The sequence below is a fragment of the Callospermophilus lateralis genome, unplaced genomic scaffold (assembly GCF_048772815.1).
Source record: "Callospermophilus lateralis isolate mCalLat2 unplaced genomic scaffold, mCalLat2.hap1 Scaffold_52, whole genome shotgun sequence".
NCBI lineage: Eukaryota > Metazoa > Chordata > Mammalia > Rodentia > Sciuridae > Callospermophilus > Callospermophilus lateralis.
Window position 1 is genome coordinate 4,245,777 of NW_027514454.1, and position 72,089 is coordinate 4,317,865.

Below are 72,089 nucleotides of genomic sequence, written 5' to 3' on the forward strand. Positions count from 1 at the left end.
CTGGAGTTGTAGCTCGGTGATAGAGTGCTTGCCTAGTACATGTGAAGCAATGGGTTCGATCCCCAGCACCATATAAAAATATATATTTTTAAAAAAGTATTGTGTTCATCTATGACTAAAAAAACAAATATTAAAAAGAACAAAATATTTTTTAAAAAAAGAAAGAGGTCATGGTCATCAGCAGCTGGGTGTGGTGACACACACCTGTAACCCCAGAGATGTGGGAGTTTGAGGCAGAAGGATATCAAGATTGAGGCCAGCCGGGGCAATATAGTGAGACCCTGTCAGAGAATAAAATAAAAAGGGATGGGGATGTAGCTCAGTGGTAGAGAACCCATGAGTTCAATCCTCCGTACTGAAAAATAAAGAAAGAAAAAAAAAAGCCATCAGCAGATTTCCAAGGAAAGTTTGCAAAGGTTAGAGTACTTAAGTCTGATGTCTGACATGAAAACAAAAGCCTACATGTTCAGAATCTAAAACAGTTACACAGAGTTAGCCTCATGGTATTCAGGTGGTGTCTAAAGGAATGGGTTGTCTGCTCATTTTCATCTTTTAGAGACTTAAAAAGACCATACTTGTTTTAAGCAGCTGCAAAATAACAAAATAGATTTTTTTTTAAAGCACAATCAAGATTTAGTTGGAACATGCTCATTCTCATCAAATAGTATATTTAAGCCCCAGATGCTCTGTGAAGCATTCATAAATCTTGTGATTTCCATCTAGAAGCTGACATTTGCAAGGAGGTGCTCAGTAAGAGTGTAGATATAAAGTACCTTTTTGTAGAAATATAATGTGTGCTCTTATATATAAGAAGGTAACATTCTTGAACTACCAACATTTATTTTTGAGCCTGCTTTCTCTCCACATACTCTCACCCTTTTACCCTCATAATCAAACACACATTTTCTTTCTATTTTTTTTTGTAGTTGTAGATGGACAGAATACTTTTATTTTATTTTTATGTGGTGCTAAGGATCGAAGCCAGTGCCTTACACATGTTAGGCAAATGCTCTGCTGCTGAGCTGCAGCCCCAACCCTCAGACTCACATTTTCTGAAAGAACAATTCATGGAACAAAACAAGACAAGATGGGCTGCTCGAATAAGTTTATCACTAACAATTTGAGATTTTCAGTGATCTGTGATAGACAACTGAACTAACCAGTAAAAAAGCTTAGATAGGTGAATGCATTAATTTGGCCTCAGGGCAAGAGAAACATTGTATAAAATTCAGAATGTTCTGAATCTTTGCATTACTCACATTGAAATAAAAACAAAAACAACTTTCTTGAGATATAGTTGATCACAATAAACTACCAATAGCCAAGTGTACAATTTGATATTTTCACTCACACTCACACACACACACACACACACACACACACACACACACACACCATCAATGAAACTGTCATATCAATATAATGAACAGGGCTGGGGATGTGGCTCAAGCAGTAACGCACTCGCCTGGCATGCCCGGAGCGCTGGGTTTGATCCTCAGCACCACATAAAAATAAAATAAAGATGTTGTGTCTGCTGAAGACCAAAAAATAAATATTAAAAAATTCTCTCTGTCTCTGTCTCTCTGTCTCTCTCTTAAAAAAATATAATGAACATATCTATCATAACCTGCTTCCTCATTCTGCTTTCTAACCCATGACTACTGCATTGCCTTTTCCCACAACCATCCCCAGGCAACCACTAATTTCCTTTCTGTTACTAGATTAGTTTGCATTTCCTAAGTTTTATATAAATGTAATTATGCAGAATGCACTCTTGTTTGTTATGTACCTTCTCAAGAACTGTTTGAGACTCACTCAGATTGTCACATTCATCAATTCTTTGTTATTGCTGAGGTGTATTCCATTGGATGGCTATACCAATTTGTTTTTCTGTATACATGTTGAAGGTCATTTGGGTAGTTTCCAGTTTGGGGTTCCTACAAATAAAGCTACATAAAAATTCATTTATAAATCTTTAAAAGTTTTCATTTCTCTTGGGTAAATACATAGAAGTATTTCTAAGGTTTCTTAAGTTTTCAAAAACAGTGAAGCTATTTTCCAAGGTGGTTGTACCACTTTATAGTCTCATGAGTAATGTGTCAGAGTTCCAATTTTAAGCATCTTTTCCAATACTTGACATATTAGTTTTTTTTTAAACAGTAATATATCATTTAATGTTCAAATATTTGGGGTTTTTCCTTCTATCTTTCTGCTATTGATCTCTTGTTTAATTCCATTGTGGTCTGAGAACATTTAAAAATCACTTCTATTCTTTTTAATTTGTTAAGTATGTTTCTTTTTGTGTTGATATATATATATATATATATATATATATATGTATATATATAATACATACACATACATATATATGTATATATATTTGTACCATAGATTGAAGCCAGTGGTGCTTTACCAGTGAGCCACATGCCCAGCCCCCACTTTTTAATATCTATTTTTTAAGTTGTAGTTGGACACAGTATCTTTATTTTATTTTTATGTGGTGCTGAGGATCAAACCCAGGGCCTCGCACGTGTCAGACAAATGCTCTACTGCTGAGCCACAATCCCAGCACTCCTAGCCCTTTTTTCTATTTTATTTAGAGACAGGGTCTCACTGAGTTGCTTTAGGACCCTGCTAAGCTGCTGAGGTTACATTGAACTCCATCCTCCTGCTTCAGCCTCCAGAGCTGCTGTAACTACAGGCATGTGCCACCACACCCAGCATTAAATATGTTTTATGGTTCAGAATGTGGATCATATTGATTAATGTTCCATGTGAATCTGAGAAGAATGAATAGTTTGCTCTTGTTGGATGAAGTACTCTACAATTGCCAGTAGATTCTTGACAGTGCTAGTCACATCAACTATATCCTTACTGATTTTCTGCCTGCTGAAACTGTCAATTGTTAAAAAGTAAATAAAAAAAAAAATAAGATCTTAAAGTTTCCAACTGTAATATTTTCCTTTCTCCTTACAGTTCTATCAATTTTGTCTCATATTCTCTGTTGTTAGACACATCTAAGGATTGTCATACCTTCTGGAGATATAACCCCTTTATCATTATATAGTGTCCCTCTTTATTCTTGAAAACTTTCCTTTTTCTAAATTCAGCTTTGTCTGAAATTAATACTTACTCTAGCTTTATTTTGATCAGTATTAGCAGAGTATATCTTTTCCTATCCCATTTGTCTTTCCCTCTTTTTCTATTCTTAATTGAGCATTATGCATATACATACATATATATACATATATATACATATATATACATATATATACATATATATATATATATATATATATATATATATATGATTCTATTTTCTTTTCTCTATATACATATAAATATACTTTAAAATTTTTTTAAATGGTTGTCCTAAAGTTTACAAAAAGTCCACTTTCAACTAACACTGTACTACTTTTGGGTAATTGGTAATGAGTTCTTTCAGGTTTTGTATAACTGAAAAAATGTATTTTGCTTTTACTTTTGTTTAGAAAGATATTTTCATTGGGTGTAAAAGACTGAGTTGACAGCTTTCAGCCTTTCAGTTCATTAAACATGTTGCTCCACTTTCTTCTCACTTGCCCAGTTTGCAATGAAAAGTTTGTGCCTCTCTATATAATGCCTCATTTTCCTCTGGTCTCTTCATGATAGGTTTTGAGCAATTTGATTGTTATTCATCTTCATGCATTTTTCTTTATTTCATAAAGTTAGGATTCAGTCTTGGATCTGTGTTAATATTTTTCCAACAAATTTGAAAAAATTTTGTCTCTTTTAAGTTCTTCAAATATTTTTTCCGTTCTACCCCATTTCAGGCATTCCAATTACATGTGTATTATGCCTCTTGAAGTTGTTCCACAGTTCACTGACTCTATTTTATATTTTGGATCCTTTTTTCTTTCTTTCTTCATTTCATTTTGGATGTCCTAAAGTTTGCTCATCTTTTCTTCTACCATGACTATTCAGCTGATAATCTCATCCAGTATATTTTTCTTCAAACGTTGTAGTTTCATCTATAGAAGTTTTATGTTTTTAGAAATGTCTTCCATGTCTCTAATTCATTCTTTGCAATATGGAATACAGTTAGGTTTTCTTTACTGTTTTTGTGTGTTTCCATTGATTTTTTTTTCTCATCGTGGGTTATATTTTCCTACTTCTTTATATTGGTGGTAAGGTTTTTTATTTTTATTTTTTAGTTGTAGATGGACACAGTATCTTTATTTTTATGTGGTGCTGAGGATCAAACCCAGTGCCTCACAGGTGCTATGCAATCACTCTGCCACTGAGCCACAACCCCAGCCCTATGTATGTGGTAGGTTTTGATGGGGTGCTATATATTATGAATTTTACCTTTTGGTGGGAGTAGTGTGGATTATGTTTTTTCCAGTTTGGTTAGTAGGAGTGGGCATTATCCCTACTCTATGTGAATATCAGATATGGTTACTTTTCATCCTTTCAGGGGGTCCTTTCCCCTGGGTAGCACTGGAAAACCAGGGGAAAGAACATACATGTGGTACTTAATCTAGTTCTCAGGAGGACAGTGGGGTGGATCATGGGCTCTGCTTGGGGTCCTGTTCGCTCCAGGAGGGGAATCCTCTCAAGGTGGTACCTGGAAGTAATCATAGGACTCACCTTGGCACTATTGACATTTGGGACATGAACTTCTTTGTTGTGGGGCCTGGAGAACTTTATAGTATGTTTAGCATCATCTCTGGCCTCTATTCACTGATAACAGCTTTCCCAGTTGTGAAAATTAAGTGCTCCAGACATTGCCGGATTTCATTTGGGAGCTAAAATTACTTCTGGTTGAGAACAACTGATTTAGAGACTTGAACAACCTCACATTTAAACCTTCAAAATATACTCTCATCTAACTTCTCCCAGCCTCATCATCTAGCCCTCTTCTTCATTCCATTACCTAGCCAAGTGACTACTTGCTGTTCTTTTGTCATGCCTTGAACATCAGTATCCCACACTTTGTGATGTTTCAATGGCCTGAAATACTCTCCCTCATCTGTCTTACAAAATTCTCCTCACTTTAAAACAACTATTACAGATACAAATTTTTCTATGAAGACTTTTCTGATTTTCTAACCCAATATGATTTTTCTTCACTAGTTTATTTGTATCACATGCTGATCCCGTTGTAAATATAAGTTTCTAGTTTCTTGGTGCTTTTTTTTTCTTGCCTTTTGCACTTATGGCACTGCCCCAAATTGCACACAGCACGTGATCAATATATGTTAATTGAATCGAGAGTTTTGACACATTGATCTTCCTTTTAAAAATAGATATCTGTTAATAAATCAATAGTAAAAAGACAAAAACTGAGGTAAAAATGGGCAAAGCATATGAAGATATTTCTCCAAAGAAGACATACAGATAGCCAATAAGGACATAATAGGACATTCTGTATAGTTAATTATTAGGGAAATATAGATAAAAGCCATCATGAGATACCATGATTATAGGATGAATGTACAATTCTGCAAACATACTAAAAGTCATTGAATTTTACACTTTAAAGAAATGAATTACAGGGTATGTCAGTTATATCTCTGTAAAGCTCTTTTTGCATTATATTTATAATTAAAGTTTAAAAGAAAATTATATAATATTTGAAATATGTAATATTAAATATCAACATATGTCAACAACATTGATAAAATAAAAGTCTCTTTCTACAAAGGAACAATTGAACAACAAAGTCAGATTTCTTGGTGAGAAGAAAATTGCTCAAGCTTCCATAGATTGGCCTTGGACTAGAGAAATGGATTTTAGTTGGGTGATGCCTCTGGTTGCTAAGAAATACTTTTTGGCTCTTTATTGCTTTGTCTTAACTACTTCCAACAAGGTTGATAAAGGTCCCACCTGAGAATTGTATTTGATTTTGTGTTATTAGAATATGTATCCAAGTAGCTAGAATAGCCATTACTTTCTACATTCTTAATATCATCATCCTGAGTTGAATAAGGTGAGTGCTCAATAAGGAGCAAGTGCTTGAGGCAGACTACTTAAGAGGCAGGCTGGAAGAGTAGATCTGATATTTATCTCTATTTTCCAGGCCGACATTCTTGAATGTGGCCATAACACTTCAGATATACTGTTATGTGTTAGACGTCTTTTGCATAAACTGCAGGAGCCTCATGTTTCAAGTTTAGAAAGAATGTTTCAGAGGATTCTAAACCAGTTTTTAAAATAACATTTGGTATCTGCTAAAAAAGCTTTATATTTACAGAACATGGTAGAGTCAATCATTTATTTAAAATATTGTATATCTATGTGATATTATTATGATGTAGGTTAATGCAAACATAGACTTTTAACATCTTTTCTCTTATTATAATCAATAGAGTGAAAAATAAGATATTTTAAACTCTTATGTATGTTTTCATAAATGGGTAAATGAAAAAAAAATTATTAGTGTATTATAATTATACACAGTGGTTGGGTTCATTTTGACACAATCGAATATGAATGAAATATAATTCGCTCCATTTCAGTGTCCAGTACTTATTCTTTCTCTCCCCTCCCCCTCTCCTAAGATATTTTAAACTCTTTCCACTGGGAACATTTTAGGTTATAAATTGGGACTTTTTTCAGATAGAAAATAAATAATATATTATCCATATTATTTTTTAAGGCAGGCATGTTAATAAACCACTGAAATAGACCCATGTTAATCCCAAGAATTTTTCAGGAAAAAATGCCTCTTTCTGGAAAGTTACTGTGTGTGTGTTTCAGTGTGGAGTAATGGTATCCCTCTGATGGTTGATTAGATTTTGGTAAGCTGTTTTACTAGAAGAACCAAAAATCTAAGTGAAAAGAGCTTTTAAATATTGTTTTTCAACTTGCTTTATCTTGGTGCATAAGTTGTGAAAGCAAATCAAAGGGCTACTTGGCTGAGGAACTCTTGGTAAAGTGATCAGCTTTGATGTTAGTCTTTTGATAAATCATAGGATTCCGGGAAGGGCAAAGATCAGCACTGCAAGACTAGTACTTTTTGACCAGAGTCTGATAAACTTATAAATTCTAACTTTATATAACAGCATATGGAGTTCTGGGCTTTGCCTATAAGCAGGCAAATTGTAAGTGATGGGAAAAATATGTATCACTGAGTGGAAAATATAAAAACAAGAAAATAAATTTAAAAATAACCTGTGAGAATGGGATGTATTTAAATTTTGAGCTGAAAAGAGATTAGAGATAATCACATTCAATTTTTTAACTGGAGGTGGGTTCCAGGGATTGAACTCAGGGGCACTCAGCCACTGAGCCACATCCCTAGCCCAATTTTGTATTTTATTTAAAAACAGGGTCTCACTGAGTTGCTTAGTGCCTCGCCTTTGCTGAGGCTAGCTTTGAATCTCTGAACTTGCAATTCTTCTGCCTCAGTCTCCCTAGCTGCTAAGATTACAGGCATGCGCCATTGTGCCTGGTTCAACTTTTTAATTTTAATCATGGAGGAAAATAAGTACAAAGAGGTTGAGAGAAGTACCCAAGATCAATAAGGAGTTAATGTTAGAATCGGAATTGTAACCAACTCCTTGCAGTGTTTATTATTCCATATCAATCATTTATTCATTCATTCATTCATTCCACAAATATGTACTGTGTGCCTATGATGTTCTGGGTTTTGTGGTTGGCACTAGGTTTGCAATAATGAATAGAATAGAGAATCATTCCCACATTCATGATCTTATAGTTTAGTAATGAAGACTGCTAGCAGTCTTTCTTGGTGAGAGCAAATGTGTACATGAATATGCACACATAACGAACCCTGGAGGATAAAGACAGGGTGCCACAAAAATACATAATGGAGACACTTGGTTGGTGGGGCAGACAGGGTCGGGAGCCCATCTATGTCCAAATCCACATCCCATTTTTTCTTGTTCTTAAAGGCCATTTTCTCATTATAACTTCCAGGCCTGATTATATCTATGTTCACATTCTATCTTCACTTTTTAATGTGAATTCTCTTCATGTGATTTTCCTTTTTTTGTTTTGTTTTTAGTGCTGGGGATTAAACCCAGGGATGTTCTACCATTGAGCTATATCCCCAGCTCTCTCTCTCTCTCTCTCTCTCTCTCTCTCTCTCTCTCTCTTTTCTTAAAGACAGGATCTTGATATATTGCCCAAGCTGGCTTCAATCTCCTACCTCAGTCTCCTGAAGTTGGGATTACAGGGTGTACCACCACACCTGGTATGAGTTCCCTTCACTTTTTAATGTGACAAGCATCCCTTGTCTTTCTGGGTCCACCTAGGTGTCATTTCCACAGAGAGTTCTTCCTCGACCTCTACGCTATGTTATGTGCCCTCTTCATGCATCCTCATAGCACCACACAATTTTCGCTGTAACAATTTCCACAATTAATTACATGAGCCTTTTGTTTGTTTTAGTATGGGGATGGAACCCAGGGCTCACACATGTTAAGCACACTCTCTGCCACTGAGCTAAATTGTGTGGTTATTATTTAAGATCAGGCCTCCTCAGTAGACTGAAAGCTTCATGATGGGAGGGACATGTCTGTCTTGACTTGTCCTGTCAACAGTCCTGCCACATATTGGACATTCAATAAATATTTATTGAATGATTGAATGAATGACTCTCACTAGATAGATAAATTTGTAATGCAAACCATTCTCTTCCTTGAAACCTCAAATGTCTGTGAAGTTGAAAGCAAGTTGATTCAGGTACAGGATGCCTTCCCTGTTGCCTTTACCTCATCCCTTGCTCTTTTCTCTATCCTAAATATTTGTAGTTCTTGACAAAATAATCCTCTTCCTAGACCTTGTTTTCTTCTTTTAGTCTCTGGAAGAAATTCGTCCAGGGATCTAATGAGTTTTAACTCCAAATAAGAAACTCCTTATTCTGAGTTTCTCTCTCCTATCCTTGTGTACTGACAGGCATGCTCTGGAATAAAGAAACCTCCTCTGACAGTGTCAAGAATATTCCTGAAAAAAGTGCATTTCCTTGAAATGTCTGGATGGGAGCATGTTCTGAGATAAGGAAGTTCTGTTAGCCACATACTGGTCCATGTTTTCCTGAAGTGTCCCAACTTCCTGGTACAGATAGACACACAAAGGGAGAATGTCTTTGAACAAAAATACACTTTAAAAATGAGAAATATCAAGAATTACAGAAGTCCCTAAGGGAAGCCTGTGGAAAAAGCAACATGCTGATATAGAAAACAACAAAAGATACTTTGAAAAAAACCCTAATTTTCATAGGCTGATGAGAATTTACTTGTTGGCTATTTAAGGAGAATATAGTCATGCATCTTGTTTGGCCTCTTTAGCCCAGTTCAATACATCGATGAGCATGTATTGAGTACCTACATTGTAAAATCTAGCACAACTAAGGAAATGAATAAGACCATGACTCCCTTCAGAAAAATAACCACTGGGTGGGGGATGCAGATATGTGTATTATTTTAATGCCAGGTTAAAGCAGTGTGCTCCAAACAAGAGGTATAAACAAAATGAACTAAAAATCCAAAACAGTGTGTTCTAATAGTGATGAAGGGGAATCAGTGATGCTCTTCATGGAGACTTTTGCATTTAATCATGCTTTAAAAAGTGAACTTAGGGCTAGGGGTGTAGCTCAGTGATAGAGCATCTGCCTAGCATGCACAAGACCCTGAGTTCAGTCCCCAGCATGCATATATATATATATATATATATATATATATATATATATATATATATATATATATATCATATATAAATATATATAACATAAAAAATAAAAAGTGGGCTTTAGTGGTTATATGTGGTAGGGCAGAGAACTGTTGGTAGAGATAATGAGAAGTGCAAATGGCAAGAAAGCCAGCCAAGTTGACCCTAGAGGGTAGGGTGTGGATCTGGGGACATAGAAAGTAGAAAAGTATTTGAGACCAAATTGTGGAGGCTATTCAATTCCATGTTAAGGTGACTGGATTAGATTCAAGTAGGTTGGGGATTTTGTAAGTTCATGAAGTTCAAAATGATCCATCCTCTTCAAAACACTTGGTCTACATGGATATTTATTTTATTTCCAGTTTATCCTTCTAGATCCATTTTATAGAATAGTTTGGGTGGATTTTAAAAATTTTTATCTTTCTGGCGCTTGGCACATACAATCTACATATACATACATTTAATACATTTGTTGAGTGTTGTTCATGTCTCCTCAGGCCCTCTTTATTATTTTTTTATTTTTAATATTTATTAATTATTATTTTTTTAATTATTGGCGGACACAACATCTTTGTTTGTATGTGGTGCTGAGGATCGAACCTGGGCCGCACACATGCCAGGCGAGCACGCTACCGCTTGAGCCACATCTCCAGCCCCTCCTCGGGCCCTCTTTATACACAAATTAAAAACTTAAATCATCACCTATCAATTCAGTTCCATAAAAATGACTAATCTGGGCCATTCCAGTTAAAATACCTTTCCTAGTATCCTGTATCCTGACCCATCTACATAATCAAACCAGACTTCTAATTTGTCTTGCTTTTGTAGACAGAGCCAGGTTGAGTTCCTTTTGGGTTTTGCTTTGGACTGCTAACTTTCTACTTGGTAAGAAGACAGCCAAGTTAGATAATTGGAAAAAAAAAGAGAGAGAAAAAAATTCAACCATGAACAATTCTGTGGTTCCTCTTAATTTTCCTCATAATTGCTTTAACCTCGCACTTCGAGATGCCTAACTTATTTTCCACATTTCAAGGTCTGATGCACAATTCCTTGGAATTCAATTGACATGTTAACTTTGAACCTTCAAAGAAGAAAAGCTTTCACTCCCGCATGGTCACATATGCTTGAACGGCTTGCCTTTTTACATACAGAACAGGTTTGGTCGCCTTTGCAGAAAATTAAATAACTCATCCTTTTTATGTAAGTGCCAAACATCAAAAGGGCCAACTACCTACTGAGTAGTGTTCAAAGACCAGCTTAAAAAATCAAGAGAGGAATGAAAGCCAAGGTTTCTGCAAAGCAAATGCTTGCAAGAAACTTCTGGTAGTCATGGAGTAAAATCCCATTTTCATAGCTTTGCTCTGTGCTTTTACATTGGGTTGAGCTTTCCCATTGCTTGTCTTATTCCCAGGGGTAAGTTGGTACTTTTGTTTTTCTGGAAATAGAATTAGCTAAGGCCACTCTGATGAGATGCAATAAAAACATATCAATGCTGATGGCAGGGAAGGGAGATGACACTTCTGTCTGAAGGACACTATGATGCACATGAGGCTTAGTCTGTGGAATGCTTTCTGTGGAGCAGGATTGTGCCACAGGAGCCTCTTGGATTAGTCTAATTTATGTCACCCATTTAAACCTCTAGCTTCCATGAAACCGTCTCTGTTTCCCATTGGTTCTGGGCTGAGTTGGGAGCTAACTTGGACCTCACTACTCCATGGCTTTGCTTTCTGTCTCCCTCTGTTGCTAAAGTGCCAAGTCATTGTCATCAACACCTGTCTATCCATGTCAAAGACAATCCTCTCTTACTCTATTGTTTCTTCTTTTCTCTCTCTCTTTTCCTTCTTAGCAGTAAGCAGAGGCATATTTGGGCACATCTTGTCTTTTATGCATGTGGGACAGAAATATTTCCATTAATAACAATACAAACAGAAAATATTGGAACTAAACAATTTGGTGGATGGTGGGAGCAAAAATGAGGCCAAGAGCACAGGGCAACAATATCTCCATCTCTCTACTCCCAACCTTTGCAGTGCTAGACCCTGTGTATCCCTGTTCCCTCTATCCCCTATATAGTACTGTTGAATCGAAAGCTCTGTATGGTTACATTTTATACCAGGGGACCTTGTTCTTCCATGGATAATCAGTTGGACTAAGATAGGATTCTGTGTCAAAGAGAGAAACTGTAGGCTGGCCATTGTCCTAGGGTATGGCCTGGCAGACAAAGAAGTACTGGATCAAGTATATTCTCTGAGATATTTCAATAGGAACATATTGGGAATTTCTAGTGGGAGTTGAAATTAAAAATCATCAGATAGGCTGGGTGTGGTGATGAAGGCCTGTAATCCCAGCAGCTTGGGAGGCTGAGACAGGAGGATTGTGAGTTCAAAGGCAGCCTCAGCAACTGTGAAACACTAAGCAACTCAGTGAGACCCCCATCTCTAAATAAAAATACAAAATAGGGCTGGGGATGTGGCTCAGTGGTTGAGGGTCCCTGAATTCAATCCCTGGTACTAAAAGAAAAAAAAGTCATTAGATTAAGAGAAACATAGGAAGCATCAAGTGAGTCACATTTATGAGGGAGCAGAAGCTACCAGGCAGAGAAAAGATGTTGAGCTGAGCAATGGAGTAAGGACCTCTAAAACTGCTAATGAGGGTTTTTACAGCTGCCATGGAAAGAACTAGTGTTCAGTTCAGGCTCTAATACTGTTCTTAAAATTTTATGAGGTTCTGTCTTTTAGCTATGAGAATCCTTAAAGTATGCTTTTTGTGTGTGTGCTAAGTTGAGTGAGTGCATGTTAGAAATGCTTTCAGCTGCAAGTAACAGAAATTCAACCATCAGTGTCTCAAACATAAGAGCATTTATTATTTACTTTACAAGAATTTCAGTTATTGAGTTGATTCTGCTGCTCAGAGGTGTCATGAGAGGTCTAGAGACTTTGCTGCTCTACTTTGCCTTGTTGCCTGAGGTTGCTGCAGTTCCAGGCCTCAGGTACCAGTGTCCAAAACAGATAGGATAGGAAGTGGGCTAATAAACAAACAACAAACTTTCTCCTTGAACCTTTGTGGTATTTTTTTTTTTTTAATCAAGTAGGAACATTTTTCCAGAAAGCCTCTGACAGATATCCCCTTGTGTCTTGTCAGGACTGTCAGAAATGCATTGCTGGATCAATCAAAATTCCTAACAAAATTAGGAAGAACCTATTGTGTTAGACCCATTGTGATTCATGTCGTAGGACTGGGCCCATTGCTGTTCTCCATAAAAAACCGAGGTGCTCTTAAGCAAGAAGGGAGAAAGGCTTGTTGGGTATGTGACCTACCATCGCAGGTTAAGTTTTCTGGAAGCAGATTCCAAGATGGAATTTTGGATGTCAGATATTTATTAGGATCCAAATCTGTGAAAAGAGAGTTGGCTAAAGAACCATGATGACTAAATGAGATATAGTACCTTGGATGTGATCCTAGAATAGGAAAAGGACATTAGATAAACATTAAGGAAAACTAAATTAACTATAGACTTCAGTTAATAGTAAATATATTGATGTTGGTTTATGAATTTAACAAACTTGTGATACTAATATAAGGTAATTTAGGGGAAATTGGGTGCAGGATTTATAGAGACTCTATATCTGCTCAATTTTTCTGTATATCAGAAACTGTTCTAAAAAGCCATATCTGTTTTAAACAAAAACCTATCAAAGGAAAGGGGAGGTAATAGATTGGGTAAAAAAAAAGTTAAATCACAATTAGTTCTAACAAAACCTCAGACAACCCACTGGTGTGCTCTGAAGAGTAGTGCCTACGTGTATTTCCAATGTTGAACCAGACTTGACCTTTATCCCAGGTGATGGGCCACTAGATGTCGACTATGCTAGAAAGGCACAATCTCAGGCAAGTGGCTCTTTCCAGCTGAGACGGACCCACGGTAACAGGATGCCATCTGTTGGCCACATTTCTTGCAAGTGGACAACGAGTTCCTCCATGACAGTGGATCTGGGTGGTGTATCTCCTCCAGGCCCATCGTATCAGCATGTCTACCTCAGGGAATCTCTGTAGCAAACATGGAGAAGTGCCACAGACCTATCTTCAGGAGGGACTTTTTGCCTCAGCTGCTAGGGGTACAGCCATTCTGAACTTGGAAGTGTATATGGGGGAGAAATACCAGTGGTGATGTCCGGGGGAACTCCCTACTAGCGTAGCTACCTCATAGTCACGGGGTGTCTGTGACTATGGAGATGACACAAGAATTTCCAAAACCCATATGACAGGGGCCACAGTCTGAGGCTATTTATGAATTGATTTTATTCCAGAAATGCACATGGAAGTTGGTTGTTAGAAACCCTAAATATATTGTTTTCGTGGAAATAGTAGTAGTTAGGTTTCCTAGTAAGCCCATAAAATGACACAATGTACCTGAAGTATAGTATGGTTTCAACTTCACCAGTTGCTATTTATAAAACAGTTTCTTCCCAGAAAGATGCATCTGGATCCCAGAAAGGGATCTACTTCCTGCTCTAAGTTGTCCTGGATAGATCCACAAAAGAGGTAGTAGCAATCTATCTTTTTATTTCATAAGACAATCAAATAAACTGGAGCCCTGTATTATAGTTCTAGCTTGGGTGCTTTCTTAACACCTCTAGGACACCTTTTTCTGTTTCTCAAAGGTTGGGTGTATAGCAGGTATCCATAAGGAATTGAGACTTTACCATCCAAAAGACTCAAAAATGAAAATACAAAAACACTCCATTGTTTTGGAAGCTTGTTATCATCACTGATTTCATATGAAGAATTTGAAGCTAAAATAAAATTCAATGAGTTATGTTAAGGTCTTCAGGAGACTGGAAAACACAACACAGATCACCCATTAATGAAATTTTTGTATAATCTCAGGTAGTAGACATTAAGTCATACATTTAAGTATAGAGTATATATCTTATTTTTCTGAAGCATGTCAGCTCAAATTTCCTAGACAACTCAGGAAAAGTTAGGGATATTAAACTGAATCTCTCTTCAAGTGCGTCGGTAGGTTGAAATTATGCTCTAGAAACTGTAATTATGGGATATTCAAATCTTAGCCAGTAATCACCAAATTTCCTCCCTGTTACATTTTTTTTTAAATTATAGATTTAATATTTAGTTGTAGATGGACACAATACTTTTATTTTATTTATTTATTTTTATGTGGTGCTGAGGATCGAACCCAGAGCCTCACACGTGCTAGGCAAGTGCTCTACCACTGAGCTACAACCCCAGCGTTATTACATCTTTTTAAGAAAATTAATGCTAATGGCCGACGCATGCCTGTAATCCCCTTGGCTTGGGAGGGTGAGGCAGGAGTGTCGTGAGTTGAAAGCCAGCCTCAGCAATTTAGTGAGGCTCTAAGCAACTCAGTGAGAACTTGTCTCTTAAATACAAAATAGGGCTAGGGATGTGGCTCAGTGGTCAGGTGCCCCTGAGTTTAATCCCTGGTACCCCTTGCCCCCCCTCCAAAAAAATAATGTTAATATCTAGTAGAAAGGTGTTTGTGTCTTTATTGTTCAGGAACAAAAAAATGAACCTCCTTCCCTTTCTTTAGTTCTAAACAAATGCAAAAAACTAGTGCTCACCCTGTTTCTTCTGCTTCTGAGCAGACTACAGTGTGGCCTAACACACATGCAGAGAGCTTGGGTCAGGGAAACTCAGCTTTTGGCTTTAGCATTGGCACAAAGTAGCAGTGGATCCAGTAAACAGTGGATGACCAACAAATGTTAGTTGAAATTGGCCTCAATTTTCTTATGTTTTGTCATCTACAATACTTTCCCCCTGAGCCAGCTGCTGTTGGTTGGCTCATTCTATTGTCATTTCAAACCCCCTTTCCCTGCCTACTTCTCGGCATAGAATAGAGCTGAAAAATGACATATGACTTAGTCTCCCTCAAGATGAGGTGTGGCTCATGTGATCTTATGGGCCATCTGTGAGGGTTTCTGGGAAAAGTTATTTTCCTAGATAAAGTGGTGAAGACATGGGCAGTCAGCCTGTTCCCTGCATTCTGCCTTAAATACAATTGTCGGTAAACTGCCTGGAATGGGGAAGACCATCTTTTTACCTTGTGCAAACAGGCATGAGGATGAAAAGTCAACTGTCTGAGATGGCAGAGAATGGAGACAGAGAGTCTGGCCCCTTGACCACATTTCTAAGCCACTGCTGCTCTTAGAGCTGCTAACTGCAGCCTTCTTATGGGGAGTAATTACAGTCACATATTAAGGCATAGGTAACCATCTTAACAAAGTGTTGATCTCTAAAGTCACTTTGTTCTCAGATTCTTTCTCTTACAATACTGACCAAATCAAATATCTGCTTAGTATTTTCTAATCATAGATTTTTTTCATTTCATCCCCTTTTTCTCTAGTGGAGGTGTTAATGATCAGGGAAATAACAATAAATTCGATTAATTGGATAAAAATCATCCAGAAATTAAGATTTCAAATTAACTCATGTTTAAATAATCATGAGGAAAATACACTGAGAAAGCTAGGGTGACTTGGGGGGCTGATCTCCATTTCTCTTCCTCTTCTCCATAGACTTCGGAGGCTCTTTTTGAGCAGGAATGTAATAAGAATTTAGCAAGTTATTTTCTCCACTCTATAATAGAACTTCAGCCTTAGGACATCCCTCCCTGAATAATTTTCACATAATCCAAGGAGAAAGGTGACTTCCATATGCAAGATAGAAGGCAATGAAGAAAGTCACACCAGGACAATCTTCATCAGCATTGTGCCTCTAATCCTGGTATCTGATAGCCCTTTACAAAATCCAGAAAAATGGAATTGAAAAGAGACTGTGGAAGCACCTGTCCAAAGCCATTTCTGAGCTGCCCACACTGGTCTGGCTGGTTTCCTCTGGGAAGCAGAGTTCTCAGTGGAATCAAGAGGCACAGTGTAATGTTCTCTGAGAACATAATTTGTGCTCCAGCATCTGTAAAGACTTTGCTCTATTTGAGTCGCTGTGAATAATGGGGCTTTCCGTAAACATGCATTATGACCATAGATACCAGGTTGACTAATACAGTTATTACTCTTGGGGTTCTTCCTGTCATCCACCTGACTCGAATACTCAGCATGCCTTTTGGTGAGTTCCTATGTTTGAATAATCAGAGCTTTGTAGGCCTCACCAAAAAAAAAATGTAGTTTTGACCCAACAGTTTTTAGACTTTTTTTTAAAACAAATTGATGAAATAGTCAAAGACATTAATGAAACAATATTATGTTAGAAGTATATTCGTATCACCTTGCTCTTTCATTTCTTTCTTGCTAGTCTCACATACACAGGTGTAAACTCTTTCCTTTTGCATGTATCTCAGTTCTCACATTTTTTCTAAATTTAAAGTCAAAGAAGAAATGGCAGTAGCTCTTGAGTTTAGTTCAGATATAAAGATTTGGGCCCAGAGAGGTGACCAATAGCAGAAGAGGTAATGAAGGACTGATCCTGTGCTGCTTTTATCACTGCTCTTGGCTTGAGTTCCTAATCTGTGATGTGGGGCAACTGTCTTAAAATTTTCTTCAGGATGATTCCTTACAGCTATAATATGTCATGATTCTGTTAAGAGTCTTCTGAATAAAGCTAAACCTATTTGCTTTTTTTTTCTGAAAACTTTTTTCTTTCACTTTGAAAATTGTTTCAAAGGAATGAAACCCTTGTTACATCAAAAGAATTTTGAGTAATGGCTTCTTTTTTTAAAAAATTGTAATGTTTTCTTTAGGCAATGTACATCTTGAACAGCTCTCACTATATTCCTCTGGCGTTCAGTTTCTCTATAAAATAGTGATGCCTGCCACTACCTGTGATATGATAACCATTTTTAGACTATTGCTGAAGTCCTTCTTTTGTGAAGAATTTTAAATGTATGTTTCAATGTGTATATTATAGTGAAAGCTAGAAATTTGCCTAAAATATAAACACAAGACAAAAATTGTTTTTAGATTTCTTTAGTCTATCATGGCTAATTGGCAGAAAGTGTTAGAATTATAGATAATATGTTTGTATGTAAAGTTCACATCAGCTTATAGAAGAGCAGTTATGAATTATTTTTAAAAGGCCTTAAAACTTGAAAAATATAAGTAATAACTACTTATTTTTATTACCAGGACTTGAACCCAGTGGTGTTTAACCACTGAGCCATATTCCCAGCCCTTTTGTTTATTTTTTATTCTGAGACCAGGCCTTGTTAAGTTGCTGAGGCTGACTTTGAACTTACCATCTTCCTGCCTCAGCCTCCTGAGCCATTGGGATTAAAGGTGTGCCCCCCTGCAGCAATTACTTTTTTAAAATAAGTTTTAGCCAGGAGCAGTGGCACCCACCTGTAATCTCAGTGACTCAGGAGGCTGGGGCAGGAGGATCACAAGTTCAAAGCCAGCCTCTGCAATTTAGTGAAGCCCTGAGCAACTTAGTGAGACCCTGTCTCAACATTAAAAAGCAATTTAACATAAAACATAAAAACATAAAACATAAAAAAGGCTGGGGAATGTGGCTCAGTGGTTAAGCACTTGGGTTCAATCCCTGGTACAAAAAAAAAAAAAAGTTTTGGCAGTATGCTAAGTACTTATGGAATATCAGGAAAACCCAGTTCATGATAATGACAATGATATTGAAAGTTGCTGTCATTCACTAGGCATCTACTGGTGGCAATTGTGTGTCAACTGATGATCATATACAGCATTATTTCTAATTTTTACAGAATGATATGAATAAAGTATTATATGCCCTGTTTTACAGATAAAGAAATCAAGACTTGGACATGTTAGTGAGAGCATTGGCATTTGAGATCCCATCTGCAAAACTCTTTCCACAGTGCCTGGCTGAAAGGCATTTCTTCTGATCACTTTAGCAAAAATCATTCATTCACATTAAGGAGATCTGTTGTACCCCCAATATGCAAGATAGTAAGATAAGTGATTCAAACAAAAGCCCTATTTTAGTTAAAAAAATAATTCAAAAGATGTTAGAAGAGAAGGTAGGGACATGGATAATAATAGTAAACACATGTATGGTTCCACTTTGGGCCAGGCCCTGCTTTAAGTGATTTATGAATAGCAACTTTATGAGATAGGTGCTATCATGACCACTCTAGTTTTCCAGATTAAGAAACAAAGGTATAGAGAGGTTACATAACTGGCTCAAGATCACCCAGGTAGTCAGAGGTAGGGCTGGGGTTTGATCTCAGCAAAATGGGCTCCAGAGTCCCTATTATTTAACCCCTCACTTTACTACTTTTGTCTTGTGCTTAATTCCTATTATTAGACATAATCTAATGGCAGGTCCAGTTGAGCCTCCTCTAAACCAGGGCAAGAAGCCACTTAAAGAACTCCTACATGTCTATATTGTTTCTTGCTTGGAGTGGAAGAAAGCATATTATTATTGTTGTGTAGTCATACAATGCCCAAGCTACACCATCTGCTTCCTCAGGATGCACTGGGTAGGTCACCATGAAATGACTTCCTTTCTACATCCAGTCCTCTTCACATGCTCCCCTTCAATCCTTGAAATAATAAATAACTAGCACCCCAGTGAGTCTTGTAGTGGTTGTCATTAGGTGTACATCATATACCTAAGTACATTATTCCTACTTTTTGGAAGTTCATTTGCAGCCAAAGCAAGTAAGCAAAGGAAGCTCATGAAACAATTGCACAGCTTAAAGGGCAGTGTGATGAGGAATCAGCATGGGCTCCAGCTGTCTAGGAGGGCTCTTTAGGATATGTAGGATTGTGCTGAGCCTTGAAGAATGATTATTGTTTGGCTAGACCAGTTTGGGAAGGGAAAGGTAGTCAGCATGTAGAAGGAAAGGAAGAAGACAGAGAGATGTCATGGCTGAAGGAGCTGCATCTTTCCACTTCCCCTGCAAATGCATGTCTTGCATCTTGCTGTTCTGAATGGACATGATTTACTCTTTCTGGACCACCATCCCTTCCTTAGACTCAGGAAGATGGATGGCTCACATACTCCTGTGTGCCAAACGGACAACCAGGACCCAATGAAGCATTTGTTTTCTAGTGAATTCTCTATGAAGAAATGAAAAATCTGTATTTTAAGAAAGTCAAGGGAGTAGCTACAGTACAACCAAGTAAAGATGCAATGCCTGGATAGTTCAAATTCCTGGCCTATTAAAGATCCAGTAATTACATAGTGCAATGACATAAAATTGGACAAGAGCTGTAGTTTACTCTGCACACAAGAGCTTATGACAGCCACAAGATTCTCTTAGGAAAATATACAAAAAAACCAGCATGCTTTGCAGTTGAGTTTTCTCATCTGTAAAATAGAGATAATGACTGTGTCTCAAAAGGTTATTGTGAAGATTAAATTAATTAATATATATATATATATATATATATATATGATTAGTCCTTGTTGACATACACTGAGAGAAGTTCTTAGGATGAGGTGCTAGGTACCTATAGAAGAGACACAGGCTACATGAGAGAAATGTCAAAAGAAGTGAATTTAAAAAATGGGGCCCAGAAGTGACTGTGAAATGAGCAACCATCCATAAGACGTGTTACATGAACATGCTTGCTTCATTTAAACACAGTGAGTATATAAACACAGTGTATAAGAAATAGAATTTGCTGGGTGTAGTGTCACACGCCTATAATCCCAGCACCTGGGAAGGCTGAGGCAGGAAGATTGAAGGTTCAAAGTCAGCCTCAGCAATTTAGGAAGGTCCTAAACAACTTAGTGAGACCCTGTATCAAAAAGGGCAGGGAATGTGGCTTAGGGGTAAAAAGACAACAACAACAACAACAAAATCCTGGGTTCAATCCCTGGTACAAAAACCCAGAAAATAGAACATCCAAAAAAAAAAAAAAAAGAATTTGCTTTATCTCATACATTACACATTTTTTTTAAAAAAACAAGCCAATGGTCATTTAGCACAACTTTATTATGTTTAGCATGAAGCCAAAACCAATGAGAAGCCATAAAAGAAAATCCCAATACTATGAGTTAGGAGCTCTCATTCTTTTTGAATATTATCTGCATTTGGGGATGCATTGGGTGGGACATGAGATCAGAAGGATCACAAAGTGGGCCTTATCTTATTTCTTAAAACAGAAGAGTTGTAGCAAAAAGGCGTAACACCACCATTTGTTTAATCTGGGCACTAGTAGATTATTTTCTTTACTGTCCTGCATGTTTGAAAATTTTCGTTTTTCATCTAAAGAGTCATAGCATTCAGCTTATCTTCCTGTCACCATATAACCAAGCTTGTACCATATTGTGACCCCCACCCCCACTCTGGTTCCACAAATCTCTCCATTCCTCCTAGAAGCAGTAGAGTGTTTTGTATATTTCTCTTTGGGGATTTCCACTTCAGCCTGACCAATTTCAGTAAATGCTTACCCCATTTTTTCTTTCATCTCAGCCAGCCATCTTGGTAGCACCTATTCACACAGCTTCTGTGAGCACAAGGTGTCTAAAGCCCAGAAATGCCACAGATATATGAAGCCTAGTAAAAATGAAATTTCAAGGGAGACCTTGATTAGCATGAATGTCAACACTGGAAACAGCTTTGGGTAGAAATGTTGTAGGACAGGCAAGGCAGTCAGAAGAGGGAGATGAGGGCTGTCAGTGGGGGCCTCTGGCAGCCAGGGGCAGGCCTACCCCTGTTTCTTTGATGACAGAAAGCCAAGCAATCAACAGTGTGTTGACTGGATAAGAGCTCAGCTGATAAGTTAATCCAGCTGATCTTCTACCTGATGCTGATTGAGTCATTGGTTTCCACAAAGAAATAAGGTCCCTTGAATTGCAGACAATAGGGACAGCTCTACTGTGCTGGCAAATCTATAACTAGCATTTAGTCTGGAATATAGGCTCCTGCTTGTTGATTGACTAGATGACTGTTTTAGTCTGTTTTGTGCTGTTAGAATAGTATATCACAGACCAGATGATTTATAATGGACAGAAATTTATTGGCTTGTGGTTCTGGAGGCTTTAAATTCAAGATAAGGGGTGAGGGCTTTCTTGCTGCATCATTCCATGGTGTTAGAGCAAAGAAGGGTCGAAGGAAAAAGGAGGGCAGAAGAGAGGGAGAGAGGCAGAAGGGAGCCCAGTTTGGTCTTTCATAAGGAATCCACTCTAGCATTAATGGCATGAATTCATTCATGAAGGCAGAGCCCTCATGGACTAAAGATTCCACTCCTTAGTATTATTACAGCAGCAACTAAATTTTAACATGAGTTTGGGAGGGGATAAATGTTCAAACCATAGCACTGGCCATTGTCAACTCTGCTGCCACCTCTAAGCACTAAAATTGTTAGTAATCTTTTTAGCCCATATAGTCTTATTAGTGTCACTGTTTCCCCCTTGTACAGAGTAGGGGCTGTGCCCCTGGTTGAAATATTAGGGTGTATGAAAGCATATCCTAAACCTTGTTCTTCCCCCCTCACTAAGTCAGTTTCTTTCCACGGTCTTGTAATGAGTCCATTTTAAAATGTAAGGTCCTGAAAGGGAGGACCCATGTGTTGTGCAGCTCTTGTGTTCCCTGCCAGGACCTGTGGGCTTTCAACAGAAGTCTTTTGACGAGTTCCAGTTGGTTGGCAGATACAAAAAACAGCTGTGATTTCCAGAGAGAGAGAAATTTGTGACTGCTGAAATCTGTTATCTTTGACTCTGCTTTTGCCTTTTATCTTTTCCTTTAGATAACAGTCTTCACCGTTTTGCATTTTACAGTCGAATAAACCAATTAAAGATCACCCTTTGACTATTTTGCCTTCTCAATGCGCACCATTTGAGTTTCTCCCTTTAAATAATTTGCTTCCAGTACTTTTAATTATGAATTCCAAATGGCATCTTAAACTTGCTTAAGAAAGAAGGTTGAAAAGGATGTTTTTGAAAATGTACACATTGTTGCTCATTGCTTTATTGCTTTATTTAAGAAAAAATGTAAGGAGACACTTCTTGGCTGATCCTATATCAGTTGATTACTCATCTCTCTTCACTTTTCTCCTATGCAAAATAGAACCAGTAATAGTACTTATCTCATAGGTTGCCATAGAGATCAAACGCTTAACACAAAAAACTTGCCTTCTAAAGTATGACCACCTCGTTGGGGAAATGCTGACTCTAAATAGATATTAAGTAATAATACAAGTTGAGTTGCCAAGTGAGCGTCTGGATGACAAATGCTCTGGAGCAGTTAGTCCTTCCCTAACCCAAGCCCTTCTCTTCTTCTAACTCAGAGATGATAGTCTCCATTCGCTCCTATCCTGATTCTTCTGTCAGATCAGGGGGAAGACCTGTGTAGAGCTTCTACTAGTTGACTCCCAGCTCATCCACAGACCTCATCTGCTCTGTCTGCCTCTCCTTTCTGCTCAAGGAAGCTGCCTTCCTGACCAAGACATGGACCTCAGGATTGAAAAGTCCACCTTTCTTTCAACAGTTCAGATTCTCTGAAAGTCTAAGAAAAGGGTTCTCTTCTTCCCTTTCGATGTAAGGCTTGTCTAATGAGAAAGTCCCTCCCCAGGTTTCCAAAGGCAAACCTTCTGATTGTTCTTCACTAAAAAACCTGTAATCAGCTCCAGCTGTTGACAGATAGCAACCTGAAAACACCCACTGGAGACTGCAAGGCCAGGTGAAAGGGCTGTTATTTGTCCCACTGTGGCAAAGGACAATCAGCTTTTGAAATTAGCCCAGAATTATGCCTCTCTATAGTCTAAATTTGTTTAACCTAAATTTATTTCAGTCTTTTTTTCTTGCTTTTTCTCTGAGATTGCCAATTTCAGATATACCTATGGTTTGTTTGCCCTTTAAGTCCAAATGATGTCATTTTTATGTTCTTTAAAATTTGCTAGTCATTTTATTCCCTATGATATTCTTAAATATATTCTCAGGACTCTCTAATGCTTGTCCCAGAGCACTGTGTAATTTCACTGCTTGCTATAATGTTGTTTTTGCTATGTCCTTAAGGTTACAAAATGAACAGCCTTGTTTAGGATCTTTGGAAAGACAGATGTTAATGAGTTTCTTATCATTATGAAACATTGGAAAGGTAAAGTGAATGACAGATAAAATCTAAAAATTAAGTTGTTTGTGGCACTTGCCTTTTCCTGGAGTTCAGCCAGAGTACATGGTGTTTCCCATGTAGTGTCAGCATCAGGTAAAGGCATAGATCTGTCACTCAACTGGCTATGAAATAAACAACACACTCCCTGATTATTAATTTAAATAGACAAAATGAGTGAATTCCTGCCCCAGCTGTAGCCACCTAAAACAGAGATAATGTATACATCTCAGACTCCCAAGAACTAGAAGGAGCCCAACCTAGGAGAGTGGGACTTTATCTGTCTATTGATACACCTCCTCAAACCCAAATATGAGCACACTGACTAAAACAAATATCAAGAACAAAGAAGTATTGAAAAGGAAGTGATTTGAGAAATATGGACCAAGGCTTCTACATCTAGCTGCCTGGGAGGGAGCAAGGTGGTGGTGGCCAACATGTGAGTAGCTCTTTCTTTCTTCCCTTCAGAGCCTCCCTTGGAGGTCTAGACTCAGAATACTCAATTTCCACATATTTTGACAGGGTGTGTCAGTTCAAAGGCATAGAGCAGAGCTTTAGCACTGGGAGGGATTTGAGCTCAGTAATGTATTTCAGGGCACACATTGGAAAGCCCACCAGATGATTTGCATGTCTAATGAATGTTCTTATGTCCCATTGCTTCATTAGACACTTCCCTCATAATGCCAATCCCTTCCTGATCTCTCCTGTTTCTAATCCTTTCTAATATCTGATCTGGTTTACATAACCCATAATTGAAAGTGTGTTTAGTTATTTGTACATAGGGGTTTGTGTGTAAATCCCTGCTTCCCAACTAGATTCTAAATTCACTGGGTGGAGACAGGATCCCTATTAGTCTTTGGTTACTGAAGTACCTTACAGAAAGACCAAGGGAGTGAAAGCAGAGTTACAGCATTAATTCCTGTCTCCCAGACGAGACAGCTCCCATGACAGACCTAGGAAGATTAGGAAAACTCTGCTATTTCCAGGACTAGGCTTTCCAGTGGTATCCTGCCTGAAAGGCATCCATCCCAAAGCTTGGAAAATAGCTTCTCAATATACCAAGAGATTATGGTTGAGGAGTGAGTGGTTCCCAAGAGTGACAGTATCCTGAAGATGGGAAATAGAACCCTGTGTTAGTCTGACCAGAATATATATGGTTGATAAAATCTCAAAGGGACTTTTTTTTTCTTTCTTGCAGTACTGGGGATTGAAGCCAGGAGTGTTCTGCCTCTTTGCTATATCCCCAGGCTTAAAAAAACAAAACAAAACTGAAAAACCAGCCTCTACCTCAGAGCAAGGTCTGTCCAAGGAAGGGACATCACCTCTGTCCTTGGAAAGACCCACAAGAGCACTCTTAGGCACATACCACTCTGCTGAGTTGTTTTTCTACAAATAACAGAAGAGATCTGCTGCACCAGGTGTCCCTGCAACCCCCTATCAGCCACCAATCAGCATGAGACAGGGAAATACCTGGGATGCCAGATGACCCTCCCAGTAGTTTATGGTGGTTGATAACGTGTTGGGAAACCATGTAGTTCAGCCACGTACACCCCTCTTTGCTTAAACCAATCAGTTCAAACGAATCCCCCTCTTGTAGTAACCAATCACCCCTCCCCAACTTGTTCCAGCCAGTGAATGTGCTAATCATGTTTTAGAGTTGTTATTTGATTTTCCCTGTGATGTGTGATGATTTGCTAAGGGATGATATGATGTATGCGAGGTCCCTGCCTTCTCCAAAGAATGTATAAAACTGCTGCAGACCCTGGGCTTGGGGCCTCTCGGCATCACCAGTTGCTGTGTGTGCCTGTGGAGGACCGAGTTAGCTCGCAATAAACACCTCTTTGCTGTTTACATTGATCTTGGTCTCTGGTGGTCTTTTGTGGGTCCCGAATTCGAGCATAACAAACAAAAAAACACTTTTAATTTGAGATAGGGTCTTGCTAAGTTGCTGAGACTGGCCTCAAGCTTGGGATCCTCCTGCCTCAGCCTCTCCACTTGCTGGTTTTACAGGCGTGGGCCATTGTCCCTGGCCGGCTCAAAGAGACTCAGTGCTGCCCAGTGATTCTTCTACATTTCCAGTCAATTCACTCTCCCACTCTCTTAGACACCTATTTACATATTCTTTCCACAGAACTACCAATGCCTCGTCCTCCTTCCTTATTCCTAGATGAGAATTTTGTTTCTTATTTCCCACTAAGAAAACAGAAGCAATCTAGAAAGAATCTCCATCAGCTTTCACCACCTCAACTACACATTCAGCTCCATCTCACTCATCTTCCCTCGTTGAATTGTGGCTGAACTGACTGCACTCCTATTGAAGGCCAGCCCTTCTGTCCTGCACGATTGGCTTCTTTATCTTTTCCCCATTTTCCCCCCTCTCTCTACTGGATCATCCTCTTCAGCCTGCAAATCAAAACACAACAAAATCTTCCTGAACCCTATGTTCCCTTCCAGCCATGTTCCTGGTGTACTCCTTCTTTTTATAGCAGAACATTCAAAAAAGTTATATTTCATCCTTGACTTCAATGCCTTTCCTTCCATTCTATCTCTAAAACCCTTTTAAAGCAGATTTTATCTACACCATGCACCAGAACAATTCCATTTAAGGGCACCAATTAGCTTCACAGTGCTAAATGCAGCAATCAATTCTCAGCTCCATCTAGGTCCACATGGGTGATTATTCCTTGTTTTTGGAAATTTCTTTGCTTAAACAACGAGACCACTCTGAATGCCTTGCTTCCTCACTCAGTCTCTATTGCTGGACTCTGAACCCTGAAGTGGGATAGGTTCCAGCACTCAACCCTTGGACCTCTTCATCTCCAAAGACACTCACAAGATGATCTCATCCAGTTTGATGACTTTCAGTGTCATTTATAGACTGATAATTCCCTAATTTATTGCTTTTATCCTGACCTCTTCTCCAGACTCCAAAGCTGAAAACCCGTTGCCTACTTGTCATCTCCAGCTTGGATGAAGAATAAGCATCTCAAATTAACATTTACAAAAACAAACTATTCGCCGCTTTAGACTTCAGTCCAGGCTGCTGTCACCCCTTGCCTGGACAACAGGAATTGCCTATAAATGGTTTTCCCTGCTTCCACTTTTGTCTCTTTAGAGCATCTTCTCCATATAGCAAACAGTGTTATCCTTTAAAAAATAAAGTCAGGTCATGCTCTTCCTCTGATCAAACTCTCCAACTGCTTCTCCTTTCTCTCAGAATAAACTTTAAAGTCCTCAGTGTGGTCTATATTGCGCTACCTATGCTGGTCTTTGCTACCACTCTCATCTCTTTTTTCTACCCCGTCCTTGATCTCATTGTACTCCAGACACTGCAGACCTCTTGTAGCCCTTTAAACACTAAGAAAGGTCTCATCTCAGGACCTTGGCATTTGTTATTCCCTCTGTGAGGGGTGCTCTTTCATGATATCACAGGACTTACTCCCTATTCACTTTGTGTCTCTGCTCAAATGTCTTCCTTACTATTAGTCACTGGATGCTAACAAGCCCTCCTCCCTTTATTCCCTCTCACTTCTGTCACTTACCCTGCTTTATTTCTATGTGAGTGTACTTTTGTAGCTCTTAGCATTATACATTTGTATGAAACAGGATCCTGGTAGGAAATAGAAGGCACACCCAAGGCGGGGGCAGTTACTGAATGAACACACTGGTTTTCAAGAATGTGGGCAGAGTTAAGGGATGGTGGCATATGAAGGATTTGGCCCTCGTGGAAAGCTATTTTAAAGAAATTTAGGTGGCTCTGAAGTGATAAGGGAAGGAAGTTGATACTGGAAGCTAGAAAACATGTGGCCATGATGGAGAGGACATCCATAAGAAAAATGTAGCCTTTGGTAGAGAACTATGGTCACTGCCAATTACCATAGTGGGCGGGGGCATAGGAGAATAAATACTCTCATTTCTTTCTCATTATGGCTTCTCACCTCCTGCTGTTGTTCCTTATTGGCCAAACCAACCAGAAGCAAGAGGGCAAGGAAACCCAAGTAATGAAACAGATAGAGGTTGCCCTCTGGGGCCCCTAAGAAAAATGGGAAAGGGTGGGAGCAGATTTTGAATAGCACAGAGAATCTGTCTAGCATATGTTCTCTGTTTACTTGTTGATAGTCTTTTTCCCTCACTAGGTTGTAAAACCCATGGAAGCAGGAACTGAAATAGCGCCAGGCACAAAAAAGCTACTCCATAAATGCTTTTGAATATCAATGAATGTATAACATGTGGGCATGTTGTGAAGGAGGCAGCAAGGTAAGAAAAGGGACGAGACCTGTGAGACCAGAACGCTGAGACCATGTGGCTAAGTGGGAAGAGCTGGGAAATCTGACAGCCATCTTCAAGAGAAAGTGGTCAAAAAATGGACACAAAGAATAGCCCAGAGTAGCATCACAAAGGAAACAGCCAACTACAGCATTCTGTAGGACCCACAAACGTGCTGAGGCTGTAAGAAGCCTCAAGCTGCAGCAGCAATGCAGTTAATGGCAGAAAAAAAATTGCTAGCAAAAGAAGAAAGTTCTTGCATTATAATCACTAGAAATTGAAAAACACAGAGACCTCAAGAGCCCTGTAGTCATCCAGGAAGATTAGCATAAAAAGTAAGAACAGATAAACTGAATCCCATCTGTGGCACATCCATGGTTGGGGTGTAGAAGGTCTCCCGCATTTTCATGAGCTTGGTGCTTCGGCAGCTGGTAGGGAGACCTTTGCAATTTCCACACCAGAAAGTCTAATCATAGTCATGCTTTGTGATTTTTAAAAAAGATTCTGTAGGAGAGTTTATTAGAAAAACAAAGTAATTTGTAGTGCATACTACATAGCAAACAACTGCAAATATGATCATCAAACAAGTTTGTTTGCCTGAACTCCTTTTTCCTTCTCCAGCTCTTCCACCTTTCCCACCAGGCATGTCAGTTCCCCAACATGTATGCCTACTTAGTCCGCAAAACCCAGGCTTTATTATTATTATTTGTTCTACTTAGTTGTACATAACAGCAGAATGCATTTCAATTCATCGTACACAGAGTGCAACATTTCTATTCTCTGGTTATACATGGTATAGGGATGCACAATTTGTGCAATCATACATGTCCCTAGGGTAATGATGTCTATCTCATTCTACCATCTTTTATACCATCTAACCCCTCCTCACCTTCCCCTTCGCCCAATCCAAAGTTCCTCCATTTTTCCCATGCTGCTCCCCACCCACCCCCATCATAGATCAGCATCCACTAATCAAAGAAAATATTCAGCCTTTAGTTTTTTGGGATTGGCTTACTTTGCTCAGCATAATATTCTCCAACTCCATCCATTTATCTACAAATGAAAGGCTTTTTTTTTTTTTTTTGTCGGTTTAAGGAACATCTACTATGGATGGAGAAAAGCACCTTAGGGCTTCTAATTCCGCAAATCAGAGGATCAAATAAAATACTTCTTCTAAACAGCCACACAGTCTCCCTGACAAGAGGATCATCAATGAGATTTTCTACAACTCATGATATACATATCACAAAAGTATCTATGACAGTAGGTTATTAACCAACTCATGTGTAGGTCATTCATCTTCCTTTGGTCTTCCTCATCTCCTTGATCTTGTTGCTTCTTGAATCTGAGGTTAAAGAAGCCCCTCTAATATTATCAACCAGACATTCCAAACTGGATGGACTCAACTCACCACCAGCACTGTGCTGTGTGCTGAGGCAGGACAGCTCTACTTGTGGCTGCCAGGCTGCCTGTTTCCCAGATGCTGGTTATGGCTCAGGTGCCAGCTGTGTTACCCTGGAACCAGCTGGGGGGAATAAAGAGAGCAAGAAGAACTGCCCTTTAAGATCCTTCAGCCTGTCTTCTTACTAGCATGAAAACAAAAGATTAAGCATAAAAATTCATGGTGGGGACAAGATGGGTGATTCTTGGGAAGGGAGACAGCATGTGTATAAGAAGGATAAAGCTGGAAAACTCTTCTGGGGCCTGTAGGTACCCAGGAGTATGAGATGCAGGCTCCACAAGAGGTTGTAGGGCAAGGTGGAGGTGCATTTATTCTGCTGGGGAGATATCTAAAGCCCAAGAGTCTGGGGAGCTTGTTATGCTCACCATGCTGAGAAAAGTGTTCAAGACACCTTTGAGGTCACTTTGTATGAGTGAGTGATGAGGCATAGGGAGGGCTATACTGGTGAAGGCTTGGGGTCTTGAGCAGGGGAAATCTAGTTGAAGGTCAGCTGAAGGGGAAAAGGCAGATGATGAGGGGTCAGGGAGGCACCCCGAGTACAAAGAACAGAGTGCAACATTTCAATTCTCTGGTTTTACATGGTATAGGGATGCACCATTTGTGCAATCATCATGTACCTAGGGTAATGATGTCCAGTCCATGTCCAATCCAATCCATGTCCAATCCAATCCATGTCCAATCCAATCCATGTCCAATCCAATCCTCATCCTGCCCAATCCATGTGTGGTTTGTTAGTAATATCCCATTCGATCTGCTGGCCATGATATTGAGAGGCAACAGTAACACAATTTGGATAGAGCCACACTTTATCTGATATATATCCACCTTTTCCCCTTACTGAGTTAATATAGATGTGCTGCATTTTCTGTGTTTCAGAGTTAATGAGAGAGTGCCTCGATCTGGCTCTTGCCCCTTGGGTCTGTGTTGAATCAAAAATAATTCTAGTGTTAAATTAGTGAGAATGAGCTGGAAGGAGTAACCATGGCTGGGTGTAAACTCCCAGGAGAATTTGCAGATGCTGGTGTCCTCCATTTGTTGGATGTTCCCAAGTGCTCACTCCATTCTCCAGATTCAAGGATGGGGGAAGGATGAAGGCTCACATATGCACTGAATTTAGGCTGTGTGAATTCCGGGAGCTGGGGTGCTCCAGGGAGTTAGTCTGTGGAGGGAAGCAGGGCTGTCCACAGTTGAGAGTGAACTTCACTTAAACAGGGACTAGTAAGAGGTCTAAATGCTTATGTCCCCCCAAAACACATATGTTGAAATCTCCCCCCTCCCCAAAGGTGATGATGTTAGAATGTGGGGGTCTTTGGAAAGTGATTAGGTGATGGGGCAAAGCCCTTGTGAATGGAACTAGTGCCCTTAAAAAAGAGGTCCGAGAGAGACCCTTCCCCTCTTTCACTAGTGTGAGGTTAAAGTGAGAAGACAGACTTCTATGAACTTGGAAGAAGGCCCTCACCAGATGCTGCATCATCTTGCACCTTGATCTCAGACTTCCTAGCTTCCAGAACAGTGAGAGAGAAATTCCTGTTGTTGTATAAGCTACCAAGTTGCTATAGTCTGAATATAGTTTGTCCCCACCAAAACTTGTGTTGGGGTGTGGCCCCCAATGCAACTTGTTGAGAGGCATTGGCCTTTAAGAGGGATTGATGCTTTCCTCCCACGAGTGAGTTCTTGCTCTCAGGAGACTGTGAAAGAAGGTTGTTACAAAGTGATTTCCTTTTGCTGTCTATCCCATGTCCTCTATTTGCTCTTCCACTTTCTGTCATGAGTTGAAGCTATACAAGACCCTTGCCAGAAGCAGAACAGATGTTGGGTACCTTTCCAGCCTTCAGAAGAGTGAAAATAAATCTCTTTATGAATTTTCCAATCTCAGGTATTCTGTTATAGCAACAGAAAATGGACTAAGACACTAGTTACGGTATTTTGTTATAGCAGCCTTCACAGAATGAGACAGTGACAATCTAGATCTATACAAGACATCCAGTGAAATGACAGAGCTGCATGGGATGGTGTGCTCTACAGACAGGTGAATCCAAATTTCATGAATATGGAACACTTTATGCTTGTAAAAGGACTACCTAATTTGTATTTTGGCTTGGGAGACAGATTCTCTCTAAGTTTCAGCAAATTTCTTTGAACAGTTGAGAGTATCTGAGGCAGTGAGCAAGGGGTGGCTGGGTGGGGACTTGGTAGACTGGCTTGGTCATGGGAAACTTCCAAACTCTGCCCTGCACACACTGCTCAGCCCAGTGCAGCTGCTTAGAGGGCAAAAAAAAAAAAAATTAGACACAACAAGGCCGCCTTATGGCTCCAGAGCCTCTTCAACTCCAGGTCTGACACAGCCCCTGCTGGCATGTGGTGCTCTGGGGCATGGGTTTTTGAATTTCTGCCTCATTCAAGATGTCTTTGAATCAAGACTCAACATAAGCCAGGCTGGGGTAGTGGGCAGGTTGGCGCTTGATCTACATTCATATTTACAAAGGCTGCTTGAAAAAGAAAAGCCAATTGTAGGGGTGTTCCACTTCTCAGGTGACATGAAGGCTGCTTTGAATTGCCTCCTTGGGCACAGAGGTACTGGGTGGTCTTCTGCTCTCTATCCTTGGTTCCCATTACTAGTTCCTTTCATCTGTCTTCCTCCTTTCCTTCTCTCCTTTCTATTTTCCTTTTTCTTGTCCACAATATTTAAATCAGACTTGATTCTGTCACTACCCCAGGTTTGATTAACTTAGGCAAGCCCTTAATCGTACCCAGCTGCTGATTTCAGATGCAGAGTGGGGAGATAAAAAGCTGTCAAGAAGGAAAATGGATGAGCAGCAGCTAAATAGAAGGATCTGCAATTTGCTCAGGCATGGCTTGCCACTTGCCTGGCTTATAATAAGAGGCATAAGAAATGTATCCCCCACCCCACCCCAAGATTCGGACTCTGTTTTTCCTTTTCACAAAAACATCTGAATCCCGTCTTTAGTGTGATCTTGTGCTGTTTTGCTGGCACTTCCACAATAGCCACCAACTTAGGGACTGGGGAGAGAAGCCAGATATCCCAGCCAGAGAAAATGCATTCCTGAACCTGACATCTGGGTCTTGTAGCTGGAGGGAAGGAGGAGACAAAAAAGAAACGGCCCTGAGTGTCATCAAAGGCAGTTGATGGTGCCAAGTGAGTATGGAAATTACATACAGTGCAGATGCCATTTTCAACATCAGACGAATAATGCGGCTATTTAGGAAAAACAAAGATGTGCTAAGAAATTGATCATCCGTAGTATGTGCAATGAAAATGTTTATAGCTTCCAGGGTGTGACAGGGATGGGCTGCATGCTCATTACCAAAAGATTCATATTTTTTTCTGACTGTGATTCTGAGAGAGTAAACCTGAAGCAGCCAGATTATTTCCCTCCTTTCATGAAAACAGGAGTGGGAAGAAGTAGCTTGAAAGTGAGCTTTCTGAGCCACCCTACATGCATGTCCACATTCTGAAGGTTTAGGCCAGCTTTCCTTCTAGGCAGCATTTTAGAATGCTTTGTGTGACAGACAAGGGAAAATGAAAGGAAGAAAGTACACTCAGTTATCTACAGGCCACAATCAATCCCAAAGAATTAGTTCATTGTGTGGAGATTGGGAGGCGGGGAGAGGGAGGAGTGGCCAGAGAGGAAATTGGAAATGCTAATGAGCATGAAAGCACCTTGCCCCCTTTTCCTTTCTTTCCTCTTTTAAGTTAGATCTTTTCAAGATTAGAGGCCCTGAAACACAGAGAGCTAAAAGTACTCAGGTTAGAGGCACTGTACAGATTCACTGTGGGTTTTTGCCAAGTAATGTTGGAAGAAGTGTGGGATAAATGCCAGCTCCAGGCTCAGGAACCAATTTTCAGAAAAGGGTTCTATTACCTTTTGTTATTTGCAAAAACACACATTGTTCTGGAGAAAGGCGTTTACTCTGTAAAAGTGCCTTTTCCACAGGGAATCCTGCAAGGAGATAGGATTCCTCTAATCTAAAAGATGACTTGAAACTGGGAATCTCATGTTTCTTTTGGAGCAGCAGTGGGTTTAAGAGGTTTTTGTTTTAAAAAACTTATTGTTTGCTCATGTTTAAAGGAAGAATCCTTTGAAGTTGGCAGTGACAATGGTGTTCTGGAACTTCTGGGAATGATGCTCTGAGCGTTCTCAGTGGTAGCTCTAGAACTAATTTTTTTTTTTTAATAGGAGGTGCTTAAGGATGTGGATCTCTTAGAATAGCAGTGGTTGGGGGACATGGCTTGAAGTTATGTTTTTTTCAAATATGCTTTTTTTTCTCTTTTATTATTTATTTATTTATTTATTTTTAGTTTTATTGATTTTATTTTTTAATACATGACAGCACATTGCATTACAGTTCTTATTACACATAAAGAGTACAATTTTTCATATCTTTGTATATAGAGTATGTTCATGCCAATTCATGCCTTCAATACATGTACTTTGTGGTTTTTTTTCCATTACAATTCTTATTACACACATATATATATATACCACAGTTTTTCATATCTGTTTATATATAAAGTGTGTTGACACCCAATTCGAGTCTTCATACATTTCCTTTGGATAATGATGTTCATCACATTCTACCGCCCTTGCCCAAATACACTCTTAAAAAAAAAATTCTGTCTAAGGATTGAAATAAACTAGATGGTTCTCAGGGAGGGCTGAGAACTACATGCTGAAGTTATGTAGCAAGCATACCATGCTGTCTAGATTATATAATTGTAGTGTCTCAGAGAGGTATTAGAACTGGAGTCCCCTAAATCTCACCCTTGACGCTGCCACTGATCTTCTCATTAGCCTGTATTTCTTTATTTTCTTGCCTTCTCTCTTCCCTTCCTTCCTCTTTCCCTCCTTGTCTTCCTTCCTTTCTAGGAATAGAACCCAGGGCCTCCTGCATGCCAGGCAAGTGCTTTACCACTGATTCAGACCCCCACTCCTGAGCCCATTTCTTATAACTCTTTTTTTTTTTTTTGAAACTAGGGATTGAACCCAGGGACTCTTAAACTCTTCAGCCCTTTTTATTATTTTATTTTGATACAGGGTCTCACTAAGTTGCTTAGGGCCTTGCTAAATTGCTGAGGCTGGCTCTGAACTTGTGGTCCTCCTGCCTCAGCCTCCTGAACCACTGGGATTATAGGCATGCACCACTGCACTTGGCTTAAGCTTGTTTCTTGATGAGGGCATCACTGGCATCGTTCATTCTTCTTTATGTGGGACTGTCCTGTCTTGCAAGACTTTCAGTATCTCTGGTCCTGCTCACTAAATTCCATGTAGTGGAGGTGACCATTGTGATGACAACAACAACACAAACACAACAAAACAAAAATTTCCCCAATGCCCTCACTAAGAACCATTTGTTTTATTTTAATCCTTAGACAGTTTTTTTTTAAGAGTGTTATTTGGGGGAAAAAAGAAAAAAAGAAAAAAACAAGAACATAAACAAGGCTGAGCTCCCAAGAAGACAGTGTTATCCATAACTGTTTTTCTGTATTTCCTTCCCTTAATTCTATACCCTTCACATGCACAATACATGCCCATAAGTAATGACATTCATTAAAAAAAATGTTTTCAATTTATTTAGGTTGAGGGTGGGAGTGTAGTTTGAAAGAGTCCTTCACATAGGGGGCCATGCCTGCCTCCTTCTTTTGATTGAGTGTCCCTGGTTAATAGAAAATGTACTGAACTATGAAGCCAATCTGTCATCAAATAGATGCTATATTATGCAAGCTGTTTAACCTCTTTATGTATCAGTTACCTCATCTACAGGATGGGAATAATCTATGTTCTACCTATCTCATAGGGCTGTGAGGACAAAACTATAAATTTTGGAGTGCTTTGGGGAGTTTAAAGAATGATAGATAAATGGTGCAACCTAAGCAAAGTAGGACAAAGGCTCCTAACATGATCCAGCAACTTCTGAATATATAGCCAACAGAACTATTCAAAGCAAGATATCAGAGATCTTTTTCCTAGCATTAACCCATATTCATAGAAGCATCAGTCATTAAAGCCAAGACGTGAAGCAGCCCAAGTGAATGTCAGTGGATGAATAGATAAACAAAATGTAGTGTCCATATATAATAGAATATTAGTCAACCTTTAAAAGAAAGGAAATCCTGTCATATGCCATGCTATAAGATGGATGAACCTCGAGGACGAATGCTAAGTGAAATAAGCCAATTACAAAAAGACAGAAATGCCATAGGATTCCACATATGTGAGGTAACTGAAGTAGTCAGATTCATAGAAACACAAGTACAAAGCTGGTTACTTGAGCCTGGGGGAGAGGGGCAAGGAGAATCATTGTTTAACGAGTTTAGAATTTCAGATTTCCAATGCAGAAAAAGTTCTGGAGATCTGTCTCACAACACTGTGAATTTACTTGAAGCTATTGAATTTTATACTTGAAAATGGTTTAGATGGTAAATTTTATGTTGTGTGTTTTTTCTACAATGAACAAAAAAGTGTGGTAGAAACAGAAAGTATTTGGATGTAGTTTGTTCCCCAAGAGAGTTCATGTGTTGGTGTCTTAATCTTCAGTGTGGTAGTGTTGAGGTGGTGTGCCTAGTGGAGGTAGGGGTCACTGGGGGCACTTGGAGTAAATTAAGATAGTTCTAGCAGAGAGTCAGTTCTAATGAGAGTGGGATGTTATAAAAGAGAACACCTGAATTTGCTCTCCTTCTTCTTATCTTGCCATGTTATCTCTCCCTCCTGCCACGATGGCATTCACCATGATGTGATGCAGCTGTCGGGAGCCCTCACCAGATGCTGAATGGATTGGGCTGCCCAATTTTGGACACTGAATCTTCAAAACCAAGAGTTAAATTAACCTCTTTTCTTTTTAAAGTACTAAGCCTCAGGTATTTGGTCCTAGCAACAGAAAAACAGACAAATGCAGTATGGTTTTCAATCAGAATCTAGAGGTTTGGAGAAACAACAGGAACATTGTATACTACCCAGGGTGGAAAAATTATATCAGTGGGTCCACTATCCTAGAATTCTCCAGAGCACTTATACAGAGGAATACATAAAAGAATAAAGAAGGGGTTGCTGGGATATAGCTCAGTTGGTAGAGTGCTTGCCTCGCATGCACAAGGACCTGGGTTCAATCCCCAGCATCACCAAAAAAAAAAAAATCAGACAAAGAATAAAGCAGGGAGATAATTAATTTTAAAAAGTAGGATATATACTAGAATTCCCTATGGAATTTCAAAATACATAAGTCAGTGTTTCTTACTTCAAATAATAGAAGCTACTATGATTAGCTCTATTAGGATCCTTGAGAAAAAGAGAACAAATAAGATCTGTTCATATGTAGAAAGAAATTTATTTTAAGGAGTTGGTTCACATGATTATAAAGAATGGCAAGTCTAAAATCTGTAGGGTGGGCTAGCAGGCCAGAGACCCAGAGAATGTCCAATGCTCAGTTGAAGTCCAAAGCCATCAGGACCAGGAAAAACCTGATGTTTTAGTTCTAGTCCAAAGATCTTCTACTGCAGAATCCCCTCTTGCTTTGAGCAATCAGTTTTTTATTCCATTCAGGTCTTCAACTGATTGGAGGAAATCTGTCTGCCCTTATGGAGGACAATCTATTTTACTCAAAGTCCACCAATTCAAATGTAAGTCCGATCCAAAACACCCTCACAGAAACACTCAGAATAATGTTTAACCAAATAGGTGGCACGATGGCTCAGTCAAGTTGATCCATAAAACTATCACATTAGCTTAAGTAGCAAAGGAATATCCTGGAAGTATATTTTCCTGATTCCTAGGAAGATTAAAAAACCAGGCTGGGAAGTGGGTGGGACCTGAAATAGCCTGGGGAGTTGGACCCCAACTCATGCCTAATTAGTAAGGCTACCACTGCTATTGTCCCTGCTCCTAGACATTGAGCATGGAGACTACTACACTCTCTCTGCCACTGAAGCCACTAAATTCTAAATCCTCTTTTACAAATCCAAAAAGTTCTATGCAGGAGCATCTGTTTGGTTGAGTCCCAATCATATGCAGTAGCTACCAGGACAGGATAAGCATTTTCAGCCTTGGTGGGAGGCAGGCTGTGCTTTTCACCAGGACACACAATGGAGAATTTCCTAAGCAGAGGTGGGGGCTCAGATAGTGGAAATTAAAGAAGTGACAAAGATTCACTCCATTTATTTTTACTGATGACCTAACATAATGTTAGGATAGGAAGACTGGAGTGTAACTTTAAAGGTCACCCCCAGGTGATTGATTCTAAATCACTGCCCTTCCTCTGCACTCTCATCATTATGTCTCTTGCTGTTTTAGAATGTGTTACTGTCACAATTATTATAGTCTGCTTTCTCATTTTCAGCTGTGAAACCATAATTGGGGATCTGGCTAACCGTGGGAAAAGATGCCTAAATCTGACTATCCCTTCAGACCTCTCCCTGAAGAGGTTTGCTCTCAGATCCAAGAATCTGAGACCAACTCTAGTTATCTTAATCAACTTACTTGGAGTATATCATGGCTTAGAGAACCAACCAAAAGTGTGAATTTGGGAGTGGGTAGCAAACAAAGCAGGCCTAAGGGTTGAGAACTGGTCTTTGGGCAGGAATGGTTGGTCCTGGCCATCACACTTTGGGCATGATTCCACTACCCATCTGCCCTCCAGCATGTATCCCATTACCATGGGAAGATTCTAACCACCAAATCTTCAAATTAAGATTTGAAGGTCATGAGCTTGCTTAAGTCACTTGCCTGTGCCTTGATTTCTGAGAGTAGCAGGAGGAAAGATCTGGCCTTAGGCTCTCCCTTTCCCCAGGATAATACAAAAGGAGGAAATCCTCCCAAATAAGAAGGGAAGCTGTGTAATAAAACACAAAGCAAGGGGTGTCACTCAGTGGTAGGATGCTTGCCTAGTATGTGCGAGGTCCTCCTGGGTTTGAGCCCCAGTTCTGCTAAAAAACCACCACCATCAACAACAAAGCAATGTGAGACACACACACACACACACACACACACACACACACACACACACGTTCATGGCTATTATTCTAGCAAACAAAGCAGTGATTCTGCTTTTATTTTGTGTTGGCCTCTTTGATCCTAGATTGGCTTGTTTTACCACTTGCCTCTAAAATTTAGAGTCCAAATGATGCAACCCCATCTCGTCCTCTAGTTCCTGTTCTCTTGTTTCCTGTGGTTGGCATTAATGCTGTTCACTAAATATTTCCATCTCTACCCTTTAGGGCATGTGATTGGATTATACTTTCTCATTCCCTTCAGGTTCATTGGGTATGTTTTCTGAACACATGGAAGTGACTTCTTCTTCTTCTTCTTCTTCTTCTTCTTCTTCTTCTTCTTCTTCTTCTTCTTCTTCTTCTTCTTCTTTTTGGTGGTACTGAAGATTGAACCCAGGGCCTTGTGCATGTGAGAGAAGCACCCTACCAAGCAAGCTATGTCCCCAGCCTGGAAGTGACTTCTGTGTGTGGATCTTTAAGAGTCTGTGCCTCATTTACCCCACTGACTTTCTGACATGGTTGATGATCATTGGTGATGACAGATGGATCATCTCTCAGCCTGGGTCCCTGAGGTATTATGATGAGTGAAGCTATCAGCCAACTTTATTTCATAGAGGAAGTAAATCTTTATTGCCATTAAGATTTTAGGTTTTTTTTTTTTTGTGGTGCTAGGGATCCAACCCAGGGCCTCATGCCTGCTGGGCAAGTGTTCTATCACTGAGTTACATCCCCAACCCCAAATTAGATCATTCTAATTGAACCCCATACATCCCTTCCTACCACCTCCAATGGACTGTCCCAAGGTTTCAGCTCTATTTGTCCTTCAAACAATGTATCTTTCTTCCAACTTCAGCTTTTACCTCCACACACTAGAGTTAAGTAAGATGCATGCCCTGCCTTAGACACCCACTTCCAATTTCCACCTGGATACTTCTATATTGTCAAAATGCATCTAAACACCTCCCAGAGTGCATTCCTTGTGCAACTTCTCTATTGTATCATTATTAATATTCTAGTCACCAAATTCTCAGGCTGAGAGACCTCTTTGACTCACCATCTGCCTTCACCCCTATTATGGTTTAGATATGAAGTGTCCCCCCAAAACTCATATATGAGACAATGCAAGAATGTTCAGAGGTTATGTGATTAGATTATGAGAGTTGTAACTGAGTCAGTGGATTAATTGACTAATATGGATTAGCTGGGGGGCGGTAACTGTAGGCAGGTAGGGTGTGGCTGACAGAGGTAGGTCACTGAGGGTATGCCTTTGGGGTTTATATTTTGTCCTTGATGAGAGGAGCTTTCTCTTGGCTTCTTGGCCACCATGTCCTGAGCTGCTTTCTTCTGCTATACCATTCTACCATGATTTTTATTCTACCTCATCTTGGGTCCAGATTTGTGGAGATGGCTGGTCATGTACTGAACCTCTGACACTGTAAGTCAAAATAAACTTTTCCTCTTCTATATTGTTCTTGCTAAGTCTTTTGGTCACAGCAACAAAAGCTAACTAAATCAACCCCCACTTTTAGTTAGTCACCAAATCCTCTTTTATCTTTAATGGTGAGGTCTCATGAGTTCACCACCTACCACTTCCCAAGCTCGTTTATAGATGGGGAAAAGGCATGAATCAGTCCACTTTATCTTTGTTTACTTGGACTGCCTTAACAAAATACCACAGACTGGATGGCTCAAACAGCAGAAATTAATTTTCTCACAGTTTTGGAGGTTGGAAGTCCAAGATCAAGGCATCAACATAGCTGATTTCTTCCGAGGCCTCCCTACTGTGACTTGCAGATGACCATTTTCCTGATATATCTTCATGTGACCTTTTCACTGTGTACATGCGTCCATAATGTCTCTTTCTTGTCTTAGAACAACATAAGCTTTATTGGATTAGAATTCAATCTTAATGACCTAATTTAACCTTAATTACTTCTTTAAAGGCGGTATCTCCCAAATATACATTGGTGTTTAGGGCTTCAATATATGAATTTTGGGAGAGACACAATTCAGTATATAATAGTCCATTCATAGTCGATTCTGGGGCCAGGCTTTGACTTAGGGATTAGTGAGCAAAGGTGTATCAGTAAGCTTTTTGTGGCTGTAATGAAATATCAGAAACAGGCTGACATTATAAGAAAAGAAGTTTATTTGGTTCATAGTTTGTTAGGTTCAAGGGCACAGCATTGGTGTTGGCTCAGTTATGACTGGGGCTCTTGGTTGTATTACATAATGGTAGGTGGTTCTATAGGGAGTCCATGTAGGAGCAAGTGACAAATGGACAGGAAGTTAGAGAGCTGGGTGGGCCAGGATTGGGCTTTTGTAACCACCTCTTGGTCGAGAATGATCAAGAGATGGCATGAGAACCATGCTTCCAAGGGTATGCTTGTCTTCTATTGCCTCAGACCTCATACTAGGCCCCACTTCTTTTATAGATATATAAATTATATGTTGTTGATGGACCTTTGTTTTATTCATTTATTTATATGCAGTGCTGATAATCAAACCCAGTACCTCAACACATTCTAGGCAAGTGCTCTACCACTGAGCTACAACCCCAGCTCCTAGGCCCCATTTCTTAAAGCTTCCATAGCACTTCCTACTGCTGTCACCTGGGGACCAAGCTCTGAACAGAGGGACCCTTGGGGGCAAAAACACATCTATACTACAGTAGACAGGTACCATGCCAGCAAGAGTGGCAGAAATCAAGGTCATATAGCTCTATTTTGGAAGTCACAGTATGACTAGCAGCAACAGACATTGGTGTGAATCTGACTTGCATGTTCAAAAATGGTACAGAAGTGGTACAAAACACAGTGAAAACTGAAATGCCTGGTGCTTGGTGGTAGCAGTTGTGATTGTCTCTTCACAACAGTTCTTCGATAAGGTGGGCATTATTTCTAGTCCTTTGGCTTCAAGGGTATTCTCCAGTCTTTGTATGTATGTGTGTGTGTGTGTGTGTGTGTGTGTGTGTGTGTGTGTGAGATGTTCATGGTACATGAGTAAAATAATATGATTCTTGTATGTTATTTGGTATAAATCATTAGTTATCCAGCATGACTTTTTTGTCATAAATGTATTTATAGCAAGTGTTTTGTTTAAATACTTTTTCCTATTCTTTGAAATAATAGTGATTCAAAATTTTTCAGAAAACATCTTTGTGATTGAGGTAATTTACATGTTAGAAATGACTTGACAAATTGTAGTGCTTCAGTCTCCCATATCCTTTATACTTATGTAGACTTCCCTCTACATAATCACTTAGAGTCAACCTTGTCCACTTAAAATGAAAGACCTTGAAACCTAGAGTTTGGTAACAGGCTTCCAACCTGGTACCTAGATTACAATTTATCTTAATAAAACTGTTGTCAAACACATATTCCTAAGCCACTGCTTTCATCTTCTCCATCTCTATCTACAAATTCATTTTTTTTCTTTTATTAAAATATTTATTTTTTAGGTGTAGAGGGACACAACACAATGTCTTTATTTTTATGTGGCACTGAGGATAGAACCCGGGTCCCACCTGTGCTAGGTGAGCGCTCTACCACTGAGCCATAATCCCAGCCCCTCTATCTATAAATTCTTAGGGAATCTTTATGTTCTCCAGTTGTAAGTGTCTGAACACCAGTTCAAACTAGTATAAGCAAAAAAGATCATTTATTGGCTACCACAGCTATGACATTCAAAAGAGTAAATAAAACTCAACATATTCAGGCATGGCTGCATTCGGGGACTCAAGTTTGCCATTGAGGCAGTATCTTTATCTCCAAGCTCCCTGCCTGGGGGCCTTAAAGACAGACACTACCTACTTGACTTTTGAAGGAGATAGAGATGAGAGTGTTCTCCCCCCATACCCACAGAACTCTGATTGGTCCTGATTGAGTTATATGTTCTTCATTGGCCTAATCAGTGTCCACAGGGATTGGATTCTAATGATCCAGTCTGTATTGTATGCCATGTGCTAAGGTGGGAGAGGTGAGCATGGTCTTTCTAGGTCAAGGAAAGCCAATTCCTTAAAGGAAAAAAAAATGTCTTGTCAGAATAATTTCAGAAACACACCAATTTTGGGGGGCAGTGTATTCTCTACACCTCCAAATCAGACCAACGGTTTTCCTGACCTGCCATGGGAGATGGGCTGGGGGGTTTTAGACATGAAGAATGACATTGGGCTTTCCTAGGAAGAAGCTCCTCTATTTCTAGGGAAACAAACTTCCTCTGAAACTGAATGAAGAGAGTCCTGGGCCAGCAGGCTGTGTGCTACATCTCTGCTTTCCTCACAGGCAAACCTTGTTTTGAAGCTAGCTTAAGTCTTCAGTACCGGGAGCATCACCAACCCCTCTTTCCACTTAGAGCCCTGCAGGAGGCCCCATGTCCTCTTTTGACAGCTCACTCCCTGCAACCAGGGAGAATCAGGCCCATTGTTTCATGGGGTTTCCTTTAGGCTAATCTGAGGAGTGTGAAAGAACCCATTTAGAAGAGTCTGATGAATAAGGACAAAATAAAGATCAAACTCGGGCACAATCAAAAGCTGTTTGTTAACAGGCAAGTTGTTCTTCAAAGCTTTTATCAAGAGCAAGGGAGACTTATCTTGAAGCACTATGTGGAGAAAGTAGGCGGATCTGGGGGGCATTCATTTGAAGTTCTAAATAGATCACTGCTGGCCTGGCAGCTGGGCTCAGAATTATCAGTAAGTCTCAGGGGTTATGTGGGTAGCATTGGTAGATAAGAGTCTGGGAAAAATAACAAGTCATCCAGTAGTAGGTAATGTTTATTGGAGGAGCTCTCTCCAGACCCTCCTGTTCTTGCACCCACTCCCAGGAAGGAGCCACAAGCTGCAAATTGGAAAAGCTCTTTCCTAACACTGCATCTCCAGTTTAGGAAATTGAGCTGTCCCAATGTCATATGAACCATAAACATACTTTTCAAATGATAAATAAATATCAGAGGCATTGGCTCCCTCAAACTGACTCTGTAACAGACACATGATGTTGCTTCCAGAGCTGGTTTCTCTAATGTGTGTTATTAGTGATAACAGGTAACATTTATTAAATGCCTACCATATTTCTGGGCACTGTGCCCAAATGATCTCATTTGAGTCTCACCACACCCTTGCCTCTTGCTATCTCCATTTCACAGATGTAGAAATTGAGAACCTGAGAAGTTCCTGTAATGCATTCAGTTCTTACAACTAGTACATAGAAAAGCTGGTTGTTGAACCTCTGTCTTGCCATATCCAAAGTCTGTGTTGTTAATCATTTATCATACTGTCATTCTAACTAGATCCAACACAGAGTGCATCTTTTTTCTTCAGAAAATGAAAACTGAGTTATTCTCAATCCAAACTTCAGTCAAAGATGGAAGCACATATTAAAGTCATTTGTCTGGAACAACAATGATCATGGAATTGAACATAAGGGATTTTTTTTTTACAAGTTGTAAAACACAAGCTATGAGTTAAGCACCAATAGAGTGAGGGATGTAGGTGTGGTATGGTAGAAAAACCACACAGAATCCAGCATTACTCAGGTACCCATTTGAGTTAATGCATGTAATGATTCCTATCAGCACACAGATGTGTCTTAACATCATCGTGAATGGAACTACCACCACAAACTGTGTTACCCAGCACAGTAACCACTAGTTACATGGAGCTACTTAGATTAATATTAATTAATATTAAATAAAATAAAATTTGTTTTCTTAGTCCTATGAGCCACTTTTCTTTTTTTTTCTTATGAACTTCTTTTTTTTTTCTTTCATGTTAATAAACATACATTTCGACAACACTTTTATAGCTTGTATAAAACCAAACTGCTACATTGGGATATCTTAGGTTGTGTTTTGTTTCGTATTTTTCTTTTATTGGCTGTTAAAAACAGTTCTGCATGGATTATCTATTATTTTCTGAAGATAAACAAAGAATGAAATTACTGGTTGAAAGGAATCTATTTTTTCTTATTTTCTTGCGGTACTGGGAATTCAATCCATAATCTCATATACATTAGGCAAATGCTCTACAACTGAGCTATATCCCCAGCCCTTTTAAAATTTTATTTTAAGATAGGGTCTCATTTAGTTGACCAGGCTACTATTCATGTGTCCACTGGAAGATGCACAGCATTCTCATCAATCACAGAATTTTGCATGGCAGTGCTATAAATCTTCCCTTGAGGCATGCTTCCCATGAGGGGCTGCAAAATTTTCCTCTTGTTCTTTTTTCTTTAAATGTTTTTTAAATGGACACAATACCTTTATTTGGTTTATTTATTTTTATGTGGTGCTGAGGATTGAACCCAGAGCCTCATGCGTGCAAGGCAAGCGCTCTACCTCTGAGCCACAACCCCAGTGCCTTCGCTCTTACTCTTTACAGTGAAATTACTTGAAGGAGTCAGTGCCACTTGCTCTCCACTTTCCCACCTCTCTTTATCTATGTCCTCATCTTTTACATCCTTTTAGTTGCACTGGATGTTGTTGGCCACATCTTTTCTTCAAACATTTTCTTCTCTGAGCTTCTGAAAATTATACTGCCTTGGTTTTCCTATCTAAATGAGTCAGGAGCCAGTTTTCCTTATAACCTCCTTCCTAATCCAACAGTATGACTTCAGATGAACCATTCTTGGGCCTTGGTTCCCCCATCCATCATGTGATTTAGTTTTTGGTAGACAATTCCTGAACCTTCTTTTAATGGTATATTTCTAATTGTCTGATGTCAATTAGAAATTTGAACTTTGAAGAACCTCAGGCTATGTTCTTTCAATTTAACAGTAAATTGTAAATGACTTAAAGTAATTTTACTTCTAGAACTGTATTCTACAGAAATAGAAATTTGAATAAAAATTTCATTTATAACAATGACCCTCTTATTAAAAATAATTTTAAAGTCAGAAATAAAAGTAAAATAACTAAATAAGTTATACTTACATATGTCTGAATATTATAATATTGGAACATGTTTAAATATTGGATTTTATATTCCAATAATTTATATTTCAATTCTAAGAACCTTAGAATTGAAGATTTTAAAAAATCATGAGGAAGAAATTTGTAAAATTCAATGTTAGGTTATTATAATATCAATCTATAAAACACATTTATTTATTGGAAGAAAAGATGAAGGAAATATATCGAAATGTTACTTAAAATTATCTCTGGATTATGAGATTAGTCCTTTTTTTAAAAAAATATTTGCCTTTATTTTCTAGCTTATCTTCAGTGATTATACAATACTTTTTGCTGCCAGTAAGTTGTACTTCAAGGCAGGAAAGAATTCCAGTGCTAGGTGTTTGGAGTTAGAAGTCTTGGGTTCAGTACAATTTATTTACAATTTAGTTCAATAAGTATTTATTGGACCTTAATGTGCTACGATCTGGATAAACATGGGTATTGCAGAGTCTGGCCTCAGAGACCGAATGAAAGCTGAAATATACCATGGAGGGATTGCAAGGTACTCTGGGAGCAGCGGGAAGGGGAGAGGGTGTTTGGAAGGAGGAATGCATAAGACACAGAGCTTCAGAAACAGTGTCCTGAACTGGTTCCTCTTCCTTGCTTGTGATCTTGGACCAGTCATTAAACCTCTTAGCCTTTCAATTTCTGATTTGTAAAATGGAAATAATACCACTGGATTTCTCTACTAAACCAGGTTATTATTTTTGAAGATCATCTCAAGAAAGAAGAAAGAAATGCTTTTGGCACTGGGAAATGCTGCTGGGGTTGTTGGACTTAACCTACAGATAGAAGGGAGGGGTTGTGGTAAAGCCTCAATTTAATCATTAATAGAGCAGCAAGGCCCAGGGCCAGTTGGATGACAATCCTCTTGTGTCTTGGTTGAGGTTGCCTCTTCTCCCTTCCCCATAGCTATTTTTTGTATTATTGCTCAAAAGAAATGCAAATTAAAAAAAAAAGAAAGAAAGCTGATACCGGGTTAAAATGGAACTGGGGGAAGATTCTCAGCTTCACATTGTAGTATCCCCTCTTCCTCTCTTGCTTCAGCTCTGGGGGTGACCTTCTGAAATCATCCCATTTGACCACTCAGAAGAAACTGTGCTGCTGTTGGGGACCTACCTTCCTCCTAATTTGAAGTGAGCAAGCCTGGGTACTGTCTGGAGTTAGACAGGGGGTTGGTAGCATTGATGCTTGGTATTAAGCTGTTTCTGCTAATGTGTGTGTGTGTGTGTGTGTGTGTGTGTGTGTGTGTGTGTATTGGTGCCATCCTTCATTGGTCAAAGTCTCTGGGTCACATTTCAGAACAAAGGGGAAAAGGCTCCTGCCTGCAAGGTTGGATCTCAAACCTGATTTGAAAGATCTTTGTCCTCAGTGGGATATTGACATTACAGGTGGAATCTGATAGTTCCTAAAATAGGCTGCCACTTCTGATTCTGCATTTGAGGTGATGCCGACTCTCCCCTAGGGATCCTTGTATGCAATATTTGGGTTCTTTCTCTCAGTGTTTCTTTTTTTCCTTTGCCCTTTCTCTCTCTCTCTCTCTTTTAATACTTCTTTCTCCTTTTTCTTCCTTTTTATTGACTCATTTCAACAAACATTTATTGAGAACCTACTGTGCCTCTGGCATTGTGTGAGAAAAACAACATGAACATACTCTAAAAGTTTCAATAAATACAAGGGTACTTCTGGGAAGCTATGACTACCAGGTAAAATTATCAGGTTAAGCCTTCACAAAGGTCTTTCAGGTAAGAGTTCAGGGAAAAGTTTTATAGTAGAGTTAGAATCTGGATCTGTAGAAAGAACGTGCCTTCTAGGTGGAAGGAACAGCACAAAGGACACAGAATTGGGGACAAGGAACGTGCCCCTAGTAGGGTGAGGGTGAGGTAGTAGACAGAAGCCTGCCTCCTTTGTTTCCACAGTCTTTCCCAGTAGATGGATTAAAACCTCGCTCATCCATGAGAATTCCATTTCCAATCATAAAACCTTCCCCTCTTCCAGTTTTTAAGGATCAATCTCTGTACTGTTGAGTTCTTTCAAAACTTTTAACTGCCTGGCTAAAGAATTTTGGTATAAGAGGATGACACAGGCAACATTGATACCTTCAGTTCAAAGAGAGTCTCTCCTTATAAGTTATAGAAAGCATAAACATATCCATTAGCAACACCCATGTTTTATATGAGCCTGATCTTTTGGTGTGACTAAATAAAACCATTTGATAATTTCAGTCCCAGACCCTAAGAAGCTTTGTTATACATGTCTACAAGTCAACAGATGCTTTGAGGACAAGTTCTAGGTCTTTTTTATTCCTGTAACCCTACTATGGGGCTTCATAAGAGTTTGTTGAGCGACAGATCCAATATGAACAGATGTGGAAGGACATGCGTTCTGCATACTTTGGGAATAAGAATAAAGTAGTAACAGCCCCATTTTCCAGGAGGACAAATTGAGACAAAGCGCATGAAAACTTTCCTCAGTTTTTCTACCAGAATTTGGCAACTTTCTCTTCTGAATTTTGGCTTTGTGGTGAGCTCTGCATGGCCTTGGCAGAGTGGGCCTGTCGTGTCTACCACATGGCTGCTTTCCTGCAGTGCCTAAGGATGAGGCCATTTGGAGACAATCACCTTCTGTCTTCGGGCTCTGACATCTGGGAGGTGGACGACCAACAAGCCTTGGCCAGGCCTCCTGGCCCTTAGGCTTGCCGCATGTTTGTTGGAAGCCATTTTTCAGGAGAAAGTCACAACAGCGAAGGTCACCTTCTGGACAAATAATTCCAGTCCAGGGGCACCAGATGCAATTGGGAGTCTGAGGCAATGAACAAATGAACAAATGACTTGGGTTTAAAAGAGGATTTCAACAGAACTGTCACTGTCCTTTGCGCAATGAGATTGGCACTGCTCAGAGAAGCAACGGAGGGTGGCTTGGTTGGAATCCAATTTTAGTAATTAGTTCTATTCACAATAAGGCGTGCTAATAGGTCCCATGTTGAGCAGGCCGAATCCCCTGTCTCAGGTGCCAAGTGCCAATTAATGAAATCAACATTTATGTCCCACAGGTAAACAACCATTCTACATCCATTCTCTAATAGCTATAGGCAGGCACTTCCTTCAGTAGTTATTTGAACATAGATTATAGGACATATGCTCCAAAAAGACAGGAATTGAATCTGTTTCACTCACTGTCATCTTTTCAGTGCCTAGTTTACCCCTGATCATCTGTGTTAGATTGAAAAAAAAAAGCCCAATTGTTCTTCCTTCCCCTCTAAGCTCACCATTTGCAATATGACTTTGCAGTTCCTGGCTTGAGATTTGCTTTGGCCATCCAATTGGCAGGAGCTGTGTGGTCTCAGTTAGGGGACTAGACTTCAAGAGATTTTGTTCTCCTTCTTGGACCCTCCATGTGAATGGGCTCAGGCTACCGAAGGGTGAGAGATGCAAGGCCTTGTCACCCTAATTGGCCCAACTGACGACCAACCAACCCCCAGAAGTATGTAACCTGGATGACCAGTAGTCAATCACAGATGCATGAGTGAGTCTAGACAAGAACAGAAGAATTGTCCAGCGGGGGCCCATGCCAAATGGTCATCCAAAGAATTATGAATTAAAGAAATGGTAATTGTGTTAAACCATTAAATTTGGGGATTTGTATTCCAATAATTTATATTCCAATTAATTGGGGTGGTTTGTTATGCTACAAAAACTAACTGATTAAATGCCCAATATATATTTGCTGAGTTGAGTGAATTATTGATGAAGTGTCATCCAATTGTAAGTAGCTTGCCCAGTCACTTTCTTTTATATTGTTGCTCTTTCTCCTAACACTCTAAGAAGAAAATTTCTTGTTTGCTTATTGTTTTGTTAATTTGTTTACTGTCTCTTTTTCTAGTATGTGAGGTTCTATGAGAATAGGAGGAGATCTTGCCCATTTGACTTTTGAATTCCTATAGCCTAGCCCATGCTATGGTACATGCCTGTAATCCCAGCTACTTCGGAGGCTGAGGTAGTAGAATTGTGCATTTAAGACCCTGTCTCAAAATTTTAAAAAGCCTGGGGATGTAGCTCAGTAGTAGAGCACTTGCCTGGCATGTATGAGGTTCTGGGTTTAATATCCAGCATTGCAAAAACAAACAAACAAATAAAAAATGAGACTCAGGGGAATCCTGTGGCCTAGAACAGTTATTGGCACATTAGTTGTTCTCAATAAATATTTACTGAATGAAAGATGAATGAATTTTATTAATATTACTGACAATGAGGATAGCTGGGCAAAGAGCTTGGAAAGTGAATATCACCTATATTGGCTAAGGTGTCCTTTGCTCTTTGTGTTTTCCTTAATTCCTTTCTTGCAAATTAGCATTTATTGAAGCTTGGTAAGTGAAAATACCTACCTTTACATCTGTGGAGATACTGTTATATTTCATTTCTTTAACCGCAATTCTTAAGTCTGCCCCACCCCAATACTTTGTAATTGTCTGAATTGATGAGCAAAAGCTTTGATTTGCTTGAATTTTCTTCATTAAAAACATCACCATTGCCGAGCACCGTGGCGCATGCCTGTAATCCCAGTGGCTTGGAAGGCTGAGATAGGAGAATTTCGAGTTCAAAGCCAGCCTCAGCAACTATGAGGACTAAGCAACTCAGTGAGACCTTGTGTCTAAATAAACTACAAAATAGGGCTGGGGATATGTGAGTGCCCCTGAGTTCAATCCCTGGTACCAAAAAAAAAACAAAAACAAAAAAAACAAGCAAACAAAAACCAAAACAAAACATCACCATTGACAACATTAATATCATGACAAAACTTTATTTCTAAGATGTCCTTTCTCTTCCTCCTCTTCTCCTACCTCACATATTTATCTTGGCTTCTTGGTATTTACCTTTAATATTTCTTTATTTATTCACCTTTGTTTTCTATCTGAGATTCAAGTGGACAGAGAAATTACACAGAAAATAATTGAAGCAAAATGTATACTTTAAAATCAGAATTCAATTTATTTACTTGTTAATCAATAATCTGACTTGAAAACACTCTTTTTAAATGGAACATACTCCGAATGAAATCTTTTCTGACCAACTGTTGTCAGTGGACTGATCTCTAGGTTTTTTAAGGAACATGGTACATAAATGAACATTTTACTGCATAGCTTCATTTTGGAAAAAAAAAAGTATTCATAGTAAGTGAGCTTTATTATAAAATGGGCTCATACTGGAGTTTTATTGTAAAATGGCCAAATGCATGGTAGATTTCCTTAGTCTTTTGGCCAGGAACTCTATCACCTAAAAATCAGTTAGAATCAGGAAATGAACCTCAATAGTCTCAAAAGGCTTTTTGTATTTTTCACATTTATTGCCCTCTACCTCTATGGCTGAAAAAAAAAAATTAAGTCAAATGAGTGACTGACTTTCCAGGGTGAACATTTCGGACATTTTCAGCTTTGTCACAGTCACAGTACAGTCATTTTTACTTTAAGAGGGACGTGAGAAGGTGGGGAGAATCTTCCTTTTTGCTACTGAGAGTATCCCTCCCTGATAACTGCCCACCTGGTCTCTTCTCAAGCCTGGCTCTGACCATGAGCCACACTTGGCATGTGTGACATAAAATATGTGACTGGCAGAGTGCCCAGTACTCAAAAAAGCTCACATGGAGGACTTCACCTGGGTCCGTTAAATCCCTCAATATTTGAAAGACAATGTGCAGTTCATGGGAAATTTATAGCTGGCTCTAGGATCTTTCCCTTCCCTCCTCCTTTTCCATGCGGGACTTGGGTACATCAATTTTCTCTTCCTTGTACTGTCTTTAGGGCTATTTTTTTGGCTTTGACATCAACCCATCAGGGCACTGTCTTCATTGGGGTGAGTGAAAAGAAAGGAATCCAGGGAAAGGCCCACCTGCACCTCTCCCTGTCAAAAGTGATTTACCAAGCTGACTTGTGCCTGATTTCCCCTAGAGCCTAAATTTATTGTTGAGAAATCTCGTGCCTTAATAGGTATCCATGTGTTTCAGATTCACTTGCAGATGAGCCTTAATGACAATTCACATGTTTGAACACAATGTTCCACATATTCTTCTCACACTCTTATTCAATTACTCCCTGTTTTTATGGCTTTATAAATTGAGTGCATTCAACCTATACTTGCTGAGCCAGGTTTTATAACAATCTCATTCTAGAAAGTCAATGTAGGTGGCATTTCAAAGCTAATTCTTTTCCTCTGGACAGCACACCATCCTCAGCTTCTCTGTCCACCTCAGTGCTCTGACCCTTGCTTGCTTGAGGGGGGAAGGGCATCAGATCGGGGAAAATTCAAGGACAGGGGTCACAGTGTGGATGACAAGAAGCTCAGCAGGAGGACATTAACACTAATTAGAATACTTTTTCCTGATCATAGATAATGATGGCTTTCTTTGTTCAGCATCCTGAGTAAATCCCCCTACTACAGATTTCCATACTCTGAACCAGATCTGAGCATCTGGATAGAACTGCTGTTATGGCTGAATTAGCCATTCCAATTAGAGAAAGTAGGGAGTTGCCTCATGTTTCCATTCCCAAGTCATCTGTACTAACTGCATTTCAGGGGGGTTTATGAAGCTGTTCCTAGAAGGAAGAAGCATTAACTGTGACATGACCTATTAAGCATGTGCAGAAGTTATGAGCTCAGGAAGTGCAGGGATGCACATAAGTATTTTGAATTGACACTTAATTTTTCCCCCCCTCACTGCACTGGTTCTATGCGAATGAATTCCACTTTTATCTTACTGCTGAATAAAAATTTATGGATGGCAGCTGAGGTCCTTCTTAGGGTCTTTATGATTTGGGATTAAGATCCTTAAGTGCCTGGGCAACTCATTAGTGTGTGCACACTAGCCACTTGTATGCACTCAGTGGAGGAAAAGAAAAGGGAGAAGGATGGGGGAGGGCAGAGAACAAAGAAAAATAGGTAGACATTTTTAGATAACAATAAAAATGGTTATCATTTTGCAGAGCAGTTAAAGGGCCTATTTTAGGAGTTAAATATCATATGATACTCCAAGTATAGTATAATAAAAATCTTGGCCAAAACTTAAATACATTTTGAAAATGGGGGTTTAGGTACCTAAATCTTGGTTTTGGAAAAATATAAGAAAATAATGAAATATAAAAGTAACATTTTTGGGCTGGGGATGTGGCTCAAGCAGTAGCGAGCTCGCCTGGCATATGTGCGGCCCGGGTTCAATCCTCAGCACCACATACAAACAAAGATGTTGTGTCCGCCAATAACTAAAAAATAAATATTAAAAATTCTCTCTCTCTCTCTCTCTCTCTTTTAAAAAAATTTTTTTCTTTCTAAAAAGAAAAAAAGTAACATTCTATCATGCAAAACCCATTCTGGCTTTTGTACCTAATGGACTGGGCCAAGGAGATATGAAATTCAGTGCATACCCTTGAGCCCCAACCGAAACCCACTTCCCAAATGCCTCTGTTTGGGCTCAGAAAACGATACACCAAAGTATGACACTTTGATATGCTGAATTTTTAAAAAGTAACCTTAAGGTCTCTGACGTTTCCCTTCCCTGTCTCTCAATCCTCTTTGTTTCCCTGAGAGCAAGCAAGGGCTTTCTCTGAAGTTCTCCTATTTACCTGAAGACTGGATCCTCCAGAAGATATTCAGTTGTTGTCAGGTATGGGGGCACCTGGCTGAGGTTTCAGCTACTTAAGAGGCTGAGAAAGGAGGATTTGAGGCCAAACTGTCCTAAAATTTCAAAATAATAAGATATTCAATCATTGTGAATTTCTTCCCAAGATATCTCACCAACTGGGAAACTGAAGCACATCACAGAAAGAAAGATTAGAGTTGACACCATATCTGGAGTCTCTATGAACTTTATCTCAGCTATTATCTGTCTTTCAGGCCCATTTTTCTTCTGTAAAAAATAATTTACTGTTTTTCTAAAATTGCCTATGCTCTCTACTTTCCTCCCCCCTATAAAGAGGGTATTTAAGCTTGAACCAATTGGTCCTTCTTTGGATTTCATATTTTGTGTAGCTCCTAAGCACATCAGTTCTTTAATAAATTTGTATGCCTGTTTTCCTGTTAATCTATCATCAGTTCATTTCAACAGACCCAATTATCAAACCTCCAGAGGGAAAATTTCAACTTCTCTGCACCTCCTTGACATATAGGCTCCTTTCCACCAACCATGAGGTAACAAAATGGGCCAATCTCAGGATGACTCCCAAACATGTTTGTCTCCTGCTAGAGAAACCCTAGGAGGAATTAATTGTGCAGAGTCATACAGGCATTGAGCATGAAGACTCTTTATAATGCAACTCTTTTTGCAAGGGTTGGAGATGGCCTATTCCTAACCTTTGGTCAAACATGAAAATGGAGGTTGCATTTCACCATTTTAAATCCCAGCTGCATCCTACACATCAAGAGCTTTCTGCCTTGGAGCTGGAGACACCCAAATTCGCACTTCTGAGTTCCATTTTCCTCTGCAAATATCTATGCCTTGGCTTCCTTGGGTCTAAGAAAGTGCATATTGGAGATTTTTTCTACCCTGAGGATGGTGACCCAGGGTCCTTGAGGCTAGGGCAGTAGACTTAGGGCTGTTAGGTTACAAGGTCCTGGGTACCAAGAGCATGGTTTGAGTCACCTGAGGTCCAGGTTCTGTGTAGGAATTTCCAGTGACCCATGGACTCCTCTTCTGTGAGATCCTCTCTGTAGTGCAGGTGGTCCCAGTAGTCCAGGTATAAGGTCAATACTGAGTATGAGAGCTACTTCTGTTTCCTATTTTCTGGAAGTTGGACAGCTGGGTCACTGTAAATTGGCACACACAGTTTAAGAATGGCTTCTTAAAGTGTCCTAAGGAGATGAAAACAAAAGGGGATTCTTTGTTCCTTCCTTGGCACCTTTCCATGGTTTAATAAGTTCTGCCTCATCTCTGTGCAGCACCCACAACCAGCATCCTTCACAGAGCTGAAAAAAAAAAAGATACTGAGAGGAGTAAAAGTTTTTTAAGAACACATCTGAGGGCTGGGGCTGTGGCTCAGTGGTAGAGCACTTGCATAGCACATATGAGGCACTGTGTTCGATCCTTAGCACCACATAAATCAAAAAACAAAATAAAGGTATTGTGTCCATCTACAATTAAAACAAAAACAAACAAACAAAAAAAAAAAAACATCTGGGCCAGTGTGGTGGTGCACGCCTATAATTCCAGAGACTTGGGAGGCTGAGATAGGAGGATCTCAAGTTCAAGATCAGCCTTAATAACTTTGCAAGACCCTTTCTCAAAATAAAAAATAAAAAGGACTGGGGATGCAGCTCAGTGGTAAAGTGCCCCTGGGTTCAGTCCCTAGTACCAAAACCAAACCAACAGGAAAATGCATCTGGTTTACTGCAATCATTTATTTATAAATCATCATATCACTTATTATTAGTCTTACAATGAGATGATTGACATATCTCAGTAAGATTCACAAGAGAGCTATTTGAATTAGAGAAGAGCTTAATAATTCCAAAAGATTAGATATACTTATTTATGCAATATGATTTACACTAAATTTAGCATAATTTTCAGCATAAGAGTAGAGGGATTGTGGTGATATAGGTAAAAGTCAGTTCATGCAGGTGAATCTGTTACTTTGTTTTATTTTTGCACATACACTTCAGGGTTCCTTGGGAAGCTGGCAAGGAGGTGGGGGCCCATGGGGGAGGCTCTCCAGGTCTAACATCCCTTATTTAGTCATAGAAATTATAATGTTATGTTTTTTATGCTTGGTGTCTACATAAGATTTTGTTTGAAGACCAGTTGTGCTATAAATCTTGTCTACATCTCTCATTTCACTGAATAGGAAATTGTAGTCAATTAAAGAAGAGGAGGGTTTGATCCCTAGCACCACATAAAAACGAAAACAAATAAAAATAAAGATATTGTGTCCATCTACAATACCTTTATATATGGTGGACTATTGTATCTAAGAATTTGGGGAGAAGGAAACCAGAGTAGTACAGGAAAATTTCATAAAGGAGAAGAGGTTCAAACCTAATGGCTGTACTTATGAAATACAACAAGGAAACAGACTTCAATAGCCTTTGTTCCTTTAAGGTATAATTCTTCTGGATAGAGAGCTGACTGTGGCTCGGGCCCTGGAGCAGGGATGCAGGATAAGGTGGAAGGAGCCAGGAAATCTGTATGTCATAGAGAGAAGTGGTGTCAGGTGATGCCAGATGATCAAGGCAGAGGTCACACATGGCTGATCATCATAGATGATCTTTGCTGGAAAGCAACAGGAAGTATTTTAAGTAGGGGTGTGATTGGGTTTGTGTAAACTATAGTGTGGAGGAGAAACTAGAAAGAATCTGAGTAGATCTGGAATATCACTCAGCAAGATAGTGTGTGGTCCAGGTGAAAGATAATGGTCCCAGTCACAGATCAACATTTCTTTAACCTCTGCAATGCATGCTTCAAAATGGGCACTCTGGGAAGGACACCATGGGATACAGTGACACCACCTTTTCATTGAAATTAAAACATCACAGGGGCTGCAAAACAGACATATAAAATGACTTAATTCTTTCAAGTTTACTTTTCCACTGTCACCTCTAATTCAGTATGTCCTAAACAGGAGGGATTCCCATAAAGCAGATCTATGTCCAAACCACCTTCTCCTGTCCACCACATCCACCTGTCTCCTCATCTTTTACTTGTGAAACTTCGGGGTCACCTGTAGTAATTCACTCTCCTTTGACGTTGGGTCTACTCTAACTGAACTACTGACAGGAAGAACCTGTACCAATATACCTGTTACACTCCTAGTTCTGTCTCAGCATCTGCGTCCCAAAAGATTCAGCTGATGAAGAGGGTTTCTAGCAATAGTGATGTCAGTTCATAAATATGCATTTATTGCTCTGGTTATTTGTTTAATGTTTAGTTCTCCTACTTAGGGGAGTGGCTGTGTAAGTTTTGCTGGATTCATCCCCAAGCATAGCATTTTACATGTAGAAATGGGAGAAATAAACAAGTAAAAGGCAAAAACTCCAAATATTTGACTTCTTTAGATTCCAGATCCTAATGTTGCATTCAAAAGTACAACTTTAGTTTTTGGGCAAACACTGCTTTTGTCCATGGAGATAAAACATACTTTAACAAAATTTACAATTTAAGTGTTCTCTCTACAAAGTCAATATTTGGCAAATTTAAATTACATCAGGTACTAAAATGTTTCTTTAAAGTCTTTGACTTTGGCTACTAAAACACTTGCTGAGAGATGTTCCTATTTCAAGTATAAATTGTCTGTTCTGACTTAAAAAATCTCTAGGAAGTCGGAACCCTGTATTACCTTTTGGGGGTTGTAAGAATTGCAGAGGGACAGCTCAGATCTCCCATTGAGAAAGATTTCCATGAGCCTAATTAGCGACAGTCTCCAGGTGTGAGGGCCTGGAGAACCCACCTCAGCTTTCTAGTAGAGGTCACATGCTTGTCTTCCCTGGCAGCTTCTAGCTACTAACAGAGCATCGTCCAAGTACCTGGGCCAGTCCATCTCTGCTCGGCGCAGGACTTTCCCAACAGATATCCTTGTATCTGGAGCTCTCAGTTGGGTTAGCCATGACTCTAAAATCAGCATTGTGGTCTCAGGCTCTCTCTTCCCAGTCCTGCTTCCTCCCAATATCGAAATCTGAAGGTTTTATCTTCTCAGTCCACTTTCTTTCCCTCCCATCTTTCAGACTACTCACCAATACCCTTATTACACTCCTAGTTATGTCTCAGCATCTGCTTCCCAAAAGATTCAGCTGATGAAGAGGGCTTCTAATAATAGTGTTGTGTCATTTAAATGTTGGCATTTCTTTATTTGTGTATTTTTTTTTTTAATTTCCATTCTGGCTCATTTTAACTCATCTTAACTCTTTGAAGATTTTTAGTTTATAAGTAAATTTATAAGGCCTATTTCTAAAAGAAGTATAATTCCAGAAAAGAGTAATGCTTTTGTTACTAAACTGTAAGCTCATGGGACTTGACACTATTTGTTACTGTCAGATTCCTACACTTTACACACAGATGTTGGTCAAGGAATATTTGTTGAATGTATATATTTTTAAAGTATTTTTTAAGTATATTTTTTTAGTTGTAGATGAACACATTGCCTTTATTTTATTTATTTATTTATTTATTTTTATATGGTGCTGAGGATTGAACCCAGTGCCTCACACATGCTAAGCAAGTGATTTACCCCTGAGCCACCTGAATGTAATCTTTTTTTTTTTTTAAATTCTGGTCATTTATTTGTGACAGATTAGCAAACAGTTTTTGAATGTATATCTTAAAGACCATTTCCATTTATATTAAGTCAAAGAAAAAAAAGCCAAGATATACTATAGTAGAATTTTAAATGAAGGCTATGTTAGCTTGCTAGGGCTACTATAACAAAGGGCAACAAGATCAGGTAGTTTAAGCATCAAAAGTTTATTTTCTCATAGTTTTGAAGACTGGAAGTAAGTTGCTAGAGTCAGCAGAGTTGTCTGAGTCCTCTCTCCTCGGTTCATAGAAGAGCATCTGTATGCCTATGACTTGTTCTCTTCTTACAACGACACCAGTCATCTTGGATTAGGGCCCACTCTAGTGAACTTATTTTAACTTAATTACCTCTTCAAAGATGCTACCTTCAAATGGAGTTGTATTTTGAGGTACTGGAGAGTAAGGCTTCAACAGTTGAATTTTGGGGACACAATTCAACCCACAACAGAGGTCCATAAAACTGCTTTACTAAAGCAACTCTTTAGTAAAAAGTACTTTAGCTTGTGTTGGATGCTAATGGAACTACAAATAAAACACAGTAAAATACAATGAAAAGTAAAAATTATATTAAATAAGGAAAAGAATTAATATTCTTCCTCAAATGATCAATATAGAGCCAAAGAATTATATATGTGTATTTAAAAAACAGACTATGTAGTATAAGATAAAAATTCAACAGTAATTCTTGGGTAAATTTGGAATACTCCACCAGGTCAATCATATGTCACAATAAAGAAATGAGATCCTAGCTGGGCAAGGTGGCACATGCCTATAATCCCAGCAGCTTGGGAGGCTGAGGCAGGAGGATCTCCAGTTCAAAGCCAGCCTCAGTAACATCAAGGCACTAAGCAACTCAGTGAGACCCTGTCTCAAAATAAAATACCCAAAAGGGCTGGGGATGTGGCTCAGTGGTCAAGTGCTCCTCTGAGTTCAATCCCCAGAATAAAACAAAACAAAACAAAAAAGAAACTATATCCTAGTCAAAAATGACTGTATACCTGAAGCTAAGAATGGAGATTTCTTTACCCCAATGCATATAAAATATAAATTGAACCAGATAATATCTCTATCATTTATTCTAACATATTCTTTTGAGAATTTATATTTATAATCAGACAATATTTCCCAGAATAATGATTAAAATTGCAACATTATTGCCAATTATGTAAATTTCATTATAGCCATAGAGAAAAGTGCTAATTTTTCTTTTTTAATCCTTGTTTTCTGATTCCTGAGCCTATCTTAAGGAATAAAAGTAATGAATTTGCAGTATCCTCTGGACAAAATCCAACCCCCATCTCTTTCTGCAGGCATTTCCCACCTCAGAGCCTCGCCTTGTGTGGTAGACTGTAAACCACCATTGTGTGTGCAGCTGTATTTTGGGGACTTATTAGAATGAAGGAAGTTCTTCCCCAACATGACATTTCCTTTCTAATACAATACAAAAATGGAATATTTAGGGTTGACCACTTACACATTGTTCCCATATCAGGCCCTACACTATTGCTGTCATGTATGAATGCCTAACCCTTTCAGAGATTTCCTTTAGGGTTTTCTAATATGTTTACTTTTCTGTGGATTTTGAAAGACTTGACCTCTCTGGGAGAAATCCTTTGAGATCTCAGGTCACTCTTGACTCTGCAGCCTTAATGGGCCAGTCTTATAATGACAGTGCCATGACTATGTATTGGTTGGATCTGATAAACTCTCCAGAAGTTTTGTCTAGCCTGTGGCCACCGCCACAAAACACAGAATATCATTCTTCTGTACCTTTGGAATTCTCTAGAATGCTTTCCTGAAATCCTAAACTTCAGTTTAGAAACACTGGGAATGTAATGTTAAGATTTCTACTACTGGCAAACTCCACTACTAGGTTTTAAATCCTTGGGGATAATATATCTGTCTGATCTTTTTTTCTTTAAAAATCCAATAAATGTCTACTTCAGTTCAGCTCAACAACCATTTATCTCGAAACTTCTTGGGCCCTGAGCTGATTTAAAAAAAAAAAAAAAGGAAAAGTAAAAGACCAGACTATCATCTTAGAGTATTAGGGCTTGTACAGTTCTTTTCTCCCTACACTATCCATACCTATTAAAGTTAGCTAATCATCTTTTCATTATTCATTCTAGTAAGTTCGGGAAATACAGAGAAATTTTTTAAAAAATTTAAATCTCCCCCAAATCTATGACTCAAACAGCTATTGCTAATAACACTTTATCTTCTTTCTAAAAATATGCATTGACTTTTTAAATTTTTATTTGCTCTTTTTAGTTTCACATGACAGTAGAACGTATTTTGACATATCCATACATAAATGGAGTATAACTTCCCATTTTTGTGGATGTATCTGATGTGGAGTTACACTGGTCATGTATTCATATATGAAGATAGGAAAGTTATGTCTGATTTGCATTGACTTTAAAAAACATAGGGCTGGGGATATAGCTCAGTTGGTATAGTGCTTGCCTCACATGCACAAGGCCCTGGGTTCAATCCCTAGCTATATATATAATCAGAAAGTATGGGGCTGGGGCTGCGGCTCAGCGGCATAGTGCTTGACCAGCATGTGTGAGGCACTGAGTTCGATCCTTAGCACCACCTAAAAAAAATAAACAAATCAAATAAAGGCATCTACAACGGTGAAAAAAATGTGTTAAAAAAAAAGAAAGAAAGAAAGAAAGTATGCACACCATTAAAGAAGCTGGGTAATAATCCATTGTGTAGATTTGCCAAAGTCGGGCTGGGCACAAATCACGAACCACTCAAGCAGGAACAAACTTTATTTCTGCACTCCAAACACACTCCCCAGGAACTCTCCACGCGGCTCCTCCAGGAACACACCACACACCAACCAGAACTCCTTCCACCGGAACTTCCCCAACCAATGCGAACTCCCCAGGAAATCTCGCGAGAACTCCAAAGTAGCGGGCGCTCAAAGCGGACAGTAAAGGTCTAATATACAATTAATACACAGCCTGTTTCAGTCCAGCATCATCCAGTCACAGCAATTATAGACAGCTTAATTTAATATCATCATCTTAATGGCTCGCCTCTCAACCATTACTTCTGGCAAAATGCCAGGGGCCATTCCGACTCGGCTGTGGCTCTCAGCATGGATTCACCATAGTTTCCTTAATTCTTATTTTGCTGCCAGATATTTAGAAAAATGCCAGTTTTTTTTATTATTTACAAATGCAAAACTCATTTTTTTACACAAAGAATCTTTAAGATGTAATTCTTGACATTAGATGTATCAAAAGCCACGAGTGGCCTTGGAAGGGTTTGGTCAGCTTCTGTCTGACTGGCAGTGCTCAGTGGAGTGTGGCTCACTGTACCCTGGCACTTGGGACATAATAATTTTGAAAATATTTGCTAGTTTGATACAGGACAAGCAGCGTGTTATGGTTTTGCTTTTAATTTATTTGGTTGCCAGTGAGGTTGAATATTTCCTCATATTTTTGTTTATCACTTTTATTTACTCTTTTGTTTCACAGAAGCACTTTGTGTCCCTTCCCATTTTTTTTATTGAATCCACACCTCTTTTTTCTTTTCCACTCCATACTGAGGATAAATCGATTCTCAGGATGTCAGCCCTGGGGGATTGTCTTCCTATATTCTGGGCCATGGTGACATGTGACATGGTGACAAGCAGGCATTTTTGTTTTGTCATATGGCTATAACAGAAGACCCACTTTAAAGTAGAAAACACTTTATTGTTTCTTCAGCTTCTTCTCGTGTCTTCTGACCTGAGACAGAAATTAGGCCTTTCACCTTGGGAAGAATATTCTATACAATACAGAGTTTACTTGGAGACATTTTTAGTAAGAGACATAATAATGGCAGCTCCTTGGAGGTTAGTTTTGTCATTCCCATGAGGCACCTGAAGGCTAAAAGGAAACAGCAGAAATTATCCTCCTTCCACCAAAAGCTGGGGTCAGGTCCAAAAACTCTTTCTGCACCATTGATTTTTCTTGGGCTTTTGTGGCTCAGCTTGCGGCTGGGAAACACTATTCACTGGCATGGATTATGGCTTTTCCTTTTGTCCTATTTACTGACTGTCTGGGGAGTCACTGCCAAAAGTTGTGAGTGGTGATTATCACTTTGGAGAAGCAAAGCTGGTGTTGCTCACACTGAGGAAGGTTAGTCAGTATCCCGACAACTTTTATTGGTGAGCTGTCACTGTCCTAGTTACAGGGGGGTTCTCAGAGGGGGACATGCCACCTTCATGCACACTCTGGGAGAGAGATGGAGCTACACAAGTATGGGTAAAAAAGGCAACTCTCTTATCCTGGACCTTTCTTCCTGAAATAATGGCCCCAGTGGTGCAGGAGAATTTTGCCAACCAATAGGGCAAACTGGTTCAGATTCACTCTGAGGCCCTCCCTGTGAAAGCATTTTGTGAATGATCAAGTGCTTTGTAAATAGTGGGTGTCATATTTATGTGAATGGAGAGAAGCCATCTTTTCCCTGGGGTTCTTAGTGCCTTTGGCTTAAAGAATAAACTTTTCTATACTTAGAGTTACACTTATTCATTTGTGTTTATTGAATTTCTACTATATTCTAAGCATTGTCTAGACCACGAGTCAGCAAACTATAGCCTGGGGGTCAGATCTAGTCTACTATGTTTTCTACAACCTGGGAGCAAGGAAAAAAATGATTTTTATACTTTTAAATGGTTAAAAAAAATCAAAGGAACAATGTTTTGTGACACCTGAAAATGCTATGGAATTCAAATTTCAGTTTCCAGAAATTAAGTTTTCTTGGAATAGGGGCACACTCGTTCATTTATATATTATCCATGATGCTTTTTTTGTTTGTGTGTGATGACGAGTTGAGTAGTTATGACAAAAACTGTGAGGCCTTTACAGAAAAAGCTTGGGACTCCTTTCTAGACTCTAGAAATACAGCTTCACAAGACAGACATAATTTTTGCATTCATAGAACTTATATTGATGTATAACATTCCTTTAAAGATGTCCCAGGGAACTCACCCGTGATTCTGGCTTTGGAAACATCAAGGTAACCTTATATAATTGTAGCTGACATTGGCACACTCTTATTAAATCTGTTTTTTTTTTCACTAAATCAAATCTAATCTAATCATTAGCTATATTAAGCTCTAAAGTTATTAGCACTTAATATGTTAAACTAGTTAGAAACAAAATTTATTTAAAACTTTAAGAAGAACATGGTGGTAAATACAATAGCTATTTAAAACTTTTCCAACCCTTTTATTTTGAGTTTAACATGCCACAAACTTCATGTGTTAAGAATTTAAGATGGAAAAGCTCACTTGGACAGATAGAGACTGAGTAGAGTTGCCAAAAGGAAGTGAGATGTGGCCCAAAATGATGGTTTTGATTTCCTTCTTTAATCCCTGGGGCCTAACAAATTGTCTTTTGTGGACAGAAGTCCAAAAAGCTGCCTCAGGGCCCTTTCCCATATCCTACAATTTGGCAAAATTTCCGCTCTTATCTTCTTGGCATAAATAGCATCCCTTGGGTTGGTGAAGCAGGAAGCCCAGGATTGGTGGCCTATCACCTATCTTGTGAGATGGACTGGGACCGACTTGTCCTTAACTGGGAAATAAGTGGAAGCAAGACTGAGAAGGTATTAAGTATAGTCATCCTTCGTATGCTTAGGAAATTGGTTCTAGGATTCCCTACGGATGCCCAAATCCGCATGTACCCAAGTTTCTTATGTGAAAAAATGAAACATTTGCATATATCCTGTGCATATCCTCCCTAATGCTTTTTTGGTGATTTTTAAAAATTAAAGCTTTATAATTATACATACTAGTTGGATTCATCTTGATAAACTCATACATGCATGTAGTTTGATTTTTGTTCATGATTCCACCTTTCCCTCACCCTTTTCCTTCCTGTCCTTCCTCCTCTCTCCCATTCTGCTTCTTCTACTCTACTAGACTTTCGCTCATCTATTAATTTATATTTGATTGATTCTTTTCTACCTTCTAAAGGTGAAGTTCCCTTTCATATATTTATCTATGCACACAAGATGATTCATTCTGCATTGACTTCCCTTACCCATCCCTCTTCTTTGCCTCTGGATCTTCTTCTTCTACATTACTGATCTTCTGCATTACTTATCTGTATGTTATTCTATATTTCCCTCCCTCTTTCCTTTATTTCACTCTAGCTTCTGCATATGGGAGAAAACATTCAACCTTTGTTTGAGTTTTTGAGTCTGGCTTATTTCACTTAGCATCAAGTTCTCCATTTCCATCCATTTACCAGCAAATACTATAGTTTCATTTTTTTATACCACAGTTTCTAAATCCATTAATCTACTGATGGGCACCTGTATTGATTCCATAAGTTAACTATTGTGAATTGTGCTGCTACAAACATTAAAGTAGTTGTATCGCTATAGTATGCCAATTTTAGATCTTTTGGGAAAACACCAAAAAATATCTGGGTCATATGGTGGTTCCATTCCTAGCCTTTTGAGGAATCACCATGTTGCTTTCCAGAGTGGTTGTATTAGTCTGCAGTCCCACCAACAATATACAAGTATACCCTTTCCCCCAAAACCTATCTCACATTTATTATTATTTGTATTCTTGACCATTGCCATTCTGACTAGAGTGAGGTGAAATCTTAGTGTAGTTTAGATTTGCATTTCCCTGATTGCTAAAGATGTAGAACATGTTTTTTCATATATTTGTTAGCAATTTATGTTTCTTCTTTTGAGAAGTTTTCTGTTTAGTTCTTTTGCCTGTTTGTTTTTTGAGATCTTTGTATATTTTGGATATTAATTCCCTATTGGAAGAGTAAGTGGCCAAGATTTTCTCCCATTCTGTAGGCTCTTTCTTCATGTTCTTAATCATTTCCTTTGCCGTGTGGAAGCTTTTCAGTTTGATGGCATACCACTTATTGATTCTTGGTTTTATTTCTTATGTTTTCCTCCTTTATACTTTATTTTGCTTCTATTTTTATTATTGTACTGGGGATTGAACCCAGGGCTTCCAACATGCTAGGTAACTGCTCAACCACTGAGCTATATCTCCAGGCTTTTAAATTTTATTTTGAGATGGGCTCTTGCTAAGTTTCCCCGGCTGTCCTCAAACTTATTATCCTTCTGCCTTGGCTTCCTGAGTAGCTATGATTACAAACACACACCACCACACCTGGCCTCTCTTATACTTTAAATCATCTCTAGATTATTTATGTTACCAAATACAATATGAATGTTATTTAAATAGTTGTTATGTTGTATTATTTAGGGAATAAATAAGAAAAGCCTGTAGTTGTTTGGTACAGATGCAATTGTCTTTCTGATTATTTATTTATTTATTTTTAAATTTGTTTAGAAACTGGAGTTTATTTTCTGTAACTTTATTTCCATTTTGCATAAGTGTCTGCAGAAGCATAGCTCAAGACCACATGGTGGTTGCTCCTACCCACTCAGTGGCCTGAACAGTGGGAGCTGCAGATCAGTCTTTGATGGGGGGCTGGGAACTGCTGGATAGGCACAGAAGGCACCTTGCATGTGCCTTCAGACTAGCCTGCAACAGCAAATTGAGTAGCATGAACTCAGGAGTGGTCCATTCACTCTTGGTCAGAACTTTTCCAGCAGCAGTCTGCTCTTCCTTTACAATCTCTTAAGTGTCTCCGTTGGTGTAGTGATCAGGCTTGATCTCCCAAGGGTGCTCACAAATGCATAGAACTTCTCGGGCCCACACAGTGAGCTCCCTTGTGCCCAGAATGGCAGTGTCCATGTAGCGTAGAGGAGATTCTGTGTTACCCAGAGCAATGGTAGGAAGATTGACATAAGACACTTCTGTGAAAGGCTGGTGGTCAGACTGGAAGGCTCCCTGGATCTGGTTAGTGAAGGTTTCAGGAGTGAAGCGGCCAGCAATAGGAGAGGTTCCCATGGCAGCTGTAAGCTTCAGCATAGCCCTCAGGCCAGTATTCCTGAAGGATATGACACTGACAACAGCATGGTTTTCTTTCTTTCTTTTAACTAGAGCATTATAACTATACATAGTATTTGGGTTCATTTTGACAACATCATGCATGCAAGGATTTTGATTTCAATCCCCATTCCTGCCCTCCTGTGCTTTTCCTCCCCTCCAGTCTCCCCCTGCCTCCCTCCTCTACTCTACTAAACTTCCTTTCATACACACACACACACACACACACACACATACATACACATACACACACACACAAACATATATATACACACACACATATATATATATATATATATATATATATATATACAACACACTTATACATACATATATAAAATATGTATTTACATATATAATATATATGTATGAAAGGAAGTTTAGTTTATATATATATAAAGGTGAAATTCCCTTTGGCAGCTTTACTTATAATTATCACATGTTTTTGTTAAATTCATTTCATTTATCTTCCCCTTCCTTCCTCCCTCACTTCTGTTTTCTCATTACTCCACTGATCTTCCCTGTATCTCTATGATATCTGATCTCCTCCCTAACTGCCTTCTTTACTTTTTTTGCTCTAGCTTCCACATACAATCCACCCTTTATTTTCTGAGCCTGGTTTATTCCACTTAGCATGATTTTTTCCCATTTCTGTCCATTTACCAGCAAATGCCATTATTTTGTTGTTCTTTAGGTTGAGCAAAACTCCATTGTGTATGTATATTTTCTTAATCTATTCATCTATTGCTGGGCATCTGGTTGATTCCATAACTGGCTGTTGTGAATTGTGCTGCTACAAACATTGAGGTGACTGTATTGCTATAATATGCTGAATTTTGTTCTTTTAGGAAAATACTGAAGACTGGGGTAGCTGGGTCATATGGTGGTTCCATCCTTAGTTTTTTGAAGAATCTCCACACTGCTCTCCAGAGTGGTTGTATTAATTTGCAGTCCCAGCAACAATATATGAGTGTACTTTTTTTTCCCTACAATGTAAGAGTATACATTTTTTCACCAGCATTTATTATTATTCATGTTCTCGATCGTTGCCAATCTGACTGGAGTGAGATGAAATCCTAGTGTAGTTTGCATTTCCCTAATTGCTGGAGAAGATCAGCAAGGTTTTCAGTGGCAATAATGGCATGAGCTGCCAGCAGTAGCTTCTCCCAGATCCTCTTCAGATTTATGATGTAGCTGCCACCATTTTTCCTTTTGAAGACATATTGTTCCATTAGGAAATCAAGATTGGTGCCACCCAAGTGGGTTCATGCTGCAAGGAATTTGAGAACATCCTCCTCCTTCATTTGCAGGACATTAAGGGCTCTGATATTGTGACAGTTTCCCTTTAAGTCACAACAGGAATTAGGATGCTGCCATATGAACCCTTCTTGGGTGACGTGGAGAGCCTGAATATCTTTAATCTGCAGTTGGTTGAATCCATGGATGTGGAATCTACGGGGATGGAAGGTCAACAGTAATAGGAAGATTGAATTGCAAACTGGAAACTGGGTAGAAACTTTGATTTCTTAAAATGTTGAAAATTAAAAGTCTGAAATTTGTTTAGCTAATTTTCAGGCATATCTAGAATATTAAAGAACTACACCTTCCACTTACTGTGAACAGCTTTCATACCTGCCTGGTCCAGAGTGTTGTTTAATAAATGATTGTGAAAGAATGAAGGAAGCCAAATCATACATGCAAACATGAATTAGAATGCTTAGAGAATGGTGTGTGCTCAGAAATAGAAATTTATGGAAGTCATTTGTTCATTCAACAAAATATTTTGAACTCCTACTGTGTGCAAGGCACAGTGTATCAGGTTCATCTGAACTCCTTTTTATTACAACTGTTAATAGTGAAACTCTAAAATGTTGGTGTCTGCTTTGTACATCAGGTGAGTGTCTAGTATTCAACGTTGAAGAGTATTGAAGAGTATGAAGGATCCTTCTGACATTGTGGTTATTGTGCTGAATATTGTTTAACACCATAGCAATTAATAAAGTCCCACTAGTGCTTCAAAGGTCTCACTTGGGTGTAAGACTGCCTGGGTTAAAATCCAGGCTTTATCATTCATTAAATATGTGATAACAGGTCAAATTTAAGCAACTTCTATGAGTCAGTTTCCCCATCTATAATAGGCAAATAATAGTACTATGTAACAGTTATTGAATAATGAATAATCAAAGTGCTTGGTGTATAGAAATTCCTCAAGGTACATAATAACTGTTAATGTTATCACATAGGACTTGACCTGGAAATAGAAAAGAGAGAAATTTGGACTAAATATATAGAGCACTTCAAGGTATGCCCTAGAATTTAGAGGTTCTTTTTTAATGTTATTTGTAATGGGCATAGAATAAAAAGCATAGCCCTTTTATTTATAGTTTAACTTTTTTGATAGTATCCTTGCCTAAAAGTGGAAAGAGCAATATCTAACTGGTAGGAGTTCTTGTAATCTGAGTATGTTAGTGCCTGGGATGTAATGGCTCTCAGTATGTATTACTTTCTTTCTGTTAGAGTCAAATATGAGGAAGTAATTCCTTTTAATTTACAGTGTTGATGAGCTGGGTTCTGGTTAGTTGAACTGTAATATGTAAATGAATTTAATCGTGGACTACCTCTGCCAGATAAACATTTCACACCTGGTACAGACACTTTTGTTTGTCTGATTTTGAAAAATGCTTTCCCCTTCTGAGCCCCTTTAACATTGTGGATCCCTCAACTCGGCCTGTAATCAACTTGCATTTTCACTTGAAAGGATTTTTCAGATGATTTAGAAGATTTTAATTGTTGGACTTAATAGGATTGATTTAAATTAATCCGAGTCAGTTGCAGACAATGGAAGGATGAGCTGGTACCACATCATTCCTTGTTTATTTTTCAAATAAAAGGAGAAAAATGGGAAGTGTTCCAAATTGAGTCACAGGCACTGATGAGGATTAAATGAGTAAACACTGTAGGTTTTAGAGAGAAAAAAACTTGAAGGGAATCAGAGAATCTTTAGCAGTCACCCTTTTAGCATTTATTGTCCCGTGTGGGATAGTTTCCTAGCATGGGATGCAGCATCCTGTCAAGAAATAGAGGAGACCTGGTGAGGGACTGCTTTCAGGTTCATAGATGGTGCCTTGAAGTCATATTCTCACATGGTGGAAGGGGCTAACTGGGTTTCTGTGGTATCTTTTCTAAGGGTACTAATCCCAATGATTAGGGCTATGCCCTTATGACCTAATCACTTCCCAAAGGCCCTACCTTGTAATACCTTCATCTTGGAGGTTAAGATTTCAACATAGGAATTTTGGTAGGATATAAACATTTACACCACGGCAGATTCAAGCTCTTTGTGGATTCATGTTATTTTCCAGAATTATACTGATGTGTGTGTGTGTGTGTGTGTGTGTGTGTGTTGCTGGGGCGCTCTATCACTGACCTACAACCCAAGCTCCTTTTTAATTTTATTTTGAGACAAATTCTCATTAAGTTGCCAAGGCTGAACTCAAACTTGTAATCCTCCTGTCTTAGCTTCCCAAGTGGCTGGGATTACAGGTGCATGCTACCACAACTAGCCTGGAGAAATCTTTATTTTGATAATCACTGTAACCTTAAAAAAGGGTTCTCAATTTGACCACTACTATAGATGATTCTTTGTTGTGGATGCTGTCCTCAGTTTTGTAGGATACTTAGCAGCATCTCTGGCCCTGTACACTAGATGCTAGTAGCACCTCATCTGTAGTGCCCATGTTTCCAGACCTTACCAAATTTTCCCTGGGGGGAAAATTGCCCCAGTTGAGGACCATTGCTTTTAAAGAATTCATTTCAACGACTTCATTGATCCATGAGGCACTAATATCTCTCTTAGGCTATGCTCTCAGAAAAGTCATTCATCTGGCTACTTGTGGATCTCTCTGGCACTAAGAGGCTTGGGCACATTGGCAGCCAGGTGGAAGATGGCCTTAAAGTGGGCTGGGCAAATCCTTATGATGCCAGGCTGCAATGCTGCATTTCTGTTAGGGCATACTGGATTGTGTCCCAAAGTAATTTGGATTTTGGTTTTAGGGTTCCTTGCCCCTCCTTAATAAGTATTATCTGGGAACAATAAAATTCAATTATTTTGGGGAGTCTTTATTTAGTGTCTGATGATATGCCAGAAGAAAGTCACAATTAGTTTGATTATTAAAACAAAGCCTGCGTTTTCTTAAAAGAATACCCTGGAATCATTATTTTAACATAGCCACAAAAGGAGCTGGGAAGCCCACAATAAGGGAGATAAATTACCAAGTGGCAGTTTAAGAAAACAAAAGTTTTTCAAGATAAAATCATCCGCATTCCTCCCTAGTTACTGACTTAATGTTATTAACAAGTCAGATGTCATATCTATGCCATTATTGGCATGCATACAATTTAAATATTTTAGTTTTCATTATGCAATTGCATCTACATTACTGACCTTCAAGGGCCCCATTCACAGGGGTAGAGGAGAAGGAACAATCACCTACTTCATGAGAGGGTGGCTAGCCAACTGGCTTTCCCTGCATTGTCAGACAAACTACCACATAGGGAAGGCTTTGGAGCTACTCTGATCATAGCAGGGTAGGGATAGAATGGGGGTGGGGAGAGCCTTTTGGTGCAGGGAGAGAGCCAAAGCTTTTTTTTCCCCCTTTTGAAAAAGAGCTATCCCACCTTTGTTCCAAGGGAGAATGAAATATCCATTAAGACTGGTGACACTGGGAATTTTGTTTCAGCTCAGTTCCCTTTGTTGTGACTCCACGGCAAAGGAGAGGAATTTGGGGTAAGAAGGTTTTCAAGCCAAGATGAGAAAAAAAAGGAATTCCTTCCAAGGATTTCTTTTATTGTCTCTCAGAGAATAAATATTTATAGCGAAGGTTCAAGTGAAGTCTGTCACAGTGGTCATGGCTTTAAGACTGAACCTTTGGAAAGTCCATCTAAAACTATGCTTAAATGAAGGGTGATCCAATTAGGCTTCTAGGGAAAACCAAGAAACCTCAAGATAATTTCCTATCTCAAATCTAATTGTGTTCTCAAGTGGAATAGGAATACCAGTCTGAATTATCCCAGTTCCATAGACTGCAGCAAAAATGTACAGCCAAATTAGATTCTATTTTAAGTAATTAAGTTATTTCCCTTCACAGGATCTATAATTTGTCTTGAACAAATGTGATTTGCTTTAGAAAGATAAGGCATTGCAATTTTTCCTCCAAAATGGATTTTCTTTGCCAGAAACAATTACCACAAGTCGACCAAGTATTGCCTTCATTATATCCCACTCATTTTCTGAGTGCATGCCTGAAGCATTCTGTTCCAAAGTGAGGTAGGTATGGCCACTACAGTCTAGAAATTATCTTAAACTGGAGACCGGAGGTGAAATTTACTCAAGAGCCTGTGGCTTGCACAATGGTAGTGTAAATAACTAAGTGATATTACATAAGACTCCAAAATCTTGTGCAAAATATGGTAATGTGCAAAATATGGGCAATAAGGAGCTTGCTTCAGTAGACCTTTCTTTTGTGCTTTAAAAAGCACCAATATTAACTTTTAGCTGCTTGGCTGAGCCTTTCAAAGGAGGTATGAGATGTTGCAATAGATGAAGAATAAAAAAGTGTTAGAATTTGCATAGGAGATATTGCAAGAAGGGTATTTTGGGCATGGTTAATTTTATGAAGAAAACATTCACTTTTGGCCTTATTTTCAATAACAATTCAGTTGAGATATGACCAGGTGTTCTGGGGGACAATAGTGGGTAATGGTTAAGAACAAAAGCTGGAACAGTTAAGTAGTATCAGCTCTTGGCTCTACCTGTTAAAAATTCGAGTTCTGAAAAGTCTCTGAACCTCATTTCCCTCCTCTGTAAAAAGGGAGTGATGGCATCTATACAGAAAGCAAGAGTAAAATCCAAACACTACTTCATGATATTCCTTCTTCACATGTACATATCCTTCTGAAAGATGATCTTTAATAATGGGCACTGGATGAACATTTCCAGACTTCCATCAGAGTTGAAATCGTGGTTAGAGCTTTGGATGACTTATCGTGACTTAAGAGACATGTTTCCTAGTATGAAATATTGGCTCTGCTAATGATGACACGCCTTGGACCAAGTTACTTAGGCTTTCTGTGCCTCAGTTTCCTCCTCTATAAAATGTTAAGTAATAACAGAAGCAGAAACTAGTATAGATAAGTGTAAGTAAAATATTACCAGAAAAATACCTTTGCTTGTATTTGGTATGCCATAAACGTGTCTATTGTTTTTGTCTTCTGCCAACCAAGGGGATGTTAACAGAAACCAGAACAAAACACCAAGGAAGTTTATCATTTACTTTTATTAACAACTTAATACAAGACTGTACATTGTAGGTGCTGAAATCAACCCATTCCTGAAAACTGAAAAACCAGCATTTTTATACCACTTAAGACTTTGGTTATAAGTGCTGTCTTCTAGAGCAAAATCACACAGTGTAACCAAAGAACTTAAGAAAAGGGGAGGAAAAAA

General features: G+C 39.0%; 1 non-coding gene across 1 annotated transcript; it reads left to right on the forward strand.

Annotated features, from left to right (window-relative positions):
- The first annotated feature begins 36,501 nt into the window (after positions 1 to 36,501).
- On the forward strand, positions 36,502 to 36,573 carry Trnaa-cgc (transfer RNA alanine (anticodon CGC)). The gene has a single exon. It is a non-coding gene; the product is annotated as a tRNA-Ala (tRNA).
- The last annotated feature ends 35,516 nt before the right edge of the window (positions 36,574 to 72,089 follow it).